General features: G+C 36.8%; 2 protein-coding genes across 2 annotated transcripts; one reads left to right on the top strand and one right to left on the bottom strand.

Moving 5' to 3' along the window:
• Nucleotides 1-13,907: 13,907 nt before the first annotated feature.
• LOC132901921 (piggyBac transposable element-derived protein 4-like) lies at nucleotides 13,908-21,664 on the bottom strand. The gene is made up of 2 exons (XM_060945152.1): nucleotides 20,353-21,664; nucleotides 13,908-13,975 (listed from the first exon to the last, which is right to left on the bottom strand). Exons 1-2 carry the CDS (start codon nucleotides 21,662-21,664, stop codon nucleotides 13,908-13,910), a joined length of 1,380 nt encoding a protein of 459 aa, XP_060801135.1.
• A 23,740-nt stretch (nucleotides 21,665-45,404) lies between these two features.
• Nucleotides 45,405-49,136, top strand: LOC132901927 (uncharacterized). The gene is made up of 2 exons (XM_060945204.1): nucleotides 45,405-45,701; nucleotides 45,970-49,136. The coding sequence occupies exon 2, from the start codon at nucleotides 45,973-45,975 to the stop codon at nucleotides 48,562-48,564; it is 2,592 nt and encodes an 863-aa protein (XP_060801187.1). The 5' UTR covers nucleotides 45,405-45,701; nucleotides 45,970-45,972; the 3' UTR covers nucleotides 48,565-49,136.
• The last annotated feature ends 22,953 nt before the right edge of the window (nucleotides 49,137-72,089 follow it).

Below are 72,089 nucleotides of genomic sequence, written 5' to 3' on the forward strand. Positions count from 1 at the left end.
CCGGTTTCGGGTAACCCAAGATATCTTTCAAAAAGAGAATCTTGTGTTAATCCCGAATTAAAAGTTTATCTTTAATTCTAAATTTCGTTTAAGAAGGTCAAGTAATTTTAAAGTTCAGTTTTGTTAAAAGAAACAATTATTTCAACAACTTTTTTTTCAAAATTTACTATGTTACCAACGGAAGTGTGGACGGTAGAATCGACTAATGAAATAATCAAAGGCACATTTTATATCTTTCCAATCGCTGTTTTTTCATTCCGAACCGCTATAAATTATTCAGTGTAGAATGATTCAATACTATTATTTATTAAGTTAATGTTGATAAAAGTATATGTCGCAAGAATTAATACAATTTTTATTTTATGCTACGAAGGCTGCTTAATAACGGCTTCTGTAATCTACTTATTAGTTTGACGTTCAATGTACCAAAACAATCACTTTTGATATTCGAATCGTGTTGAAATAAGTACTATTGTATATTACTAATATATAATACATACATACATACTTATGGTCACGCCTATATCCATTGCGGGGTAGACAGAGCCAACAGTCTTGAAAAGGCTGAATGGCCACGTTCAGCTTTTTCGTTTAATGATAGAATTGAAATTCAAAAAGTTGCACGTTGCTAGCCCATCGCCTAAAAAAGAATCCCAAATTTGTAAGCCTATCTCTTAGTCGCCTTTTACGACATCGATGGGAGAGAGATGGGGTGGTCCTATTCTTTTTTATATTGGTGAGGGAAAACACCGTAAGGAAACCTGCACATTCAGGCAACTGGGTGTGTAACCACATGATCCAATTCGGGTCAGGTTGCAAAGGTGGCTTCGTGTAAGAAACTGACTCACCCAATCTAGGATCCATGGTCAAAAGCTTACCCCGGGCTCCTCTCCAGAGTGGTGAGGTTGCAACCGGGACTAAAGCCAGGAGGAAGAAGATTTTATTATTAAAAATAGTTTTATGAATAGCATTTAATAGCAAACTAAACAAATATAACAAACGGGCTGTCACCAAATGACGTCACAGGTCGCAACTTTGAATTAAAAACAAAAGCATGTGTCTATAAGGGCAGGTGCACATGATCGCGATAAGACGCTTAACTTTACAAAGCGGCGTGACACAGCCCGTGACACTCGCAAGGTGCGTGACACTTCCTATGCACGGTGCACGTCGGGTTATGGTCATAAATTAGGGATTGTCATTGACAAGGGCAGATAATATATGACTAATGAATACAGTTAATTTGTATGATATAGTTTCTTGTTTTTACCGTAAAATGCACGTCACATTACTTTCGTGAATTGCTCGGATTTTACAGATATAAGATTCCGTTAGTCGCAATTGTGTCCTCACCTCTACAGAGGATTCCAAGGTCCGCCTGTGATCATAACTTAGTCTCCATAAACTATCGCTGTCCCGTTTTATTTCAAAATAAAAAGCGAAACGCTTGCGGGGTAGACAGAGCTTGAAAAGACTGATAGGCCACGTTCAATTTGGCTTTAAGATAGAATTGAGATTGAAATAGTGACAGGTTGCTAGCCCATCGCCTAAAAGAAGAATCCCGAGTTTATACGCCTACAGCAGCCTAAACAGTAACATATCTTGCAATAAATCGTCGCTGCGACACGCGACAGTTGTGAATGCTGTCGCGCGACAGTTGCGCCACACCTGCTACGAAGAAGTTTGTCAACCGACCTCAGATACAGGTTTGTAGTTAGTTGCATAGGAAACATTTATCATTAAGGTCCCCCCCATACTTGGCGTTCGTGTTTAAAGCATCTTGGTAGCATCTTCGCGGCGTGCACGTATGATGCACAGTCACGTCTACATCCCTTGCGGGGGAGACAGAGCCAACTTCAGTTTCGACAAAGTCTTGAAGAGACTGATAGGCTGATAGGATAGATTCAGGTTCGTTTGGTTTGAAATTTGGATCAAACTACACTGCAGCATTTTCATCAAACGTCAATTTACAAATAAAGATATCTAAATCATGGACGAATGCACATTGTCTACATTAAAAAAAATATGAATGAATGTAGAACTAATAAATAAGTGTGCTTGTAAAGCGATTGATAATACTCGAAGACTTAGATCACTCTGAAAATTATCAAACTCCATCTTGACCTGATCGGGAATCAATTTTAGGGAACCGGGGTTCAGTGGCGAGAACGTTGCCCCTGCGCCAACAGGCCTTTACGGTTTTCTTCAAACAAAAGACATCGACGTCCCACGGGAGACGCATTATTGGGATAGGATTCTCCTTGGGATTGATAGGAACCTATCAATATTTGATAAGATAAGATAATTTATTTGTAAAACATGTTACATTACATACATATATAAATAAATAATAATAAAAAAATAAATATATACGGGAAAGGTCGGAGTGGGAAGACCTAGACGAACGTATCTTGATCAAATTAAGGACGTCCTGGTAAAGGGTCAGGTCAAGAGTACCCGAAACCGCCAAGTTTGCCTGAAGAGAGTTATGAATGTGGATGAAGCGAAGGAAGTATGCAGAGATCGTGGCAAGTGGAAAGAGGTAGTCTCTGCCTACCCCTCCGGGAAAGAGGCGTGATTTTATGTATGTATGTATATATACGGGACAAATCACACTAATTGAGTTAGCCTCGAAGTAAGTTCGAGACTTGTGTTACGAGCTACTAACTCAACGATACTATATTTTATGATAAATACTTATATAGATAAACATCCAAGACCCAGGCCAATCAGAAAAAAATCTTTTCTCATCATGCCCTGGTTGGGATTCGAACCCGGGACCTCTGGTGTCACAGACAAGCGTACTACTGCTGCGCCACAGAGGCCGTCAAATTAATTTAAGTATTGGTAAGCCAAACAGCTGAACGTGGTCTGTCTGGCGACTAAAGGATAGGTTTATAAACTTGGGATTCTTCTTTTAGGCCATGGGCTAACACTAACCTGAAACTACTCATATTTGAATCTTGAGCCATACAGCTGAACGTGCCCTTTCAGTCTTCACGAGACTGTTGGCTCTGTCTACCCCGCAAGGGATATAGACGTGACAATAAGTATGTATGTATTCACAATTAAGATAACAAACTGTTGGTTCTGTCTACCCCGCAAGGGATATAGACGTGACAATAAGTATGTATGTGTTCACAATTATTATTAAGATAACAAAGCTTTAGAAAGCAAGTTATGATGAAGTGATACAGGTTGCACATAACTCGGACTAAGATATATTATCTGCAATCAAGCTGAGCTGGTCCTAGTGACTTATTGTCGAAAGCGGGTCGCGGGTTCGAATCTTGAGAGTTATTGGTTCCTGTAGTTTTGTGATTTAAAGCTTTTATTAACGGGGAACGTGTCGGGGCTTCGTGTTTTGGTGATGAGAAATTGTCTTTTACGGGGTAGACAGAAGTAATAGTCTCGTGAAGACTGAAAGGCCACGTTCAGCTGTGTGGCTCAAGATTCAAATAGTTTCAGGTTGCTAGCCCAAAAAAAGAATCCCAAGTTTATAATCCCCATCCCTTAGTCGCCTTTTACGGCATCCATGGTAATGAGACGGAGTGGTCCTATTCTTTTTCCTATTGTTGTCGGGAACCACACGGCACACCAGGAATCATTATGGTTTAAATGAAATTAATAAAGCCGCGTACACACAGCCGGCGGGCTTACAGCGCCATCTGTGTTCCGAAACTGCAATCATTGTTCGCCGCCGGCGCCGCCTTATTTATGGTTCGTATTAATGGTAAGTAAAGTTATCCACCGTATATAATATTTGAAATTGAATATCTTGAAAGTGCCGTGTAGCTCTCGGCACCAATACAAAAAAGAATAGGAGCACTCCATCTCTTTCCCATGGATGTCGTAAAAGGCGACTAAGGGATAGGCTTACAAACTTGGGATTCTTTTTTAGGCGATGGGCTAGCAACCCGTCACTATTTGAATCTCAATTCTATCATTAAGCCAAACAGCTGAACGTGGCTTATCAGTCTTTTCAAGACTGTTGGCTCTGTCTACCCCGTAAGCGATAAAGACGTGATCATATGTATGTATGTATATCTTGAACACATTAATCTACTAAAGAATATATACATACTTGGCTGGCAGACTTTATATATTTACTTCAAAAGTCTGTGTGACTTGTATTGTAGTATATATTCTGTCAGTCTCTTCAGGACTGTTGGCTCTGTCTACCCCGTAAGGGATATAGACGTGACTATATACCTATACCCGAAGCATACCGCACGCATCCCTCAAAAATAAAATGAAATAAACACGATAACCACATCGTCACTGGCCATTTGTTATAACGACCGCAACAATAAGCATTATGTTTACACCTGTAAGTGGGGCTTTTACACAGAAATAATGAAGCCACGAAACCGCAAGTTAAACAGCGGAAACGTATAATAAGCGTTGTCTAATTTGTGGCCCCGCCGCCAGCGATTTGTGCGCGGACGCATGAGTGAATATATTTTTAAGAGTACTATCTTTATCTTGGTGCTATGTGGTACCAGGCACTAATACAAAAAAGAATAGAACCACTCCATCTCTTTCCCATGGATGTCGTAAAAGGCGACTAAGGGATAGGCGTACAAACTTGGGATTCTTTTAGGCGATGGGCTAGCAACCTGTCACTATTTGAATCTCAATTCTATCACTAAGCCAAATAGCTGAACGTGGCCATTCAGTCTTTTCAAGACTGTTCGCTCTGTCAACCCCGCAAGGGATATAGACGTGACCATATGGATGTATATGTACTATCTTTATGTCTTTCGTCGTAACGCATTTACGTTTGCAAAATTACACTTGTTGTTTCAACACTTGATGATAGCATAACAATGAACCTGAACTTCATAATATCTTGCTAAAAAGTTAGAAGACCATCATCAAGGCTTAGCAAGTAGGGAACTTCACAGAATTTTATTACAAAGGACATGAGTAACTTACCTAGTGGTAATGAAGTTTACAACTGTCACGAAAGCGAAGTAACAGTTCTAATTATTACTGCTGAGAAATAACGATCGAGCCGGTGTTAAAATATTCTCAGACATAATTCAATCAATTATAATAATCAATTATAGTGACAAAAAAATGGTTTACAGGCAAGAAAATATATCATATTCGTAGAGGGATATCAAAGATCACTTTCGAAAGTGGTCTAAAGAGAAAGAATCAATTTTTCATACCCCTTAGTGATAAGGGTTCTTCAACCTTAACACCCTTTTTTAAACTAGAAGTTACTTAAAAATATTTATACGGCAAAACAACGTTTGCCGGAACGGCTAGTTAGCTTATAATATAAATGACTACAAATGACTTGATTTAGATAAACTATTTGTGTATCTTCACTCATGTGCGCAAGGTGCGCCATCGCGTGCGCAGAACACATAACACGTTAGCTTTGGGATAACGAAACGTGTTATTTCGCCAAAGTATCCTTTCTTTTCAGTATTAGGTTTGATCGCTTTCAATCAAAAGTATTTGAGAAGAAATCGCATGCGCAGTTAAAATTTTTGGATGTAAGTAAGCATTCCTTTTTTGTAAAATAGGTAGGTAAGTATGTTATGGAATTTTTTTAATATTTTGCTTAAATATATGTTATCATTAAAAAAAATTGACATTATTGTTAACGGCGGAAACTAAATTATTTACTTTTAATTTTTACATCCAAAACTCGCTTTTTAACATACCTAGCATTATTATCCGCCACGATATGAAATCTACAACTAATAAGTGTTCCTGACCTCAATTACTTTCAATCCTAAACCCATCTTTATTGATGGGTCTCATATAATATCTGGAACGAACACCTGCTGTGTCGTCGGATGAGCGGCGTCCGTCAAAAAATTGGTAGTTTGTCTGTTTGTTTGGTTAACCTTACGTTGTTTGACTAGACCATCTTAGTTGCTAATATTGACAGAGTCTTTTACGGTAGTTCTGGTTTCGAGAGCGCGGGATTAAAAATGGCAAATAATGCTTTTAACTTATAAATAAATATATAAGGGACAAATTACACGGATTGAGTTAGCCTCGTAGTAAGTTCGAGACTTGTGTTATTTTCATATGTTTTTCGACGACCACCTCCAAAGTGCTACTCATAGTAGAAAATTTCACAAACGTATATTAATAATTTGAAAAATATTTTAGTCTATAGCCATAAGAGATTAAAAGAAGAAGGGACTTTTGACGTTACAGCTTAAGATCCGGAAAATAAAAGAGGTTCTCAAACGTTATAGTCTTAGATCCGTGTACACTAACCAGACCTCGTAATAATTTATGTCGGCAAGATTCCTAATCCAAGGCAGTAAACTGACAGTCTAAATAAATTTCCGGGCGCGGCAAAAGGTCGTATGTGCGAGGCGCGCGCGCCGACGCGACAATGTTGAGCGAGCCGAGATAGTATAAGAGCTGGGTGATGATTTTATTAAGTATTCATTCATATCATCACATTTTGGGACAAAGCCAGTAGTCATGAATGACTGAAAGACCACGTTTAGCTGATAGGCTTAATGATAGAATTGAAATTTAAATAGTGACAGGTTGCTAGCCCATCGCTTACAAGAAGAATCCCAAATGTATAAGCCTATACCTTAGCCGCCGTTTACGAAATCCGTGGGAAAGTGATGGAGTTGTCTTATTCTGAAGTACTGGGAACCATACGGAACTCACATTTAGTGCTTTAGGTAGACAGGATATATATAATTCTCCAAGAAAACCTTGGAATACGAGAAGATAATGAGAGAATCTTTATCAAAAGAATACTGTTCTGGCTTTAGAGAACAATAAATTATAAGTCGAAGCTATAGTATATTATATTGGTCATTCACTATTGATTATAGCCCTATGTAGTCTAGTCTACAGACAAAGGCGTACATTATTAAAATTACAAAATTATTAGATTATAATTAATAGATTTATTTTCAAAATTGGATACAAGGTATCACTTATTGACGTCACATCACTTAAATCTAATTATATCGACTAACGCTTCCAAAGCGCATGTGTACAAGAATCAGCGGAACAAACTACACTGCAGCATTTTCACCAGACATCAATTTACAAATATAGATCTCTTAAATCTAAATCATGGCCATGTTCATATTAAAGATTATTAAGAAATCTATAGCAATGTGCATCAAAAACTCCGATAAATTGATCACCAGCTCTTACCCCAGAGCCATAGATCCCACGCGCGCACGCAGCGCCAAACTGGTCAATCGGCTTGCGCAACTACAGTTGGTTTCCAATTTTATGTTGACCGGTTCCAAAGTTGTCTTAGCCTTCTAATTTCGGCTCGTTTAGATTGGAAAATACGAAGACTGTCGCGCGTTTTCACTGTGATACTTGGTAATTTAAGATTTTTTTAAAGGTAAAAGATATGATCATGTTATCATTGAGAAGAAACGTAAGATCATTTGAAAAGTTCCGATCGTTAGTATTATTATGATTGGTATCTCTAAAGGCTTTGTAAATTCGACGGTTCTTGTTGAAATTTTGCAGCTTAGGAATAGTTATTAGGTATAAATAACACCAGGTATAGATCTGTTATCTATCAGGTATCTCTTAAAAAGTAGTGTCCCTGTAACAGATTGACGTCACGAGTGCAAAGGTTATTAGAAAATAGTAAGTAACACAAATGGGTTGTCATTTGAACAAGTCCGATCATGGCTTTACGGTATATCGCTTTTCTTTTTTACGGTATATCGCTTTTTGTGTTCAGCATATTCTAGAAATTTTTCAGTAGTAAGTAACAATGTTGTATCCTTTTAAAAATCTTTCACACAAAATTATGCAGAGTCGAATGCTTGATGCTTTCAGTGCAACATAAAAAACATCTAACATATATACATATTCACGTCTATATAACTTGCAGGTAAGACAGAGCCAACAGTCTCTGAAAGGCCACGTTCAGCTGAATGGCTTCATCATGGAATTGAGATTGAAATAGGTAGTAACAGGTTGCTAGCCTATCGCTTAAAAAAGGAATTTCAAGTTTATAAGCCTATTCCTTGTCGTCTTTTATGAAATCTAGGAAAGATATGGAGAGGTTCTATTCTAAAATGCCAAAAACCACACGGTAAAACATCTAACAATTAGTGAACATTAAGAATCTAGCCTGATAGTTTAAACTCTAGATCTAACAGAGAAGCGGCAGTAGTTATAATTAGATTTAAGTGATGTGACGTCAATTAGTGGCACCTTGTATTCAATTTTGAAAATAAATCTATCCTACTCTAACAATTCTTGAATTGCTAGATGACCCTCGACACCAGGATGAGCAGGGTCGATTGCAGGCACTCAGGTGGGTTGGGGCGGTGACGCGGCAGGACCAAATAGCACATTTATATTGTCCATTACTGGCTCGCAAGGTGAGAGATGTTGGCGCAGTCGCAGCGGCAGGGGGCGCCAGGGTTGCCAAGATGCCAGGAACCTGATAGATGAAGAAAGTCAAAATCAATATTTTGTTAAAAAAATCGGCCTTAGCGAGGACTTGTTCACGTTTTTTTTTTACATTTCAATAAATTAAATTTAAGTTATATCTTATATATTGGTTTTTGTCAAAATGCGGTGCCGTGTGGTTCTCGGTACCAATAGAAAAAAAGCATAGGACCACTCCATCTCTTTGCCATGGACGTCGTAAAAGGCGAATAGGGGATATGCTTATAAACTTGGGATTCTTCTTTCAGACAGAGCTAACAGTCTCGAAAACACTGGAAGGCATACGGTAATCTTAATAGACTTTATTTATTTTAACATTATATTTTGGTGACTTATAGAAAAATGTAGCTTAAGGAGTCTTTAATACCAATTTATCTGATCTTTCAGCAATCAGGATTCTAGTCTCAGCCCTGGACACCATACGCCAGGGGTCCCGCAGGCGCGTCTGATCGTGTTGATTTGTGCCCGGACCCCCGTCGACCGTATTTGTACAGTGTGCAGTGCGCCTGCGCACGCGTGGGTCGAGTGGCCAGGTAACACCGCGGAACATAACTAGGTGTTGAGCCGGTGTTCTGTTTGTCGACTAATAGTCGGATTTCTGGGGCTTTTAGTTTGTAATTTATCTGAGTAGACTTTCAGTTTTAGGTTTATGTTATGCATTACTACAATACATTTAATTATAGGCTTAGAAAGCAGCTGTAAAAAGATCAACCAGTTCTTGTTTTGAGATACTGACTTCGGAGTTGAAAGTTGACGATTGCCGATAAAGTGTAAATATTTCTTTTTCTAAACATAACATTGTGAAAAGAGACTTATTATATATAAGAGAAGACTTATTATATATAGAGAAGAGACTATTATATATAACAAGGTTTGATTAGGAAAGAATGCCGAGGAGGGATCTAATCTCAAAAGAAAAGGAATCATTTCAAAGATCGCGTGGGACAATATGAAAGAGCAAGAATTCCTTTACATTTTTATATGCTGGTACAATCATAGTATAAAAAATATTAGAGTCCTTTGCTATGCTCATACATTCCCATGACCCATCAGTATCACTACCATAAAACCTATTGTTACCAAGTCGTCCAAAAAGCTCAACTTTACAGCTTACGATTACTTCCGCCATTGTTTAACCCAAAAAAGTTATAAGTGCCTAAATTAGCCGATCTATTCGGCCATAAAACTTAAAAGGAGCGATGAAAATAAACAAATGACGACCGAAAATTGTCGTTTAATTTGGCTAAAAGTTTGTGACAGCACTATTATATTATTAGGACCGTTTTGGTAATGATAGGGAAGAGGTACGGGACCTCGGAGCGCCGTGAGGGGTTAATCGAGCACTAACAAAAACTTGGGCAGTTGGGGCATTTCATTATGGCTACACATACGCATTATTAAAAGCCCACTCGGGCAGTTCATTTTGCATTCCTTGCCGGTGACTGGGGCTGTCAGGAGACGCTGTTTTACCAATTAACTGTTTCATTGTTTGTTTCGTCTTTGGATTAATATTTTACACTAAAATTGATAATGACTTGTTTTTTAGCCTTAGGGGTTTCAAAAATTTTCTTTCCTCTCAACCTAATTGCTTTTACAATTGAATTCTTAACTGTTCTTTTAGCTTAAGGGTTAGAGTAGGTGAGCATTAAAGTAGTAAAAAGGTTTGGAAAATAAAAAGGATTACCTGTCTGCTTTTTACGAATAAAAATTAATCTGTTTCATAGATATTTACCTAATAATCTCTATTTTTCAACTTTTTTTAAGTGTTGTGTTGATTCAAGATTTATTTCATGAAAATCTGTTTTATGTTCTTCTGTATTTTCATGAAACAGCAGAGTTCAGTTAACAATTTAAAATCAGTTCAACACAATATCTCAAGAGCCACAAATACTGAGGCTTTTGCAGATGGTTTTTCGAATCTAGTTTTTGCATCGTGTCTGCTCAGATGTTAAGTGGATGAAAAGCGAAATGAAAACGAGACGGCCGCGGGTGCAAGGGCGACGTCGACCTACAAAGCTGCAGCCGCGGTCACAAATCTAAACGAACAGACAATAGTAGTCGCAAAAAACCAGGCCCGATCCCTTACGAGGAATTTGGAAACGAAATTCGCGGATCGCATTTCGCGAATACTCTCGCGTGTTACTGCATTATTATTTAAGTTGGGCCTTTTAAAAAATGGCTCGGTTGGCGCGCTCGTTTTTTTGGAGGCGCGTGCGCGGCGCATAATTGGCGCGCCGGACGCTCAAAAGCCTACCCTTTTTGCGAGCACATCCGCACTGGCAAGAGAAATGCGCGCTCTAACGGATACACGTCTCGCACGCATGTACCGCTTTTACCGAAGGTTACGTCGCCTAACATAAATTCTACTTGACACACACGTACACCATTGTTTTAATTGACAATCGTCAAGTTTTTTTTTTTTGTCATTTTCGAGCAATCCATTGTTTACGACGCTCCACGTATGAACACAATAGCTGAAGACGTGTGTGTAGTCCCTGACGCAGGTAAGAAAAGGGGTAATGGAGCCCTTAAAACAAAATCGGTCGAATGTAGCTCGGAGCGATGGTTGACCGGCGAACGTTTCGTTCCTTTTGGCTTACAAAAAGTAATTTAGACGACGGTGACGGGACCCAATATGATAACAGGAATCCCGTTGCGTAGCCTCCGGCCCATTGTGAATTTATACTCCGCGAATTGTGGAAGAGGCTGAATTTTTTGTCATTCAAATCTCCAGAAATCTTAGGAGCCGGGGGCGCGTTCGTCCGTCAAATGTCATTCGATCGCTAACAATAGATTTTGCGAAGATGGTACGCGTGTAGCCGCGGCCAACAATGGAGCAGAAAAAACAAACAGCCAAATAGAAATCGAAAACAGCACTTCTTTCGAACGCGACTGAACGGGATTTTGGAAATCCGGTTTTGATTTTGTTTGCTTTGGCGCTGTCACCGGGGAGCATCTGCGCCGGAGGCATTACATTCAATACACATTATTCCGTGGACGCCTACATGCTAATAGTCCTAAATGACGATCTGATTATTATTTTATTTGAACATATTACCTATTGTGAAAAGTGACAAATCAGCGTTGATGTGCGAAGCTCAAATTGCAACTGCTTTTCGATGATATCAATATAATATAATCATTAGTTATAATAAATTCAGTAGTAAGATGATGATCTATTTTACTATTAATTTTTTATTTTAAAGCATTTCTTTTTCATCATACCATATTTTTGTGTCGACAAGGTTTTACGGCAACAGTTAGCACTTAGTCGCCTTTTACAACACCACAGTTGTTCTATTCTAACCTGGCAAATGCTTTAGGTTACTTTTGAAGTAGAGTTTCTTACCCTAAACGAAAGGATATGAAATAAAACAAATACTTCACCAGCTAGATTGTCAATATAATTTATCGTCGCAAAAATTTTTAAAAACGTGCCACTTACAAATCTAGGTGAATACCGTCAGTGGTGGTATGGGTCGGGGTCAGGATGGGTCGCCGTCTATTGTTCACAAGAACACAACAAAGAAAAGGTATCCAAGTAAGTGTATATGGACGATGTTATAACGTGTGGTAAAAAATGTGAAAAAAATTGTCATTGCATCATAAAAATCTTTTAACGATTTGGTGTTTCAGATACCTTAGGAATTTACTAGTTGTAAATTGTTTGTTCTTAAGTAGTTTCCTACGAGAATTACGAAAAGACGTGGAATTGTCATTTTCTACTTCGTTGGTTGTCGTAGGTTCATAATTGTTCTTAATTTTAAGATTTTGATCTGGAACATGGAGTCTTTTAAGGCGTACTTCATTCTCTTTTTTACTTTCAATGCGTTTTTCTACTGGCAAGTTTATTAATACTTGTACATGGTTCTCTTCCATTTTATAATTACCTCCTCTAGATATTATTATAAAAAAACTTTCAAAGACAAATAATAAAAATAGCTATAGCGCATTGCCTGACAATAATATGAATTACAACAATGCTACTTACAATACTTTTTTCATATTTGCTAACGGTAGCAAAATAGGAAAAAAATGTACGGATTTTCTATATTATATTGCTGGCAATCATAAAAAAAATTGAAAACAAGGCATCGTCAGCAAAAACATCTTTGTGTGAGGTGAGAAAGCTGCGCTAATTATCACGTCAACGACGCCCTGAGGTGGCAAAATCGTTCCACTATTGTGGCTTTACATTTATGAAAATATAATTACCTTTTGTTCAGCCCTGTTAGGTTTTTTTTGTTGCAATATCCTTGGCATTCAATTGCAAAACAGGGAAGCTTGTGTTTACGTGTCAATGAACCGTAATTATCGACCGCAGGGTGACAAACTTTAACTATAATAGTCATCGTATTTAATTGCTGTATTTCGTGAGAAATATATTAAAAATTAAAAAAAAAATGTTTTTTTTTATTTTTGTTTTTCTGACTTAAAATAATTATTTTGTTTCTTGCGTCTGTTCTTGTTTTGCTATCCCTAAAGATGGTCTATAAATCCATAATCCAAAAGTTTTAAAACAATGTCTGTAGGCAATAGGCTATCAACTGGTCATTATTTGAATCTCAATTCAATCATTAAGTCATCCACCTGAACGTGACTTAACAGTATTTTCAGGACTGCTCTGTCTGCCTCGCAAGAGATATAGACGTAATTTTATGTATGTATGTAATACTATGAAATAATTGGAGTCATTTTGTAGTACAGACCAAAAGTTGTCATTAAAAAGTTACAGAGATACATTATAATAACCAAACCATATGTATCTTACTACAGCCGGAAGGCGTTGAATGCGTAAAATGTAAATTACACCGCGTGAAAAAAAAATCTGCGAGATGTGGATCCCTTTTGTGCGCACGCGCCGGTCGTATAATTAATTTGTATGTGACAACGAATACCTGCGCCTCCTATTGCAACAAAACGTTTAGGTGCATAATCTTTATTTGTGCTTTTTGGTTCCTCTTCCCCTTTGCATAAATTAACATTCGCCCGCAAACAATTTGGCTCGGGCCACTTTTTTTCTGCGGTCAAACATGTCTTTATCTACATCAGTTTCCTATTAACCCTTTACTTTCTTTTCAATTTAAAATGCCGTGTGGTTCCCGGCAACAAAACAAAAACTAATCGGACCACTCTGTCTCTTACCCATGGATGTCGTAAAAGGCTACTAAGGGATAGGTTTATGTAACTATAGATTCTGCTTTTAGGCGATGTGCTAGCAAATTTGAATCTCAATTTTATTATTAAGCCAAACAGCTGAACGTAGCGTACCAGTCTACCAGGTCTGTTAGATTTGTCTACCCCGCAGCGGATATAGACGTGATTATATGTATGTATGTTAATTTTATGAGTTTTGGCGCCAACTCGCCTAGAGACAAGCGTGGTTATCTCCTTTTTTTATAAACAAGTTACGGATCACTGAGCTCTTTGTTATCATCGCAATCGTCCTAACAATTACTGACTCACAGAGTACGTTCTTATTCTTCTAGTTTAACTTCAAATTTATCTTCAACAAAATTGTTTAGAGCATCTTCAGCTTCGTCAACTGAAATAGGATTATCGATTTTATTTCTTACATGTTTGTGATTAGTATTGAATGTTTCTTTTGGATGTTAAGCGTCACCTGGTCCGTTCGGGCCGGCTGCTGGGGTTGTATTGTCTCGCTCATCACTTGACTTCACGAAAGGGATGCGGCGCCCATGTGAACACGGCATCCTGGGAATAGACTCGCTTGTACAATAGTAACGCGATATGCTCTATCTGTTTATGTATTTTTGACATTAACAATAGTGCTTGTATGAACTACTACTTCTAATAACCTAGTTAATGGTTATTCGTTCTGGTTGCTTTTATTTATTTCGGTCGGATGAATGTCAATATTGTTGTGATCTGTTGATAAATCTTTGTCCACAAAATTTCTAAGAATAATCAAAGCTATTTAATTATTTTTATTATATCTAGATTTGTTTGGCCGAAGCAGACATTTATTTTATTTATTTATTTGATTATCATTCATAACTAGCCCGATGCAAAAGTATAGTTATATAAACTTATATGTATATGGTAACTTAAACATGACAGAACGACACTCTACCGAAACGCATTCAGCGTAAAAAGCATAGTTACAAATCCTAATTTGAATAAACACAAATAACAATCCAGTTAAATTGTCAATACACTTCATTATCCACAACCGTATGTAAATTAGTGGCGAGCGTTACTTTGTCCCTAGCGGACTTTTTAATGGGAAAGAAATTAGAATGAAAAAAGAAATGTGACAAAAAGCCGCGATGACCGTTGGCATCTTAGCGATTTTCTAATAGATCACAACATTAATATGCTCCAAACTGGTTTCGGAAGATCCGTTAGTAGTTTTATGTAAATCACTTGGTTTATAGTAGCCGGGGAGATCACGAAAAAACCGAAATCTTCGATCGTGGTATACACCGCTTAATATATTGGCTACAAATTGTAGAAAGTTAATTTATAGATGATGAAAACGGCACGTTTATTGGTACAAGTGTTAGTGGATTGAAAATATTTAGTTTTTGAAGTAGTTTGTTATTCCGATCAAAGGTTATAATTAACACTTGTTGGATGTTGATGAGTTGAGAATTATTTGTACTAATAAAATTTTTAACATCACGACGAGGTATTGAATTAATTTGTGAAAATATAAATATTCTGAGTAATGGTTTGGTTGAGAACTCGAAATGGACGAGCACGCATGAAGGATGAATGTGGATGAAGCGAAAGAAGTATGCAAGGATCGTGGCAGCTGGAAAGGTAAGTATATACTATGCCTACCGCTTCGGGAAAGAGGCGCAAGTTCATGTATGTATGAAATTATTTGGCTGTTATAAATATACGTAAGTATGTAAAACAATGAAATAATTTAGGTAAACACGTATATTACACTAACGTGTATATTACGAGTTTTAGTATCAGCACGTTTAGCTCTCTTTTTACTCTTCCATTCTGATTAACTGACTCGCAGATAAACTTTAAAATTTAGCTCGTGAACAAGGGTTATATTAGGTAAAAGGTTTTTAAAAATATTCCAACGAGAACGGAATTATTTTTAAAAGATATTTGTTTTACGCGGATGGACCCGCGGGCAAACGCAATATGTAATTATTGCCGTACTAGTTCAACGAGATATTCTCATCACATCAAGACTTTCTCATGACGTATAGAGATATCGAGGCATTGTCGCATTGAATGATCTTCGATCAATGTAACGGTCATTCAAGATGACATGACAAGACCGATCTCACTCGGACCAAAATCTTGGGAAAATTTTATCCGAATCGAGTCAGCTCAGACAAGTTTATTACTATTATCGTGTGTTCAATACGTTCGTTTGTCGCAATGAAAGGAATTCGATAGCATGCACCTTCGTTAGGTGGGCTAGGGAAACGCTCCCAAACTAGTTTGTGTCCAAACGGCCAAACGGCCGATCACATAGAGGTTCATTGTGGGATTAATGCACAAAACCGGATGCTGCCTCTCCGGCATCGATAAAACGGTCACAAACACTATAAACCAGCCCCGAGACATCTTTTTGTGATCTCTAGCGCTGACCGCCCTTCCAGTCGCTCATTCATCACGCGCCAGATGAAAGGAATTTGTATAATCAGCTGATACACCGTCCGCGGCTTCTAACGGTTCATCTTGATCAATTATACCACTCTAGTCCTTACCCCTATCTAACGCACTTTTAGACCGTTATAGAAATGGAAAGCTAACCAGTTTTCTTAATAACATACGCGGCGCAGAATAACGTCGGTTATGATCTTATTTAGGAATATCCGGGGACACAATGGGCGGAGAAATCGAAGGATTCATACGGAGATAATATCATGTTTCGTGAACTCTGCCGATGTCTAATTTCCAATACAATGGGTGCTGTAAAAAACTCGCCCAAAATAAATGTGTCACAGTGCCACCCTCACCAGGCAGACAATGGACAAAGGAGTCCTCGAGTAAGCGCATTTAGCGGTTCCACAATGCGCCCACGCTTTGTCGCAGCACAATCGCACAGGAAGATCGAACCCAATCGGGTTCATCTCTTCGACACGTGTGCATACACCTCGCACTCTAAAAACATGTAAATCACCTTATTCTCGAGGTGAAAGTTGAAGAAGACCCCAAAAGTAAAAGTCCGTTGCATCTGTCGCGTCGCGTATCATATTATGTTAATTCATTTTGTCGATATGCGGGGGCGTGCCTGCTAAAGGGTTCCTCGCGATTGTTGCCTTATCTCGTTCTGTGTACACAATACCTGCCCGGAGACGATTGTGTTCCCGCCGATAAAAAACTGACTCGTCTTCGTTTGCATTCATTTATGTTTTTCAATAATCAACTACAAATCGGCCAATCTCTTTGTGATTGTAGTGGATTGTTATGAGATGCTGAGGACGCCATTCATTATTTGTTTGACAGTTTTTGTTACAATCTGAATGAGATGATTTATGTGGTGGCGGAGAGATAGTGTCAGGTTTAATTTGACCTCGAAATTAGATCTAACAGACAGCAACTTCTTTGACGAAAGGGTTTTGAAATAAAAAATGATGTTCCAAACTAAATTTATTTAATTATATTACGTGATAATAATTTTAATGGGCTTTCCAACAGTATTGTAGTTTCCGACATTAAAGACGCAAGTGCTCCGAAAAATGAAGCAAAAATTGCAACACAAAATTGTACTTAATAAGAAATGGAAGTAAATGATATTAATTATGTAAGAATAAAAATAAAATAAATTTATCTTGTTAAAGACACCTCCAAGGGCGACATGGACAAATCGAAAGTTCACGGCGATGTTCTCAATATTTCAGCCATGCAACCTGCTTGCTCCAAGGATTTGAGATATGATGCACTAAATCGTTTTTAATCATGTTTCTGATTGAATCGCGCCGATAATGATCTTCGATTAGCGAAGCGCGAGAAGCCATAAGTCTTGCCACCGACCGATGACGATGCGTTTTAAGGCGGTCTTCTCATTGGACGAGAGATCGGATACATTTCAACTGAGGACGTTGAGGAAAATGTGGGCGTTGTATTTTGTGAAAATTTTTAAACAATCTCGAAAATTTTTGGCGCGACTATAAAATTTACTTATGAAATGCCAATAGATGTTAATTCAGATGGCCTGCATTGAGAAATATTATATATAGTTTGATTGCTAGCCCATGGTACGGTCAAGTAAAACATCATGAGAAAACTTACCAGATCTAAGTTAACATTGTCTAGATTCCTTTTTATTGCAGAGGTTAGAACGATCGCTTGGTGTAAAATCTTACCCAACACAAGACTATGTTCACAGATGATATATTGATACTAAAAACCGATCACAATGCAATCACTTTCAGTGCCTGCATTATTGTTACATCCCATTGAAGAATTGTGGTCATAACACAAATATACCTAGATTACCAGCGTTATGAATGCAAAGAGGATTCAAATAAAACCAAAATCTACTTTCTTAAAGAGTGTACAGACAGCCTTATGCACCAATCGCTGACTCTGCGGTTTGAACAACGCCATTTGTCCGTAATGGATTGGACAGTTTGTACTGTATCTCGCATTGATGGCAATCTCTTAAACAGTAATTTGTCGAAGGGCTAAGGGCTACATTAGCGGTCGCCATATGTCGTGGTCTCGCCGCATATGGAGTTGAGACCACGTGCGATTTAATTGTTCAATTACTTAGGGTCAATGGGACGGAAATCGTGGATGTCCAAACATAAGTGACTTCTGTTTTACACTTACTTTGATTAGATGAATTGTTGGATTTGTTATTCTATTTGTTGAATCGATTATTGACTGTCAACTATGAAAGTATTTAAGTTCAACACCATTTGGCATGTTTCTCAAGATTTAATCTTGATTAAATTATAGATTTTCTAGGAAGTTAAAAAAAAAACTATAGTTAAAAAATATTGTTGCTTAAAATGCTTCAATTAAATACAGATCAAAATTATCAGTTTGTTGAATACGTTTTTGATAAATTTGTCAAATTTCTTCCATTCTTGTTTTGATTAAGCTATACTTTTGGAACAGTTGGTGTTGTATAGTTAAATATAGCTTATTTTCAAAAATCTAGTTAGCCTTTATCAATTTCGGCTGAATACTAAAATTTCCAATTTCTGTTTCTTGCAAAATTCGAATAGAACAAATTGGTATGTCTACAGTAAAACATTCAATTTCGTTTCGCGCAAACAGTGACCATATTTCGCGGACCATAGCAATTCCAGCCCGAATAAAGGTCATTTACTATTTTGGCCATAAAAAGTACGAGGGCACGCGGGTTCGGGATAACCTTCTATTGTAAAATCTGTCCGATTCGCCGCGCCTATTGTGCACAGTTCGAAGCCAAAACGTAAATAAAGGCAGATGTTACCACACTCCTAAATACAATAACATACACCAAACTGTCACATATTCTAAACTCACCAAAGAAAAATACACTTTAAGTGATTCTACTTAAAGTTGAAAGTTGATCGTTGATAAAATTGATATGTTCCGTTTTATACTTGGTTCGTCTGATATGTCTAAGCATAGTGCGGCAGTGTGGGTAGTTTTACAAAACCAAAATGGTAGTGTTGGAGTTTAATAAAAGCGATATTAAAGCGCGGATGTCATTGACAGCTGAGATGTTATCGCTTGACAGACGAAACAATATGGAGCCAATCTGTCACGAATTAATTGATAGAATGAGAGATGATTAATACAATTTTAAGGATATGATTTGAAATAAAACATGAATTACAAAAACTAATAGTAACATTATCAAAAGGCAAGCATGTTAATTTAAATGTAATTCATGAAATGAAAAAAAGTTATGTTAACATTTTTAAATAATCACTGGCATCGAGTTGCTTCGAGTTTTGGCTTTGTCTGTCCAGCAAGAGGTAAATACACTAGCACTATTAGTTACTTTAGCCACACCAAATGGAACTACTGACAAATTTTCCTCTAGAGAACTATTTCTAGGTGGAACTAGTCAGTATAATCCCACACAAGGATAGATTATGAGTATTTCAGATGACGATAAATTTTCAACGTTACGAGTATTTTTATTCTTAACACTCTCCCTGCCGGCAAAGTATAATGATATTTTAGTTCAGGAGGCCACGGGGTCGCCGGCGTACCCCAAGTTTTTGCAATAAATAGGCCGAGAATTACAAGATAAAATGGTTCCAGGAAGCCATGGGGTCTGCCGGCGGGACCAACAAAAATTGTTTCAGTACGCCGTGGGATCCGCCTTGACCTCCCAAATTCAAACAGATTTTGTACCTGCTGGCTGGCTAATACGGAAAATTCAATATGTGTTATGGCGTCAGCGTGAACTTAACTACAAATAAAAAAAAAAAGCAAGTCAGTAGGATCAATAATATGTTTTTTATGAGACTGAGAAAATTATAAATAAAAACAGCATAAGTAGAGTATTTATGTATTTATTTGTGTTAGTTATTATAAAAAGTTTGAAAAACACATAATAATGTTCAAAAAATTACTTTTTCGTGTGTATTGTCGCGAAACACTCTGCGCAAACACTGGGTTTAGTGGGGCATAAAAGGCAGACAGTGTTTGTCTTTTTGGTTAGCTTTTTGGCTTCAACACTTGTTTTACCTTGCAAGCGCAGTAGTTGGTAACAATGAATACATTTACGCCGTATGATCCGATTACGATGGTCAGCTATAGGATTTTTCCCAAACTTATGCTCTACTGCTTCGCGATTCTCTGCAACGTTGGTGCTTTCCTGATATAAACCCAATAACTGTATGCTTAGTTGTTCTCTGAATTTTGTTATAGTGTAGCGTTTGGATTTCACTCTTTTATGTGCCGTGTAAACAAGAAAAGCATTTATGACAGATGTGTTCAGTATCAATTCTACTGCGAGTTTTTGGAACCAACGAATGCTACGTCGTGATGGGTTGCAGTAGCTTCCCATCTGATCAGAAAGGTCAATTGAGCATTTGTGCTTATTGTAGTCCGCAATTGCTATAGGTTTCAGAGAACATTTATTTTTGTTGCGCTTGCTTGTAACAGTGACAAATCCCACTTTGTGTTTAGTAGACAAGGCCAAGACTTCTCTCTTATCCTTCCACTTAAATACCAAAATCCCCTTTTCGTTTTCCATCGCAACCAATTCTCCCTTCTTCAATTTCTCGCCTACTACATTCTTGGGTAACCCTTTCCGGTTTTTTCTGACGGTGCCTATCAAATGCGTGGAATGTTGTAATAGAGACTCGGCCAAATCTACGCTCGTATAATAGTTATCAGTAATGATGCTTCGGCCAGCATCTAAGAACTTAGTGCTCAATTCCATCACCACGTTTTTGGATAAATTCTGTTGGCGCTCAGGACCCTTTTTGCCTTCGTATACAATTAAATCAAACGTATAACCGTCGTCTCCACATATTTTAAAAAGCTTGATACCGTATTTGTGCCTTTTACCTGGTATATATTGCATGAACTTTATACGCCCACGGAACGCAACCATGGTCTCATCGACTGTCAGGTATTCATCAGGAGTCTTAAAATTTTGGTATTTGGTTGTGATCAACTGAACTAAACGCCTTATTTTGATCAACTTATCTGTGCGTGATGTCTCGGCAAAAAAGGTATCTTCGAAATGCCAACAACGCAGTAACAATTCGAAACGATTTCGGCTCATAGTAGATCCAGCCACTTTATTTTCATATAGCGGGTTACGACTCCAGTAATCTGCAATTTTAGGCAGCTTTTTCAGGCCCATCCACATCAATAAGCCAATAAATTTTTTCATTTCTTGTTGATCACAATCTTTCCAGTCATTCAGTCTACTCGAACGTCGCAAAGTTGTAGTTATTTTGGTCTTTACTGCATAACAATTAGTCATTGTCACCATCAAGTTGATAATCTCTTCGTCAACAAACAAAAGAAAATAATCCAATTCAGTCTCACACAATTGGGGGATGTTTTTCACACCAGGAGTGCCAGTAAAAGGAAATACTTGCTGACGGGTTCCAGTTGGCGGGTACCAGCAACTTGCGTTACTCGACGTCTGCGCACGTTGAACTGGACGTTGAGATGAGCCGGCGCCAGCGCCGCGGTTCGGCGGCGTCATAGTATCACCATCGGAGTTAGCATTACTGTTACTCGTCGATTCATCGTCGTCCGAAGTTAATTCACTATCGTCCGACTCGGGTATAAAGTCGGGATCGAAATCTGAGTCGTCGGACATTATCAAAAGAAGATCGAGTTTCGCGATCGATGTAAAAACGCGGGAAAAACGCACACGACAGGCCGTGGGGGCGGCCGGCGGCTAACTGTCATAATAAAAGGGTGGCGTGCTAATGAATAACTATACAAATTGTGCGTGGCGTGCGGAAAGAAAATAATTGGGGGCTACCGGCGGACCCCATGGCCTCCTAACTAAAAAGTTACAAAAGTGCTTTGGCTTGCGGAACAAGAATTAGTGGGGGTCGCCGGCGGATCCCATGGCAGGGAGAGTGTTAAAGTACCCTGGTATCACCACGTCCAAAATGTCATTATCGAAACTTAGAACAACATCGTCATCTCAAATCTCAATTAAACCATAAATCATCATTTTTCTCTACAGTTTAATATTTCCGGATGACTGCACCCGTCACGGTTCCAGAAACCGTCGGATTGGAAACAATGTAAGTACATTTTGTCTATAAAGAGGAGCCTGTTGGCAGATCTGATTGATGAGAGAGACTTTATGGCGACTGTGGGGTGCTGTCGAGGGGTAGCAATGATGGGTTTTTAAATTTGGTCATTTATGGTCAAGAACTATGAAATTTAATTTTATACTTTTATTTTGCTAATGTAATACAAATATAGGCGGAGCAAGAGATTCTTAAGGTAAAACTTTAAGGAACAACTTGACTAACACGGCTACAAGTACTAAATACTAAATATTTGTTAGTCAATATAAAAGAAGTTATTAGTACATCAGTTTAAATACTAACCAATGCTCTTGCGACGAGGCAAAACATCGTGAGGAAATCTGCACATTCAGCAAACTTGATGTGTAACCATGATCGATCCAATACGGGTTAGGTTTACCTGCAAAGGTGCGGAGGTGCGGAGGTCAGATGGGAGTCGCTTCGTGGGTCCATGGTCAAAGGTATACCCCGGGCTCCTCTCCAATATGGTGAGGATGCAACCAGGACTAAAACCCAGGAGGAAGAATATAAATTAAGAAGCAGGTCAATTAGATGTATTGATGAAAAACAGATTAGTAAATAAATCATGTATTTCTTTGCGTTCAACTAAGTTCTTATTATAATTACGAGTATTTACAACTGCTATGAATTTGAAAAGAATACTATCAGTCTCATTCGCTAGATAGAACCACAATTCTGCAAATTAAATTCACCACAGTGGTAATAACTGGTGCAGTGCATTGACTGCTCAGGCGGAAGGTACATTGCGCTTGCACCCTTAGGTTGAGGGCACATTAATTGTATTTTACTTTTAGAGAAGCGACAAAAAATATTGCAATGTTAAAAGAAACATCAATTTTCCGTGTGGTTCCCGGCTCTAAAGAATAGGACCCATCCATCTCTTTCTTTATCTATTACGTGTATCCAATGTTTATTACGTAAATAAAGTCATACATTGGAAGTTTATACATAAATATAGTCACGTCCACATCCCTTACGGGTAGACAGAGCCAACAGTCCCGAAAAGACTGAATGGCCACGTTCAGCTGCTCGGCTTGATGATGGAATTGAGATCCAAATACTGACAGGTTGCTAGTCCATCGCCTAAAAAAAGGATCGCAATTTTATAGCCTGTCCCTTAGTCGCCTTTTACGACATCCATGGGAAAAAGATGGAGTGGTCCTATTCTTTTTTGTATTGGTGCCGGGAACTACACGGCATTGGATGTTTATCTATATAAGTATTTATTATAAAATATAGTATCGTCGAGTTAGTATCTCATAACACAAGTCTCGAACTTACTTCGAGTTTAACTCAATCCCTGTAATTTGTCCCGTAATATTTATTTATTTTATTTAATTATATTATAACAAACAAAAATTCTGATCAATTGCAGAATCCGCTTCAGCTTATCACAGTGTACCCGCCCTCCATCTACACCCCAGTGGCTACTCCAAATTATTCTTGCAATAAAAATATCCGTATTTCAAGCAAATAAAATTATACCGGCCATTCATTATTATTTATTGTTACTGATAGTTATGACCGATATTATATTTAGTATCATGTTTCTAAGCAATCAGATTAGTCATTAGCACATGCAATTATTGATTTTGTTTGTATGTATGTTTGCTGCAAACGTTTGTATACGAGTGTTATTGTATTAAAGTGTTCGTCAATAATACAGTATATCTTTTTTCTCTTCCCTTTTTTAAGTGTGTAAAGGCAGCTTATAGCCTGCGGGGTAAACAGAGCCAACAGTCATCAAAGTAAATTCAAAGCATTAATTTCAAATTTACTAATAGGTATCATATGCATTTCATGTGTAAAATTATCTATTAAATTAACATGTATATGTACATACATATACACGTAATCACGTCCGCATCTCTTGCGGGGCAGACAACAGTCTTTAAAAGACTAAAAGGCCACACATAATTTAAACGGACCGTTGAAGTTAAATTTTGGCAACGAAATCACAGGGCATTATTGTTAAATTGATGACGAAAGTGTGACGTCAGTGATTAATGTGGTGTACTTATCAGTAATGAGAACGTGTGTGTAAACCTTAATTAGTACGGAACTTTATCTCTGCATCTCAGTGATAAAGCGGTTTCTTAATACTCGTAAGATAACGTTGAATGTGGCCTGTTATTGATAGTTACGTTTTGACTTAAATTAAAATTAATTATGATATTATTGATTTAACTAATCCACATCCACACTAATAATAAAGAGGAAAGATTTGTATTTTTGTATGTTTGTGTGGAATAAACTCAAAAACTACTGGTCCGATTTTGATAAAATTTGGCACAGATATAGAATAGACCTTCAAAAGTGACATAGGCATAAAGTTGTTTTGAAATAAATTAGAATTTACTCTTTATTTATTTCAAAAAATAAAACACAAAAATTTGTCCACCCGTGCGAAGCCGGGGCGGGCCGCTAGTATTAGGCGAAAATTATATTTTTTTTATGAATTTCGCATAGATATCTATATTAAAATATTGTTTTTCTTTTAGAACTTTGTTTTTTTTTTAAGTATTTCTCATCATTTCTATCAAGAGATAAGCAATAAGCAAGTCTTTTCATATCAAAGATTAATTGCGTTTAGTAACGGCTTATAGCATGCCCAAATGAGTCCGTCATACGAACACATAATACTGGCTTACTTAACAAATATTTTTTTAGATGCTGATACATTTAGCATTTTTTCTTAATTATCCGAAAGTAAACTGCAAAGAAAACTTATTAAAAAAAAGAATAGCACATTGATTTTCCGGAAATTGCAATTACAAATCGCGTGTACCATATAACAAGCAAAAAAATCAATTACGGCGAGGGGCCCAGTTGTGCACCTTGCGGTATCCAAAGTTTTTTGCGTACCCTCCAAAGAATACCTCATCAGCGGTTCAGCGGTTACAAGTGACGGCTTCGTCGCAAATTTCGAGGGCCGTAATATGATTAGAGTAACTCGATTTGTGTGCTTGTTCGAAGGGTTTCCAGGGCGGGGGTGTTGAACGGCTTTTGAAACCGCTTTTGTTTTCCAATGCATCAGATTTAGGCTGATTAACGCCTTGTCTGCGGCGTGATCATTGAACGTTTTGTTATGACATATAATTGTTTTCTTTAAACTTTTGTCTGATTATTTTTTTAGGTACGTCATATAGGCAATTATAGTCTCCCTTATGTTTGCATATTTCCATTTGCAACCTTAACTAAATCAATTTAGGAACAGCGACAGCTCAAAATGAAAAGTTTCTGTGATGAGTTGATTTTTATTTGAGATAGAGTGATGAAAAAGTGATTATAAAATGATCCGAGCATGGAATTCAAATAAATGTAAAAAGAGTAATTTTCAATGCTGGTAATATTTTAATTTTAATTACAATGTCACTTATTAATAAAGTCATCGAACGCTGTCCACATGTGACATTTCTTGTGCAACCACAGACATCGATCTAGGTAGATACCGCCAGTTCACTCACCAGTTCCTCTCTCACTTTATAGTGTCTACAATTAGACTTTTAACTGCCATACTACGAGAACTGAAAGCAGCTTTACGACATTTCTCTTTACAGAGTCCTGTCGGTAGGTAGTATCTTCAGTTTTAAGATCACTAGCACACCAGTTCATATTGTGTCATATTAGTGTCAATGTCATTGTCAAGAGAGATAGACTAACAGTTTGTAACGGCCACACATGACAATAAATCAGTTGGGCATTGCGTCATCATGCAAGCGAAGCTAGAATGTGTTTTATTTATAATTAATATCCTAAACAATCATAAATTCCTATATGAAACACATATCAAGCTTGTCAAGTCTTATCTGCTTCCTGTAAATTAATAGAGGGTAAAGTCTACTAATGCGTTTTTTCGTAGATATTGCTGAAACGGTTCAGACGACCTAAAAAGAAATGACGGGACAGACAGACGAATGAATAATGATCACAACATTCTGTTACCTACAAAGAAATATAGGCCCTTGTTTGTATGTAAGCTCATTTGATAACTGTGCCACTTGGCCTTGATTGGTGAGTGGTCCATGTATCTCCTGAGACGTGTGTAAAAACCTTAACCTTACCTTAAGGTGGGTGGTTTCACACAATTTATCTTCAGGCAATAGTATCTTTTTTAATAATTCAGAAAATATTTAACACTTTTCGACACCATTTTGCCAAGCGATTGGACACGCTAATTGCATACATATACGGGGTCTAGCTAGATATATGTCTTCAGATGTAATAATGACAATATAACGGCCCAGTTGTGCAAATGTCAGTCAAGGAATAGTTGAATTACGTCAATCATTATATTTTCAAAATAATGACTAATGCTGCAGTGTGGTTTGCCGTGTGGTTCCCGTCACCAATACAAAAAAAAATAGGACCACTTCATCGCTTTCCTATGGGTGTCGTAAAAGGCGACTAAGCGATAGGCTCACAAACTTGGGATTTTTTTTAGGCGAATGGCTAGCAACCTGTCAGTATTTGAATCTCAATTCTATCATTAAGCCAAATAGCTGAACGTAGCCTATCAGTCTTTTCAAGACTGTTGGCTCTGTCTACCCCACGTGACCATATGTATGTATGTTAGATTCAAACTGGTCCAATATTCATATCTCCTCTCACGGATCTACCGGTAGAGATTTCTATTGAAATAAGTGGCACCTTCGTACCACAATTTCTGTATTAAATGCTCCGGTATATTCTCTCGTTTACATAAATAAATAAATAAATCCGCTTAATTTTAGCGTTAAAGATTAATATCTATATCAGAAATTTCAAAATTAATAGACCGAGCGGTTTTGGCCGTGCATTGAAATGTCAGTCAATTTCTTTCTTCTTGAATATTTTAAATTCTCTAATGAAAACGCATTTTACGACTAGTTACTAAGCTTGTTTCAAACACACTTATCTGTATAATAAGTTTTGACACCAATATGAGAAGGTGAAAGTTTAACCCTTAATTATCTAGCAATTATAATAAACATTTTAATTATATAGTTAGGTACATTTTTTACAATTGTATTGTCTAAACAAAAAATATAAAAAAATATTATCATAATTCCCATTGGTTACACATACATACGTATATAAGTACATAAAATCACTTCTCTATACCTAACGGGGAAGATAGAGCAAAAATCTCGCAGACTGACAGGCTAGGTTCAGCTGTATGACTTATAGAAGGAATTGAGACTCAAATCGCCTAAAAGATTCCCAAGTTTATGTGCCTATCACTTAGTCGCCTTTTACGACGTCCATGGGAATATGTAATAAAATCTAATAAAAATATAATTTGACACTAACTAAATTTTTAATAATGGCACAAAATATACTCGTATGTTACAACAAAACATAGAGGTGTCATAAATCAACAAATAAAATTTACAAAGCACAATAAAACGATAATAACATAATTTGTTGATCACTGATTTGCATGTGCTAAGCGCGCATGCGTCGAGTGCCATGCGCAGTGTCATAACATTGTTGGCGTGTTCTCTTTGTCTCTTTAGATTGTACCCTGCCTTAAATTAATGTGGCAAATCAGGACTCCGATTTTTGTAAATAAGTGTAAGTTTTTATTTAGGCTTATTTATAGATTTATCTTTAATTAGTTTTATTTAGATTTATTTTAGTTTTATTAAGGTAACTTACAATGTGTTGAAATGTATAAATTTAAAAGATATGAAAAAAAAAAAAAAACAATATGGTAAATTAAAAATATAACTGATTTTAAACATTCCCGTTGCATAATACTACATATTTATAAATACTACAGGTATTAAACGCGCACGTAACGTACCTTTATTTCATCTCGGACAATTTGAATCATATTAAAAGGATCCGTACATCAAGCGATTGCTCACGTCAAATAAGGGTAAGTTACGTCCTCGTTCAATACCACTAGTATTAATAAATATAGAAGAGGAGAAGAAGAATACATTATGAGCTAAGATCTGTAAATGTTGCTGAGTTCAGACGGGAGTCGCTACATGTAAAAACTGGTCAAAGTTGCACCTCAGTCTCCTCTCCAGAGTCCAAAGATGTAAGAACTGACGTTAAGAGGAAGATAGTGTTAAGAATGGAAGTCTTAGTATACATACATAAATATCACGTCTATATCCCTTGCGGGGTAAACAGGGCCAACAGTCTTGAAAATACTGTAATTCTACATAATGTAAAGTTACATGCTGTTATTTAACTGCATGACAAATTTCCCTTTAGTTAATACGAATCTTATAAATGGAACTAATTTGTAACACTACAATTTGCAGAAACTGAAAAAAGGGTATATACACATTACGTATTCACTTTCACAGACTTAGCGCCAGCGGGAGTAATCAGGATTAGCATTTCAATGCGCGCGCGCAACACTCACACCCACTGATGCAAAAGAGAAAAACCACTTGACTGATGTTAATTTTGTGGTTTTAAAAAAAGATAGGGTAATTTTGGTGGCATGGGGAATAAGTTTGATACAATAATTAGAATAATTTTTAATCTTTTTAGGGTTCCGTTTTTAAAATGCCAGTATTGGAACCTTCACTTCACCATGTTTGTCTGTATGTCTCAGGCATTTTATTCGGAAACTTTGGACGCACTTCATTTAAAAGTAAATTTAATAACCGTTACAAAAAAGTGCAGTATAAGCCGTCATTCAAAATCATACTAAATTTGGGATTCCTTTTGTAGGCGATGGGCTATCATCCTGTCACTTTTTGAATCATAATTCTATCATTAAGCCAAATAGCTGAATGTGGCTTATCAGGCTTTTTAAGACTGTTGCCTCTGTCTTCCCCGCAAGGGATATAGACGTGACTATATGTATGTAATACAAAATTGTAACAAACACACTGACCAAATCCATCATATTATTTAAGGAGTGAGTAAAAAAAAAATACGAAAATAAACCAAAGCGATTCCGTTACTTATATGCAAAAATCGTCCTTGGCTTACCGTACGTACGTACGTAATTAATTTAAATATATTCGGCTCGGGCTGCCGAGCGGAAATCGAACCGTGGACCTTGGGGCACGGGCTAACCAACGCCAGGTGCCAGATTGCAAAAATATTTTAGTACTTTTTAGGAATACATAATCCTACTACTATTATAAAGGCGAAAGTTTGTATGGATGTTTGTTACTCTTTCACGCAAAAACTACTGAACCGATTACCATGAAATTTGGTATGTAGGTAGCTGAAGACCCAGAATAACACATAGGCTACTTTTTATCCCAGAGTTCCCGCGGGATTGATAGGGTTTCCATGCGGACGAAGTCGCGGGCGGCCTCTAGTATTCTCATAATTATCATCATAGCAAAGTAACTGTTTATTCATAGTTGAATTTACAATCTGCACGAGAAGAGATGTTTTCTCGGAATGGAAGCCTTTAGATGGACATGCATACATACATACATATGGTCACGTCTATATCCCTTGCGGGGTAGACAGAGCCAACAGTCTCGAAAATACTGAATGGCCACGTTCAGCTGTTTGGCTTATTGATAGAATTGAGATTCAAATAGTGACAGGTTGCTAGCCCATCGCCTAAAAAAGAATCCCAAGTTTGTAAGCCTATGCTTTAGTCGCCTTTTACGACATCCGTGGGAAAGAGATGGAGTGGTCCTATTCTCTTTTGTATTGGTGCCGGGAACCACACGGCATTTTGTACTTTTTAGGAATATATTCTCATAATTATCGTCATAGCAAAGTACCTATTTATTCAAAGTCGAATTTACAATCCGCACGAGAAGAGATGTTTTCTCGGAATGGAAGCCTGCACTAGGTTTAATTTAGATGGACATACATACATACATTTAATTATAACGCTTGCGGGGTAGACAAAGCCCACAGTCTGAAGGCTATATGGCTTCATGATGGAATCGAGATTTACGAGTAAATAGTGACAGGTTGCCAGCGCATCGCATACAAGAAGCATCACAAGTTTATTAGCCATTCCCTTAGTCGCCTTTTACGACATCCATAGAAAATATATGCTAAACTGTCAGGAATAACGCGGACAGAAATTTATTTATGACTAACAACACTCTCCTTTTCGCTTCAAGGCATAAAATAAGAGAAATCGTGGTACACAGGTGTTAGCCAACTTATCATATGGAGTATTTATCAACGCAGGTGTACATACACCCTTACAGAGACGTCAATCTGATTGATTTAGCATCGTCTAGCCTGAGACAATGGGCACACGCCACAGCTGTCTGTCTGTCCGTCCGAATGATGCAGTATAGATACATACAACGCTTTTTATGTACCTACTTCACGTTTTGAGTCATATTTTTCAGAAACTACATTTGTATATAAAATCTGTCAAATTGTTTGGGGTGATTTTTAGAAATATTAAAAAATACGATGTTTTCGTTTACAAGATAAACGTATGGATGCTGTTAACGGCGACTAAGGACATACCGTACGCATATGTTTGGTTCTTTTATTTTATTTTTTTGCGACCGTCATTCTAAAATAAAACTCTCAATATTCAATCATTTATTGTGTTCTATGAGTTAACATGTTAACAAAAATTAAAAGAACAGATACTGTAATTTTTATTTTCTACTTGCATTGTAACTAATAATATAATGGTGCCGTGTGGTTTCCGCCACTTTAGAATCGAACCACTCCATATCTATCCCATGGATGTCGTAAAAGGTAAGTAAGGGATATTCTTATAAACTTAGGATTCCTCTTGTAGGCGATGAGCTAGCAACCTGTATCCATTTGAATCTGAATGCCATCATAAAGCCATACAGCTGAACCTGGCCAACTTTTTTCGCTCTATCTACCCCGCAAGGGATAAACACGTGACTATATTCTTTTTTTAAAGTTTTTCTTAAGGATTTTTTAAGATTTTGTAAGTTTTTCTGTTTGGTCAGAAGGTTGACTGGTAGAGAATGCCAAACTGCATTAATTCCGCCTTTTTTACATTTTTGTGCAAAAAAGTTTTTAAATAGATAAAATAAATTAATATATATGTTTATAACAATGGTATTCTGGTTCCAGGGCCGGCTGCGATGGCGGCCGCATCTTCGGAAGCTGCTTTGGGGTGGCAACCCCCGACACCAGAACTGGTTCCGACAAGTACACTAATTTACATATTACGAGCAAGTGATTCTATGAATTATTAATTTTATTTTATTTGTATGTTAATTGTAAAATGATACTTGTATTTGTTTTCTTTGCATACGTACTAATTATGATATAAGCTTAAATTTTTTAAGTTAACATATTATCTCGTCTATATCCCTTGGGGGGGGTAGATAGAGCCAACAATCTCGAAAAGACGATAGAATTCTTATTTACATAAATAAGACCTCATCAATAAAAATACAATAAAGAGATAAGATTTACTTTTTTTTTATTTGTCATACAAAATTTCAACAGTCACATTGGCTAACTTTTTCTAAAAATTCCACAGAAGCGAAGTCTCTGTGCGCATTTATTCATAAACTCAATACTTAAAAAAAAAAAACAAAAAAAATAAAATAAAAACAAAATAAGAACATTTCACAAGTGTATTTTTTCTTAAAAGCAAAAAAAAAAACTCATTTCGATTTCATTATTATTATTTTTTCTCCACACATATTCCCCACCGACTGTACCTGCCTTAAACCGGACCTATTTGAAGGGGTGCTAACAATAATAGAAGTGCAACGTGTATTTGTTACATGTTTTTGTAATGCAAGCGACAATACTGGTCAACACGCGCTATTAACAATTTATTAAAAAAAAATATATAAATATTTTCATACAATCGATTACTATGCCGTATTTTTCATGAGCTTGTCGAAAAAGGTGACTAAAGATACAACTGCGAATTTATGGCAGACACTTGAATCTCAATTCTATCATTAATGCAAAGAGCTGAACGTGGCACATCAGCCTTTTCAAGACTGTCGGCTCTATCTATTCCGCATGGGATATAGACGTGATTATATGTAGTGTATGTGAAGAGCTCGAGTGTGTTGAGAGTCAGGCTACATTTTGCGAGGAACTATGTTTCAGACTAATATATTTCACATGATAAATAAATTAACTGTTTTTCTTTAATGTTAATTCCATTATTAAGCTATTCGGCAAAATGTGGCTTACAAGGCTTGTAGCTATAAATTTTTGTTCCCCCGTAAAGATATACGTATGTATATAGATACTAGAGGCCGCCCGCGACTTCGTCTGCATGGAAACCCTATCAATCCCGCGGGAACTCTGGGATAAAAAGTAGCCTATGTGTTATTCTGGGTCTTCAGCTACCTACATACCAAATTTCATGGTAATCGGTTCAGTAGTTTTTGCGTGAAAGAGTAACAAACATCCATACACACTTTCGCCTTTATAATAGTAGTAGGATGAATAGTACCGAACGAAGTTTGAGTTACGTGTGCATTTTTTACCTAGCAGCTGGTAATCAGAAGGTTACTTCCACTAATCCTTTAAGTAAGATCCTCGGTAGAAATAATCGTTCATCTCACGAACTGGCTAGGTGTGTCTGTTATTGCATAACATACAGTTATCCTTGGTAGCGATTTTACCAGCATCACGCGAAATCACCGGCCAAGGTTCACACCGCACGCTATGACATCGCCTTATGTATTGACATAGTAAACGTTTGTCAGAAGTATAAGTAATCTTTGAAGATGAAACGATTTCATGAACTTATCTACAAATACTAATTTTATTAAATGTGGATAGTCTGTATGTGTGTTTGTTTGTACGTCTTTCATGTCAAAACCCTTGAACTTGATGTTTGTGAAATTTTTCATACATATAGTGTGTTATATGGAAAAGGGTAGGCTCACACGGGCGCAGCCGCGGGTAAAAGCTAGTTGTGATATAAAATAAATATTCAGAAGATAATTTCTTTTTCTTAAATTAAAAGGAATATATCGAAATTCCAACTTCTTAAATAAATAAAGGGGATTAAATGTAAAAATGAATAAATTACTATCGCTTGAATCATTCAATACAATAACTCGTGTAATATAATAGAAGAAATAGCTTATTCTAAAGCGAATTCAATAAATTGCCTTGGAGTGGTCGTATTCTTTTTTCTATTGGTTGCCGGGAACCACAAGACACCAAAAATAAAGAACCCTTCTTTCGCTTTCCCATGAATGTCGTAAAAGCCGTCTAAGGGATGGGCTAGTAAACTTGGGATTCTGCTTTAAGGCGATGGGCCTAACCTGTCACTATTTGAATCACAATTCTATCATTAAGCCAAAGAACAACTGAACGTGGCCTTTCAGTCTTTTCAAGACTATTGGCTCTGTCTACCCCGCAAGGGATAAAGGCCTGATTATATGTACATACATACATGTAAAAAATATACATACATATAAAAAAATTCAAACACTTGAGTTTGTTGAGTTTGCTTTCTGAGTGTTGATGGTTACTATGGCATAATAAGTTATTGTTAACGTAAAGAATCAATTGAAAATCGATGTTAGAAGAAAACTCTCGTGTTGTGAATTCTGGGCTGGGTTCGTTACCTGATGAGAATGAACTTTTTGTTCCCTCGATAACTGACAGATAATTCACAGATTTCTGTGAAAACTATTAGATGGTAAATTGTTTCGCATTATGTACTATGTTGGTACTTAATTAATATAGTGACAGTGCCAAAACAATTATACTTTACTAATATTGCCACAGTGCTCGACAATTTTATATAGTTTTTTGTCGAAATAGATTTGTTAAAATTTTATAGAATCTCACTGCCATCACAAACTAAACGTCTTGTTACGTTTGGCCCTATCTACCCCTTACACGATGGATACTTGAATTAAGTCTGTACTTTTTTACAGATTTATGGTTTTGATTTCAATTAACAATAAACAAATCGAAGACTAATCAATTTGGAAATGTATGCAATATATATATGTATGTATGCATATATCGAAAGTCTACTAAAAATAATAAAATTTGTCATAAACTAGTGTCTTTTTAAGCCATGGTTTGAATCTTAGCGTGTTTTGTAAGTCATATATTGGCTCGGTCCATTCCGCTAGAAATAAAGATATGTATACACTGTGTAATCAATAAAATTATGCAAAATGTTATGTAATTTTAATTTTTAATACTGTTTAAAAACAGAATACAACGGAAACGTATCTTATTAAACCAACATCATTGGCACGCGTAAATCTCTACGGCGCAGACACGAATCAGCGTAAAATTATGATGAAAAATGATTTTATACCGAAATCGCTCAAAATCCACAAAGACACGGCGCGTTACCCGGCTTTGTTCGCCTGTCGGCGTTGATTTATGACCGACCAGGGAATCGAACGGCATGCAAAACGTTGCGTCACCATTCCGAACGCCACAGTATAAAATATTTGGTAACAAAAGTATTAACCGACTAGAATTATTGTGGTTTTTTTGTTAGGCATGCTTTTGAGATATGGTTGTAATGATGGAGTGATGTTTGTGGTATGGTATTGCAATAAATCGAGTGAATGAGACGTCGTTTCGATTCGACACGAATCGACTGGCGTGGGGGCCTAATGCTGGGCTCAGATTAACTATACTATGTGTTCCAGTTTACATTGGGTAAGTCGAGTAGGCGAGTTCACTGGCATATGTCAGTGAACTCGTCTGATCTGACTGACCTGATCATATGATCAGTTTACACACAAGGAATGTTTAAAAATCAATATTAGTTAATATAATCAAAGACCTTCTGGTAAACATGTAAGAGTTGATTGAAAATACTTTTTTATTGAATCATAAAGATTTAAAAATATTTGAGAAAAAAAAGTGCATGTCCTTTCATACATCAGTTAAATTATACACACTGGTTAAAAGTAGGTACAATATAGTTAATATTTTAATTAATATAATATAAATATAATTAATAGTTGGGTTCCAAAATCTTATATATTATAAATTCTCGTGTCACAATATTCGTTCCCGTACTCCTCCGAAACGGCTTGACCGATTCTCTTGAAATTTTGTGAGCATATTGCGAAGGTCTGATTTTGCTGCCAACATGTAATTTGCATACCCCTAAGTGATAAGTGTTGTCCATCCTTAACATTTTTTTAAACTAGAAATTAGTTAAAAATTATTTATATGGCAAAACAACGTTTGTCGGGACAGCTAGTAATAAATAAAAACAAAGAAACTGCAGGCAAATTTACATAGAATATTACAATGTTATACACCTCTCTCTTTCTTTTATTTATTAAAAACTGAAAAAAGTATTCAGGGATCATATAAAGTACAGAGATCTCTGCCTACCCCTCGGGGAAATGCAATAAGCATGTCTATTTTACAGATAGTAACTTCATAATACACACGACACTCGCCTTATCTAAATATGTTCAATCCGCTTTCAAAAACGAAATATAGAAATGTCATTGATCAAGATTAGAAATACTATTTCGGGTTAATCCAATGTTTTTTCTTTATCATCTTTGCAAAAAAAAAAAGGTATATACCGTTACCCTAGCAAACTTGTTGTTTTGAGAGCTTCTAAAATTATTATGCGGAAAATAAACAGGAAAAGAAAATATAAGGGAAAAAATAATTTAATTAATAAGAATTCTAATTTTCTTCATCTTTCCAAGAGTTCGATACGTATTTATAATTTATTTATAAGAATATATTTATGAAGAAAAATAACAAGGAAACGATTGTAGAGGAAAATTGATAGCTTTATGTAAACAACGTCATTTTATAGTGGCTAGATATACATAAAGTGACGTATAAGACGTCGTTCTGACATATAAGTAGTGAGTTAAGATCGTGATATAGTATACTGGTCCTATTATCTTTATCATAAATTATATAAAGAATACTTACATGGGATGTTAGAAAATACATACATATAATCACGTCTACATCTCATGCGGGGTAGACAGAGCCAACAGTCTTTAAAAGACTGATAGGCCACGTTCAGTTGTTTGGCTTCATGATAGAATTGAGATACATAAATACATATGGTCACGTCTATATCCCTTGCGGGGCAGACAGAGCCAATAGTCTTGAAATTCATGGGAATTGGTATTTAGTATAGATAATAAAAATGACCTGTTAAAGGGTCAGGTCAAAAGTACCCGAAACAAAGAAGCAAAGAAAATATGCAGAGATCGTGGCAAGTGGAAAGAGGTAGTCTCTGCCTACCCCTCCGGGAAAGAGGCGTGATTTTATGTATGTATGTATGTATGTAATAAAAATGACTTACCTAAGTGTTTTCTCAGGAACAATCAGTATCCAACTCACAAGAGCGTTGGTGGTCGAAAAGGTAAAGTGCCTGGTGAAATACTGCGCATAAAGACACCGGTTCGAATCCCAACGCGGCCACGTATCAATTACTATTTTCAAAGTTATGTACCTACTTACGGTGAGGGAAAACATCGTCAGGAAACCTTCAGGCAACTGGATGTGCAACCATGGATCCAAAAAGGACTAGGTTTACCTGAAAAGGTTGCGGAGGTCAGACGGGAGTTGCTTCGTGTAAAAACCTGACTCACCCAATCTAGAATCCATGGTCAAAGGCATACCTCGGGCTTCCTTGGGACAATGTATTCTCTCGTCCACATTTTATTCTAAGTTTGGATATTAGTGAAGTTGACGTTGTTGAAGAAAATTGCTGCAGTGCAGTTTGTTACCGCTTCTTCTGCACCTTGGACGCGGCAGTAAACTTAGTTTTAAGTAATTTATTTCACGTCAACCAATGTTGCGAAACCAAAAGATTTGACAATTATTAAGCGATATCATAGTATCATATAATAATGAATAAAAATTTGAATTTGTGATGCAACTGTGTCAGTAGCCTAGCTGAACATACACTTCAAGTCTGTTCGAGACGATTGGCACTATCTACCCTGTAAAGACGTAATGTGTTTTAAGAAATAGCGTGGCGCCACTCCGATCCGAATAATGCACTCACTAAACTCCATGTAAGTGTTTATCACGTGACACAAGAGGCATAAAAATGCGGCCGGAGCTGTCTTGTCCAGCACTCCTGTGCCATGTCCTAAAACATACGTGTTTTAATACTGCGTTTAAAATCAGTCCTCGTATGCGGACAATATTGTACGTGCAGGTACAATAGATAAGTATGTACAATAGCATCGTTCACCAGTGGCGTATCTAACTCGAACTAATGCTACTCTTACAAAGCGTAGATGGACAAAACTGTCGCGCGTGTGTTTCCATTGTAGATGTGAGCGACGCGACTTTGACGTTATAAGGAGAAATATGTTGAGTTTTAGGTATTTTAAAATGGAATGGGCTAGCAACTTGTAACTATTTGAACTTGTAAATATTTTAATTCTATCATTAAGCCAAACAGATAGTCAGTTTTTTGGAGACTACCTGCTAGCTGTGCCCGCGACTTCGTCCGCGTGGAATAGTTATTTTGGGCGCCATTGAAGCCCTCAAGGACGCCCATTTTTTTTTCACATTTTCCATTATTTCTTCGCTCCTTATAGTTGCAGCGTGATGTTATATAGCCTAAAGCCTTCCTCGATAAGTGGTCTATTCAACGCAAAAATAATTTTTCAATTCGAACCAGTAGTTCCTGAGATTAGCGCGTTCAAACAAACTCTTCAGCTTTATAATATTTAGTATAGATAAAAAAATGACTTATTACTTTTTTACAAACATTTAGTGTGTGAATAGAATAGTCATTATTATCATGACCTGAAACTTTAACTTGTCCACATTTAATTACGAGTACACTACTTTTCTCTTGACGTATCCAACAATGGACCCGCGCACCGTAGCCGCCGCCTCAACGATTCGGCTCACACGTAAGCTGTTACGGCGACGGGATAATGAATACAAATACACGGCTATTTAACTTCCTTCGCGTGAGATGGACGGAATATTAATTTCCATGTTTCAAGGGTAAGGACTTGAGCGGGACTGACATGCCACCGGCGTTGAAGGTGTTATGGTGTGATGGTAAATAAAGGTGCCGTGTGGTTCTCGGCAGCAATAAAGAAAGGACCACTCCTTCTCTTAATCAAGGTTGTCGTAAAAGGCGACTAAGGGATAGGCTTTTGAGATTCTTCTTTTAAGCGATGGGCTAGCAACCTGTCACTATTTGAATCTCAATTCTATTATTAAGCGTAACAGCTGGACTTGGCTTGTCAGTCTTGTCAAGACTGTAGGCTCTGTCTACGTTGCAAGAGATAAAGACGTGATTATAAGGATGTATGTATGAGTTGCATTTTTGATAGGGAACAAGAGTTGGGATGACCTGTAACTATTTGTATCTCAATTCCATCATTAAGCCATACAGTTGAACGTCGTCTTTCAGTCGTTTCAAGACTATTGGCTCTGTCTACCTCGTAATGGATATAGACGTCATTATAAGTACATATGTGACATTGGGCTTAACTTAGGCCCCCCACAATCGGCTACCACGCCGCGACGTCGCGGCGACGAGATGCGTGCGTGACGGGAATTGGTTACGATACGATGTCTTAAGGGTGCTCGTATACGAGTTTTCTGGTAAAGAAAATCACTACATAGTATAAAACAAAGTCGCTATTTTAGTCTGTTTGTCTGTATGCTTAAATCTTTAAAATTACGCAATGGATTTTGATGCGGTTTTTTGTAACAGGTAGAGTGATTCAAGAGGAAGGTTTTTATGTATAATTTTTTCCGAATTTTGCACCCGTGCGAAGCCGGGGCGGGTCGCTAGTACAAAATAAACGGTCTCTTTGGCGCAGCGGTAGCGGTTCGAATCCCGGCGAGGGCACGATGAGAAACGAACTTTCACTGATTGACCAGGGTCTTGGATGTTTATGCTAAAATATACTATACTTGAGTTAGTCTCGAACTTACTTCGAGGCTAACTCAGTCTGTGTAATCTGACCCTTATATATTTATACATTCAGTCAGAAAAGTATCGGGAATGGATTATTTATTTATGGTTCCAAATTCAAATTTTTGTTTTATTTGTTGTTGTTAGATTGGCACAACTGTTTTCCATTTTGGCGCGGAGTTTGAGTTGCATCTGTTGTTTACATTAAATACAGTGCTATTTTTAGTTATATCATATCTAGTGTGTATTGCTAATTTCATAATGGATAAAAACATCGAACAAAGAGTTTGTCTTAAATTTTGCATTTCCAATGGATTATCGTGTTCGGAGTCACTGAAAATATTACAGAAGGCTTACGGTGAATCGACTTTATCAAAAACTCGTGCTTATGAGTGGTACAAAGCGTTCAAAAGCGGTCGAGATGTGATGGAAGATTTGCCTCGCTCTGGTAGGCCATCAACGTCTGCAACTGAAGTTAACATCGCAAAAGTGAAGGAAATAGTGACTGAAAATCCTCATTCAACTTTGAGAGAGATAGCCACCGAACTTTCTGTATCTCACGAGTCGATCCGTACCATTTTAACTAATAATTTGGGTATGAAACATGTTGCCGCTCGGCTAGTCCCAAAAGACCTGAATTTTTTTCAAAAACTCAATCGCATGAGAGTCGCTGAGGACATGCTAGAACGAGTCAATTCCGACCCAACATTCATGAAACGCATTGTTACTGGTGACGAGACGTGGGTTTACGAGTTTGACATGCAAACTAGTCAACAAGCTTCGGAGTGGCGCCTTCCAACTGAACCGAAACCGAAAAAACCACGCCAAAGTCGTTCAAAAGTCAAAGTCATGTTGACTGTTTTCTTTGACTATCGCGGTGTTGTGCACTCGGAATTCTTGCCGGAAGGTCAAACGGTAAATAAGGAATATTATTTGAGTGTTATGCGGCGTTTAAGAGAGCAAATCCGACGAAAGAGGCCAGATTTGTGGAAAGAAAATTCTTGGATTTTGCACCATGATAATGCACCTTCGCACAAGGCCATCATTGTGAACGAATTTTTAACCAAACACTCAACAAATACCATCGAGCAACCACCATATTCACCAGATATGGCTCCAGCCGACTTTTTTCTTTTTCCTAAACTCAAATTACCACTTCGTGGCACCCGTTTTCAATCGGTAGAAGACATAAAAGAGAATTCGCGGCGAGAACTGACCTCAATTCCGGAAACAGCGTTTAAAAAATGTTTTGATGATTGGATTATTCGTTGGCGTAAGTGTATCGTTTCTAAAGGAGCATATTTTGAAGGTGATAAAATAAATTTGGATGAATAACAAACAGTTTGTGTATTATTGATCTTTTCCTGCTACTTTCTTGACAGAGTAGTATATATTATACATATATGGTGAGTGCACGAAGTATGCGGAGATCGTGGCAAGTGGAAATATGTAGTCACTGCCTACCCCTCCGGGAAAAAGGCGCAATTTTATGTATGTATGTGAGTGCACGAAGACATTTTCCTTACCGTGAATTTCTATATAGAGTCTAAGGAAAGACACAGCCAAAGTCTTAAAAAGACTGATAGGCCACGTTCAGCTGTTTGGTTTAACGATAGAATTGAGATTCAAATAGTTATATACCTATACATACATATAATCTCGTCTATATCCCTTGCGGGGTAGACAGAGTCTACAGTCTTGTAAAGACTGATAGGCCACGTTCAGCTGTTTGGCTTTAAGATAGGATTGAGATTCAAATAGTGACAGGTTGCTAGCCTATCGCCTAAAAGAAGAATCCCAAATTTATAAGCCTAACCCTTAGTCGGCTTTTACGACATCCATGGGAAACAGATGGAGTGGTCCTATTCTTTTTTGTATTGGTGCCGGGAACCGCACGGCACTAGTTATATATGTATGTATTTATTTAGTGTGCGTTTCCCCTTATTCAGTGGACAACAGCGTACTGTAACAGGTGAAAGCTTGTCGAAGCTGTTGTTTATGTGATTCTCTCTTTCATTGACGACACAGCTCGTTTACAAATGTCTAGGAGCAGTTAAAAGCAAAACCATATGGGTAAGTTAGTTAATGTATGTAAATTGTGGAGGTTTTTTTGGGTAAAAAAGATATACAAACTTATAATCACGTCTTTTTCCATTGCGAGGTAGATAGGGCCAATAGTCTTGAAAGGGCCATGTTGAGTTGTATGGCTTAATGATGGATTTGAGATACAAATAGTAACAAGTTACCACCTACTCCTGCTGTCAAAAATACAACTCATACATACATAAATAAAAACATACATACGTACGTTAATAAATAAATACATACATACATAAATACATATATATATATACATACATACATACATAAACTGGTGCCGGGAACTACACGGCACCTATCAGTGCAACTTATAATAAATGCCGTGCCGTGTGGTTCCCGGCACTAATAGAAAAAATAATAGGACCACGCTCTTTTTTATTTTGCTATAGGTAAGTGATAAGACTGGCCCCTGTTCTTACATTCCACGGTATGTGACCACATTGACCACATTAAAAGAATTGTTTTATGTAAAATGTAATGTAGTAGTAATTTTTTTTTGCTAGAAATCATAGTTTTTTCATATCAGTGTTTTTAAATGTCGATAAAACGATAATGTGCAAAAAGTTCCCGGCACCAATACAAAAAAGAATAGGACCACTACGTCTCTTTCCCACGGATGTCGTAAAAGGCGACTAAGGGATAGACTTATAAACTTGGGATTCCCCTTTTAGGCGATGGGCTAGCAACCTGTCACTATTTGAATCTCAATGCTTTTGGTAACCGAGGCGTTTAGGTCTTTGTGAGATTGTATATGTATGTATGGAAAGATAGATAATTTAGTTTAGTTGCTAGCCTGAAAGAAAAATCCAAGTTTATTCGCCTTACCCCTTAGTCGCCTTTTACGACATCCACAGAAGAGACGTGGAGTGGTTGTATTCTGAAGTGCCCGGAACCACACGGCACTTGAAAAAAATTGTATTTTCCACTATGCGGTGGCATGTTCGTTCAGTGGACTGAGCGCTGATAATTGTGCAATTACTGGATAGACTAAGTTAGATAATAGCCAATATCTAGCACAGACCATTATATCGTAGTTAATATAAAGTGCGTGACAGCGAACGATGTGGTTCCGTACAAGTATTTTTTATTCTGACTAATCCTAACTAATATTATAAATGCGAAAGTTTGTGAGTATGTCAGTATGGATGTTTGTTACTCTTTCACGCAAAAACTACTGAACCGATTACGATGAAATTTTGTATGTAGGTAGCTGAAAACCCGGAATAACATATAGGCTACTTTTTATCCCGGAGTCCCCGCGGGAATGATTCCACACGGACGAAGTTGCGGGCGGCCTCTAGTGGACTATATTTTTGTGAACGAAGTCTTTGATAAACATCCATTTCTAATAACTGTTAAACTTATCACGTGTTATAGGATCCTGGTTCTTTAGAATGGGACCATTCCCATCTCTTTCCCATGGATATCGTAAAAGGCGACTAAAGGGAGTGCTTATGAACTTAGGCTTGGGAGTTTAGGCGATGGGCTAGCAACCTGTCACTATCTGAATCTCAATTCCATTATTAAGCTTAACGACTGACTGATCTGAATATATGTATGTATGTATATATCACCACCAACCTTCCTGGTAAATGAGTTGGGTACATGGTATTTGAATCTCAATTCTATCATTAAGCCAAACAGTTGAACGTGGCCTATCTTGCATTTCAAGACCGTTGGCTCTGTTTAAAATGTCTGATGTAAAATTCTTTAGCCTGGATTAAAAAAAAAAACTGTATCACGAAATCATTGCGCTTTAAAGTGATAATTTATTTTATCAGATGATCTCTCATCCGTCACGCGGTCAGCGGCCGAATTCGAAGGCACAAAGAAAGTGCATTTTCCTTCTTAATAGTATATTTGGAGCGGCATGTATTATTCATGAGAGTATGATACCGAGCTCGTACGGTACGTAGGTTCAGAGTATACGGAACATAAACTGTGGGTGAGATTTGTGGGTCGTTGTAGACGGGATACTTTTAGTTGTCTAATTTTACTTCAGGGAATATTTTTTTTATTCGCCTGGCTGTTAGTTAAACCTAGTTGTATAATAATATATATATAATATTCTTTTAAATCTTCAATAATTTCTTATTTTTTTATTTATTGAGAAAAATGTTGTCGATGTAAAGGAAATTTTATTATTACCTTATTGGAAATCCAATATCGGTTCGGAACTATTCGAGTTACAAATAAAAAAAAAACAGAAAAATGAAACTTTATTGTCAAGTCTACTAAAACTGATAACAACAACAATAAAATAATAATTGCGCGTGATTCTCGTCACCAAAAGAAAAAGAATAGGACCACTCCATATCTTACCCATGGGTGTCGTAAAGGTCGATTGTGGGTTAGACTTATAAACTTAGGAAACTTCTTTTAGGCGATGGCCTAGCAATCTGTCACTTTTTGAATCTCAATTTTATCTTAAAGCCAAATAGCTGAACGTGGCCTATCAGTCTTTTCAGGTCTGTTGGTTCTGTCTACCCCGCAAGGGATATAGACGTGATAATATGTTTATACACAAAATGAGACACATTTGCTGCGAATTTTCACATATAATAAAAATCACATTTGACAAAAAATAAATCGTTTCTGCAATCGACAAAAGTATCTCGTCTGCCCAGCCCTAGCAGCCAAATCGTCTCAGCTTAACGTAGCATATCTCTATGTGATATGTGCTAATTATATAGCTATGTAATTAATAAACTGCACAGTATGTTTTTGCCTCTAGTAATTGATACTACACATCCTAATTAAAATTTCTTAAAGATATTTAAAGAGTTCCGAGACTTTAGAAAAATAGGTATCATTATCGTTTTGAACGACCTGCAACGTATATGGTCTAGTGGTCTGGTTAGTATTAAAAGTATTACAGTTCATATTGGACTTTATTTTCTCTTATAGCTGTGATATTTTAATTAATGAGTTTGCGATAAAATATACATACAAAACAGGCAAATTACTTCGAGACCTCAACAAAACTGATTCATGTAGATTGCATACATATAGTCACGTCTATATCCCTTGCGGGGATGTTGGCCGCGACTTTGTTAAACAGAGCCAATAGTCTCGAAAGGGCCACGTGCAACTGCATGGCTTCATGATGGAATTGAGATTCAAATAGTGACAGGTTTCTAACCCATCGCCTGCAAAAGGAATCCTAAGTAACTAAGCCTATCACTTTAATTATACAGACCTATTAAGCCTATAACATCCATGGGAACGATATGGAGTTCTTTTCTAAAGTGAGGGAAACCACAAGGTATTTCGTGATTCTCAATTCATCATTAAGTCGTTCAGCTGAACGCGACTCTCGTGACTTTTCGTAACTGTTGCCTCTGTTTACTCTACATGGAAAAAGAGGTGTGCAAGAAGGTAAAGAAAAACTCTAAATCAGCGATCAAGCGATTACCAATATACAAAGAAAGACTCGGCACCATTCAGAAGCTGATTACGAGCAGCGCGATTATCTGGAATCTCACACGTCATATGTACATTAGCATTCATTCGTTCTTTTGAATGAAGACTTGTTACTTTCATTCGATTTTACATTTTATTTCTTTCTTCTACATATGTACCTATGAAAACATTTAATATTTTGATGGCCTCTATGCCGTAACAGTTTAACGCTTGTCTGTGATACCGAAAATCCCGGGTTTGAATCCCGGCTTAGTCCAACTTAAATACTGGTATACAAAAATTTACCCCCGACCCTCTAAGGCGGTCAGGATCTTTTTCAGTGGACTTTTACGGCGAACAAAGTCGCGGCCAACAACTTGTAAAGAATACATATCTGCCATCTGCTAACGAACGGCTCAGCTGGCCGAGGGCCGACGTGCCGGCGCGTTTATTAAATTTCCCCAAAAGAAAATTTAATTAAGAGAGTTTTTCTTTTTATTTCACACCCCAGATTTCATTATTGGCGCGCTCCGTGCGAAAGGGTTTAGTTTGCAGAGCTGCGAAGTGATTAGACTGGGCACTTCAATTTATTGTTTTACCAAATCCGTTGAGAACGGTAGCTGGATTTGATGTGATATTATGTGATATAATGCAGAACCTTTCGACATTAGCAATAAATGTCTGTAAGGAAAAATAATTTTGATATATGAGTGGTTCCATAAAAGTTGGGTAACTTTGTGTTCCTGTGATTTTTTTTATAAATGTATATTGTGCACCCTATATTTAAAATGTCTGGTATATGAAATAAACGATTTTTAATCATGTCACTCATTTTTACCTTGATCACATTTCTTTGTTGTCAAGAAAATTACGTTTTCTCTCCTTAACATCAGTCCCTAGCCATGTCACATCTCCAAAATAATGTTTTCGTGTGTCTGTTTTGAATATACTAGGCGATAATTTAACTCTATTTAACTTAAAACACATTAAAAATTACTCCATCTTATAAACGGAAAAATTTAATGTGCAATGTAAATTATTTTTCATGATTTTTGTGAAGCTAAGTAGTGTCATCGGTAATTATAGTCAGGCCCTAGCCACTTAGTAAATTTAAAAATACGCGGCAATTGAGTGAAACGAGCATTTTAAAACCGATGCGTTCAAAAGTCACCACGCGAAGTTAGCCACACGCTTGGGCCGGCCCGCGTCGGCCATCTTGGCGTCAGTGCTGTCGGCTTCCCCGCTGAGCAAACACGTGCTGTGCCAGTCAATCTGTCAGTTCCTAGGTGAGTTATAATTCGAAAAGTTCTATCGTTATTATTATCTTTTGTTTGTGTGTATATGTGCTTTGTTTGTTCTGATATTATAGTTATCTAACATTTTAGGAATATCATTTTAAGAGTAAACTAAGTATGATTTTGTTGTGATTCGTCAGTCCCTAGGCCATCAGGCCCTTGCCGTAAATGTGACTAGGGACTGATGCAAAGGCCAGGGACTGACGTTCCTACTCGTTAAAATAGATTCGTCAATTTGATATAGTGTTATTTGTTTTAGAATATGCCACCTAAAAAGAAAATACCGCTGTCTAAAGAAGAAAAAGCAAAAAAAAAGTCAGAACAAGCAAAAAAACGTTTAGAAAAAATAAAAAATGATCCAGTTTCATTAGCGGAGTATAAAGAGAAAGAAAGATTAAAATACCTCAGAAAAAAGGAAAAAGGACAGAGAAAATGCGTTAAGGATATGACTCCTCGTGAACATAGAAAAGTGAAAAAAAACTGGATCACTTACTCAGCAGCTTACAGACAAAATAAGAAAGTTGTTAAACATGCTGATAAATATATTGACGAAAATACGCCACCAACATCTGATGGAGAAAATGGTCTTCAGGTACCACAACAAAGAAATCTCGAACAACAAGTAGATGATATAAATGTTCCATGTATTGCTGATAGAAGACAAGCTGAAGCTAAAAGAAGAAGTATTTTACAACGGAAGATAAGAAATAAGCAACTACGGAAGAAGAACCAAGTTATTGCTGAGTTAAAAAAAAAAATTGCTAGCCAAAGACAGAAATACAAACGATTGAAATGCCATATTAAAAAATCAAAGAAAGCACTTACACCCAGAAGCAAAATTAACGAACTGGCGAATGATCCTAATCAAAAGGCAGAATTGGTCAAAAAAGCACTATTTGGTGAAGTAATTCAGACGCAAATCCTAGAAAAAAAACAGGAAACAAAAACATACAAGGAGAAAAACAGATTAAAAATGGCTTTGTCTGGTTCTATAGTAAAGAAGTATAAAATATGGAGGTTGGGAGGCAAAGCTGTGACTTACAAGAATATGGGATTTAATCGCACAAAGTCGACTAAGAAAAACAGCAAGAACAAAATGATAGCGATAATTCGTCAGTTTTACGAAGATGATAGCAATAGCCGATGTGCAGCAGGGAAGAAAGAGTGCATAACTCGCAATGGTATTAAAAAACAAAAACGATTTTTGTTGGATTCCTTGAAGAATCTACACCAGAAATTCCTGTCTACTAATTCAATGACGATTGGGTACTCCTTGTTCTGCCAGCTACGTCCATTTTGGGTCGTCGAGCCTAAACTTACCGATCGTGACACATGTGCTTGCGTCACACATGAAAACGTTGACCTGAAACTGGTTGCATTAAAATACGCAAACATCTTAAATTTTGCAACTCATCAAAGTGCTCTTCAGACGGTTTGCTGTGATCGGTACTCTGAAAAATGTTTATCGAGAACTTGTGACAGATGTTCAATGAAAAATTTACCCTATAACGAATTCGACAACAGCGATGAAATTTTAGTCAAGCAATGGAGGAACAGTAAAGAATTAATCAAGGACATAACAACTAAAAAGGAGAGATATGTAATGAAGTATAAAAAAGAGACTCAAAAACTGAAACCTTATGATTTAATTGGACAACTTGAAGAGACTGATCTACCTAAACTATTCCAACATGAAATGAACATTGTGCACCAATACAATACTGTTAAATCTCTCAAAGAGTCACTTACAGAAAAAGATGCCATAATCCACATGGATTTCTCGGAAAATTACACGACTAAATGCAACCAGGAAATTCAATCGTACCATTTTGGCGGATCCCGTACGCAAATTTCGCTACATACTGTGGTAGTCTACTCGAAAGATATGACAACTTCGCATTGCACTGTTTCATTAAATTTAGCTCATGGTACTGGAGCTATTTGGGCACATTTAGAACCAGTGCTCGCAACATTACCGTCGACTGTAGAAAATCTGCATTTCTTGAGTGATGGGCCTGTAACCCAATACAGGAACAAAACCATGTTTTATATTTTGGGGTGTAGGATCCAAGATTTTTATCCGCTTGCTATAAGCTATTCGTGGAATTTTCACGAAGCAGGCCACGGAAAAGGAGCCCCAGACGGAGTTGGAGCGACGTGTAAGCGTAGTGCAGACAAACACATAGCACAACATGGTGACATAACCAACTTACATGACTTTGTTGTGGCACTCCGCGAAAAATGTCCGGGAATAAAGGTTTCTATTATTGAAGATGTCAATATAGATAGAGTGAATAAAATGATCAAGGAGAATGAGGATAAGCAGAAAGCTTTTAAAGGTACGCTTTTGGTACACCAAGTCCGAGGCAATGTTTATATGCCGAATAGAATATTTATGAAAGCACTAAGTTGTTTCTGTGATGATGACGGCTGTGAACATTTTAAATTAGGAACTTTAGAATACCAGACAAACATTAATCGACTGCAAGTGTCTACGGTGTACTCAGATTCCGAAGATGATGTGCCATTAGCAAGCACGAGTCGTGATTGGCAAGAAATATCGAAGACAAACTATGGCAGTGGAGATTATGTTTTGATCAAGTTAACTATGCGAAAAAAAGAATACCGGTATGCTGCGATTTGCTCGAAATATGATGAAGTGGATGGTGAGTTGACAGTTGCATTTCTAAAAGTTAGCAACGACCATGGGACTGAATTTAAACTTAATGACAATGATATCGCTGACGTACCTTATGAAGATGTGATAGAAAAACTGCCAGTTCCTAAATTAGTGAATAAAAGAAACACAACAATCTATAGATTTAACAAGCCAGTTAATGTATTTGAGAAGTAAGACTACGTATTTTATGATAAAATTATAAGACTGCAAATTTGTGTTCTTAAAGTACAATTATAATTAAGAAGAAACTATTTTTGTTCATTGTTATATTACATAATGTTATGTTTTATAATTATATATTATGTAAAAGTACAAAATATGTTTAGTTGTGTGATCTCAAGTAAGTAATGAAAAGTATTACTAGTTCTGTTATTCTTGTTGGTAAGAGAGTAGTATCCAAGATACTTATCTAAAGTTAGTTTTGTCTTTAATTTGATTAGATTTTGCTATAAATGTGTCAATTAGTAATATAATAGCAAGAATTACTAAATAAATATTGATTATGTACGATGAAAATGTAATTTTATTTATACTAACAATGAAGGGCATCAGTCCCTAGCACAGCCAGTCAGTCCCTAGAAAACCGATATCAAAAAAACTCAATTTTCTCTATAAATACTAAGTAAAGTGACCGGCCTGTCTGGATACAAAATTTAAACTATTAAAAAAACCATATTTACTAAAAAGTTATTAAATTAGTATAAAATAACACTGATGGAAAAAAAAATTAGAAATTTACCCAACTTTTATGGAATCACCCATATGAATACCTATTCTATTTTTTTTGTTTTAATAAAGTTTGCAAATTAACAGATTTGAGTGAAGACCACCATAGTAATACTTTCAGTATTTTCGAGACTGTTTGGCTCTTCTTACCCCGCAAATGATAAAGACGAGACTATATATATCTACATTCAGTAACATCAACACACAACAAATTAAAATATTTTGTTTCATTAATAACAGTAATGTGTTAAAATATTCATTGGGAGGTCTATTCGCCACAAGTTCTTAGTACTGCAAGGACGGTTGGATGTGTAAAAAAGTGAAATATAAAAAGTTATATCCGAAGTAATTCGGATCCGCTGCTAAACGCGATTTACGAGTAGGCTTATTAAAGGGCTCACTACGCCCCCGTCCTAATTGGATAGCGATAAAAAAAAAAAAACATTTTGTATAAAAAAATTGCCGAATTTTTTTACTATTTCAGATATTATGTGTTTATTTTTTGCTAAATGTAAACAATTCCACGTCAACAAAATGTAACCTGTAATTACCGCAAGATCCGCATATGAACATGTTTTAGAAATATTTTAATAGGGTCAGGTCAGGAGTACCCCCAAACCTCCGAGCTCGCATGAAGAGAGTTATGAATGTGGATGAAGCGAAAGAAGTATGCAGGGATCGTGGCAAGTGGAAACATGCGGTCTCTGCCTACCATCCCGGAAAGAAGCATGTATGAATGGATATATGTATGTATGTACATACATCCCTACATACATAAATCACGCATCTTTCCTCATGCAAGCTCGTCGGTTACGGGTACTCTTGACCTGACCTTTAACTAGAACATCTCAACCTGTAACTATCTGTATAAGAACGAAGAAACATATAAACTAAGAGTAAGATTTTAATTTGGTTCAGACATTCTGCATAAAAATGCTGCTTTTAATTACCTCAAAGTTGTAGACTATTGAATTAATATTTTACGGAAATCAGATGATACTTTGAATATGCGATTTCTATCTTTTAAATATTAATAAGACAAAATCCATAATGTGAATAAAATAATGACCAATACTTTTACACTTGACTTAGTTATAAAACTCATGGCACGTGGAAAAAATCATCTGCATCTTAACCACCGTTGGTTCAATATTACTGTAACAAATAATGTCACAGGTAGTGTATATAGTAGACGATTGAAAATCAGAAGGTTATGTTTGTCTGATCAATTAGTTAACTCAATAATATAGTACATACGTATGAACTTACTTTGTAATTGAGTAAACTAAGGAACTAATTCGCAAGGAATATAGACATGAATATATTTATATATGTTCATAACTATATATATATATATATATACGTATGTCTATGTTACTTGCGAGGAAAATATAGCCAGCAGTCTTGAAAATAATGAAAGGCAGCATTCTGATGGAATTGAGATTCAAATAATGAGAGCTTACCAGCTTATCGCCTACAAGGGGAATCCCAAGTTTATAAGCATCTATCCCTTTGTCGCATTTTACGACATCCATGGAGTGGTTGGATGGAGGAATCGCACAGCTCAAGTTCAAGTTTTAATATACAAACTATAATGACCACATTAGCATATGTTTTACGGTATTGTTTGTACGGGCTAGATTGATCGGGTTAATTTAGAAATCTTATTTCCATTTTCAGGACAATTTTTGTATCTGGAAATACGGCCACATTCAGAATCCTATACTCACTAAGTTCCGCTACATTGTCATAGTCAATCGGTAACATAGGAGGTTTATAGTTATATATAACATTTATATACTTAATTTTGAAGTTTATCTAAGTTTATAACTTAAAAATGTCCCACAATAATTGATAAAAGTTTTGAATTTTAATTTGTACGTTTGAAGTATTTTCGAAAGATGACCTACTGTCGTATATTTACTGCATCTCATACGTAAACTTTGATAAATATTCATCACTGTAGATATCTCCGGATTTAATTACCCAATTAGCGGGTTCCCGATATAATTTACAACATCTATATTGGCATATCTAGACAGCTTAGCAAACCACGCCCTCTTAGTTAAGAAATGAAGGCCGATATATAAGACCTAGAACCTATATTTATCATACCTTCATCGTAGTTGATGGAACTTTCCCTTGATTGTATTAAATTTAAGTGCCGTGTGGTTCCCGACACTTCAATAGAATAGGACCACTCCATCTTTTCGTAAAAGGCGAATAAGGGATAGGCGTATAAACTTGGGATTCTTTTTTCGATGGTCTACCAACCTGTCACTATTTGAATCTGAACGCGGCCTATCAGTCTTTTCAAGTTGTCTCTGTCTACCCCAAGGTATCAATCACGTCCATATCCCTTGCGGGGTAGACAGATCCAACAGTCTTAAAAAGATGCATAGACCACGTTCAGCTGTTCGGCTCAATGATAAAATTAAGTTTAGAAGCGCATTCCTAAGTCGTCGTTTACGACATGAATAAGATAGAGATGGAGTGGTCCATTTCTTTTGAATCAAGCAAAAGCTCACAAATGTCATGTTATACGTAATTTACAATCGAAACATGGAATCGAGCGGTTTAATAATTCAATAATAATGATTGAGATTGTCGAGGGTGCCGCCTTGGGGAACTCCACAAGTTATGGTATGGGAGCTTATCACATTTTTTAATAAAGAAATATTAATTATTAGATATTATAATAATTTGCGGTGTGGTTCCCGGCACCAATAAATAAAAAAGAATAGGACCACTCCATCTCGTTCCCACGGATGTTGTAAAAGGCGACTAAGGAATCGGCTTATAAACTTGGGTTTCTTCTTTTAGGCGACGGGCTAGCAACCTGTCATTAGTTGAATCACAATTCTATCATTAAGTCAATTAGCTCAATGTGGCCTATCAGTCTTTTCAATGCTGTTGACTCTGTCTACCCCGCAAGGGATATAGACGTGATTATATGTATGTATGTTTAATAAAGAAATATGATCTGAGACTGCATCTTCCAATATGTCACCTGCAAAATCCTTTTGCTTTATCAACTAACGTCAACTATACTTGAAAGTGAAAGCTTTGACAACGTTATATGTATAATGTTGTATCTTTCAATTCAAGTAAATGACATCCAATTTTGAATTAATGTTAGTTCTTTTGTAAATAACTTCTTTGAAAATGAGCAAAATATTCTTCTTTCCCTTCTATGGAGAAGTATTTTTCCGCGATCAAATTACTTCTAAGTATTTATAAGTGAATACAAGAATGTCTGTCCAAAATCCAATTAGATGGGTTTAACTTTAAGTTTTTAATAATATAATAGTTAAAAACTTGAAGTGGTATGAAACTTACTTTCGCTTTCATTTACTAGCTATCGCCTGCTGTTCCGCGTTTTGTACTTTTTTGTTTTTTTTAACGCATTTTTTAATCTTTTTTTTTAAATTTTATAATTTTAGAGAGAAGTGTTAAAAAGTAAACTCCCTTTCGCGTTCACATTTAGTTTGGATTTTTCATCAAACCATTTTTGAAAAACAAACATTAATCATTAGCTCCCGGACTATATCGATAATAAATCGCGATTGTAAGCAATCGCACCTGACTTCGATTGGGTGAATTCGTTGTTTACGGGACGCGGGGGCGGCCATAAAACATATTCGTGGAATTATGCATCCCTCGCGTGCTATACACCCGACATCAATATTTGATGCGTGCTGAGAATCGATGCACTGATCCTTAATCCGAAGTTACGAGTCACCTTATAACGCATAGAGTTGCATGAACTTAGAAATACATAGGTATACATATAGTCACGTCTATATCTCTTCTAGGGGAAGACAGAGCCAACAGTCTTGAAAACACTGGAAGGCGACGTTCCGCTTTATGGCTATGTGAGGGCATTGAGATTAAAAAACTGACAGTTCGCTAGCCCATCGCCTTAAATAAGAATGCCAAGTTTATAAGCCTATCCCTTGGTCGCCTTTTACGATATCCGTGGGAAAGAGATTGGAGTGGTCCTATTCTTTTTTCTATTAGTCCCGGGAACCACACGGCTACCGTGTATAGTGGAAAGTCAGGTCACGGAACACAGTTTGATCTGTGAACTTGTTAACTCGGAAACTTAACCCAGTTTCGATCATGGTTACACATTAAGATCTCAATGTGCATATAATTAATTATGCCTGTCAAATTATTTTATTATATCCATTAATATTTCACAATTGCCGTCTGTTTCTCAATGTTGCAAGTGAACTTGACATTTGACCACGCATCCTCAGAACAGTTGGACGTCGACCAAATGGCAAGCCTTGACCAGGATAATTGACATTCTACGGGTATAGACTGTGTTAGGAAAACAGGTGCATTAATTTTGTGATCACATTAAGTAAATCTTATATATAAAATTCTCGTGTCACAATGTTCGTTCCCGTACTCATCCGAAACTGCTTGACCGATTCTCATGACATTTGGTGAGCTTATTGAGTAGGTCTAAGAATCGGCCAACATCTATTTTTCATACCCCTTAGTGATAAGGGTTGTGGTGGATAACCTTACATTATTTTTTTACTAGAAATTACTTAAGAATTATTTATATGGCAAAACGACGTTTGCCGGGACAGCTAGTATACATATTAGTGATTGTTGGCTCTGTCTACCCCGCAAGGGTATATACTTGCATAGATGTGATTATATGTTATGTTATGTAAGTAAATAACTCTCAACGGGCCACTTATAAGCCTTTTCGTCGCGGATTTCAAATTCTATAAACAGATACTAACTGTTAGGATTTTTTTAAATTTCCCCACTGAGCAAACTCGCGAGAAAAGCTATGTCGGCGTTTAGCTGGTGAATTGAGTCTCAGATATTTCAACCGTTGTTAACCCATCCAGCCTTAAAGAAAAATTCAGATTTCAAATCTGTGTGTTCATTGTTCCTGACTATAAAAACATTATATTTTATTTAAATCTTTATTTATTGTGTAATAATATAATCGTGCGTTGTCTGCGTGTCTGTGCGTATGCGTGTACAAAACTTTTTTTTCGCAATTAACACGATAAATTAAAATGATGATTGAAAAATTGATTGCAGAAGGAAACTCATAATTACTAGTGATGCGATTACGGCTGATTGGTTTGGTATTAGAGTACGTCGCACGTCCGTTGATACGTATACTCGTAAACGACAGCCTCTGTGGCGCAGCGGTAGTAGGTACGCTTGTCAGTTATACCGGAGGCCCCGGGTTCGAATCCCGACCAGGGCATGATGAGAAACGAACTTTTTCTGATTGGTCTGGGTTTTGGATGTTTATCCATATAAGTGTTTATTATGAAATATAGTATCGTTGAGTTGAGTATCGCGTAACACAAGTCTCGAACTTACCTCGAGGCTAATTCAATCTGTGTAATTTGTCCCGTATATATTTATTTATTTATTTAAACGTTGTGATAGTGTTAATTCTTCAAATACTCAGATGACACTGTATTGGTGTAGTTTTTCCATTATTCCTGATGTTTCCGAATAAACCATTTTTATTAAATTTTCCAAAATTATTAATAAAACCATAACTCATTTATTGGTACATGTTTATATTACATTGAGACATACCCGTAGGTAAGCACATATTGTTAATCATTAATTTGGACTTCATTAAGTAAATGTAATGAGCTAACTCACTCTTTTCAGATTCAGATTACTTTCACTTTTATCATTTGCACCACAATTTTTTTCAATTAATAAGAAACTTTTAATCAAACTAATTACTAACTTCAATGGCATCTAGATATTTATACCATCACTGGATGTGTTAATTGCTTGAATTATTTCTGTTTTCTAGAAATTTTATTCTGTCAAATAATTATGTATTATATAAGCATATGATATGAATATTATCTATACAAGAGTCATAGAATTGGTTTCGGTTTCAGTAAGTATCAGTACTAAGTACTGTACTTCTATCCCATCCCTAGTCAAAACTTGATTAATACTAACTCGTGCTCTTATTGTATGCAATATAGACATCGTATTACGTCAGTAACTAGTGCATTATCATTTCAATTGATATTATAAAATATAAATCATTGTCGTGATTTAATGTGTGTTTATGTTAATTGGAATACATTACACATTATGATTGATTTATCATTGATTGTAGGAAAACTATAATGTAAGATAGCTGATTCTCTTGCCATGCAGGTTGTTAAAGTCAATAAAGGGAAATTATGAACTTTGGATTGATCCACTATCTGAATCTCAATTCCATCAAAAAGTAAAACAGCTGAACGTGGCCTTTCACTATTTTGATGATATTGGCTCTGTCTGCCCCGAAGGGAATATAGACATGATTAAAATCGGCTAAACTAGGAATCCCAAGTATACAAGCCTATTCCTTAGTCGCCTTTTACGATATCCATTTTTCCATCATTAAGCTATTCCATTGATGTGGCTCTCGATTCTTTGCGTGCTTGCTGGCTCTGTATATCTCGTGATACGAACATACATACATATGGTCACGTCTATATCCCTTGCGGGGTAGACAGAGCCAACAGTCTGTAAAAGAGTGAATGGCCACGTTCAGCTATTTGGCTTAATGATAGAATTGAGATTCGAATAATGACAGGTTGCTAGCCCATCGCCTAAAAAATAATCCCAAGTTAGTAAGTCTATCCCTTAGTCGCCTTTTACGACATCCATGGGAAAGAAATGGAGTGGTTCTATTCTTTTTTGTATTAGTGCCGGGAACCACACGGCACACGGCGTGATACGAAGACGTGATATAAGTATATTCCCAGTAGGGTGTAATATTTGACTAACCTTAAGAGTTGTAGTCATAGGCGGAACCCGGGCTCCTGTCTGTAGTCTTTGTTATATCAGGTTAATAAAGTATTCCATACATACATAAAATCACGTCTCTTTCCCGGAGAAGTAGGCAGAGACTATACCTCTTTCCACTTGCCACGATCTCTGCATACTTCCTTCGCTTCATCCACATTCATAACTTTCTTCATGCAAGCTCGGCGGTTTCGGGTACTTTTGACCTGACCCTTTATCAGGACGTAAAGTATAAAGTATTCCATCCTACTGGAAATATATTTTATTTTAGGCATCATTGAAGCCCTCAAGGATGAATAATTTCCCCGATTTTTTCACATTTTCCATTATTTCTTCGCTCCTAATAGTTGTAGCGTGATGTTATATAGCCTAAAGCCTTCCTTGATAAATTGTCTATTCAACACAAAATTTTACAACACAGAATTTTTTAATTCGCGCCAGTAGTTCCTGAGATTAGCGCATTCGAACAAACAAACTCTTCAGCTTTATAATATAAGTATATATTACGTCTTTGTCCTTCACGAGGTAGACAGAGCCACCAATAACAAATAGAGTCGACAGCCATATTAACTGAATAGCTCAATGATGGAATTGAGATTCCTAAAGTGATATGTTGCTCGCCCATCACTCAATTGAACAGTGTTATCGTAATACGAGTAATAATACTACAGATTTGTGTTTTTGTATGTTTGTAACAAATGAACTCAAAAACTACTGGATCTTTTTCACATATTATATTTATATAGATATATAATATAATAGACTACGAAAATGACATTCGCTAAATTTTTTATGGAATTCCTCGGCTCCTTTGCCATTTTAGTAGTTCAACCTACGTAGTTAAAAGGTAGGTGCAGTGACGTATGAATGTCGCAATTACCCGCATGCGCGATGGAAATAGTTTTCCGTGCGCACGCGCATGCCTGCCCACATCCCATTATCGGTTATAATTAAATAACTAAATCATTATATGGCCATACTGTAGGAAACCGGTTACTTATACTTACAAGTGTATTTAAATTACTGTTATTAATATATTATATTTGTTTGTTTGTTTATAATAGGTACAAACATACATACATATAGTCACGTTTATATCCCTTACTGGGTAGACAGAGCCAACAATCTTGAAAAGACTGAAAGACCACGTTCAGCTGTATGGCTTAATGATAAAATTGAAATTCAAATAGTGACAGGTTGCTGACTCATCATCTACAAGAAGGCAAGATACAGCTGTTACGTGGCCTTTCAACCTTTTAAGCCTGACGGCTCTGTCTCCCTCGCAAGGGTATAGACGTATGCTGATAACATTTCATCGTTAATATTAATAGATTTCCCATATCGATTCTTTCGACTGTCGATTAAAACAATAGGTAGACACCGTGCGAAAGACCACTATCGACTGACACTTGTTACGACTATAATATAGTGATGTATCGATCCTATTCGAATAATAATCGAGTGTCAATACAGTGATCGATATATGAGATCTGTGATATGACCAGTTTTCTAGTTTTATTTTGTTCATTAGAGCCAGGAAAAGGTAATTGAAACTTGATTTCTCAAAGTCTAACACTAATTAGTATGAAAATGTGTAGTTAAGAGAATTAATTGAAGATTATTACCTCTCTAAGTCTAGCTGATTTGGTATTACATACATACATACATAAAATCACGCCTCTTTCCCGGAGGGGTAGGCAGAGACTACCTCTTTCCACTTGCCACGATCTCTGCATACTTCTTTCGCTTCGTCCACATTCATAACTCTCTTCATACAAGCTCGGCGGTTTCGGGTACTTTTGACCTGACCCTTTACCAGGACGTCCTTAATTTGATCAAGATACGTTCGTCTAGGTCTTCCCACTCCGACCTTTCATATATACAATTAGATATACAAGGAGAGTGTGGAGGACACTCTCCTTGTATATCTGCTTAGTCAACCTGCTTTCATTCATCCTCTCCACATGACCGAACCATCTTAACATACCCTTTTCTATTCCTGTAACTACATCTTCTTTCACATCACAACATTCCCTTATCACGCTGTTCCTTATCCTGTCACTCAATTTCACACCCATCATACTCCTTAACGCTCTCATTTCCACTGCATTTATTCTGCTTTCATGCTTCTTTTGCCATACCCAACTTTCACTCCCATACATTAATGTCGGGACCAACACGCCCCTGTGCACAGCCAGTCGAGCCTTTTTGGATAGTTTCTGACTGCTCATAAAGGCATGCAAAGCTCCATTCACCATGTTCCCCGCGTTCACTCTCCTTTCAATATCACTATCATACTTGCCATCTGATGTAAACTTTGATCCTAGATATACAAACTCTTTCACTTGCTCCACTTTTTCTCCTCCAATCAAAATATTACATGCTGTCATTTCTTTCTCCATTTCAAAAACCAGTGTTTTAGTTTTACTTACGTTCACTTTCATTCCTTTCTCTTTTAAAGCTTCATGCATACAGTTTACCATCTCCTGTAACTCCTCCGCTGATGACGCCAGTATAACATACACACATATATTCGCGTCTATATCCCTTGCGAGGCAGGCAGAGCTTTCAGTCTCGAAAAAATGAAAGGTCACGTTGAGCTCTATAAATAAATATAAACGGGACAAATTACACAGATTGAGTTGGCCTCGAAGTAAGTTCGAGACTTGTGTTACGAGATACTAACTCAACGATTCTATATTTTATAATAAATACTTATATAGATATACATCCAAGACCCAGGCCAATCACAAAAAGTTCATTTCTCATCATGCCCTGGCCTGGATTCGAACCCGGGACCTCCGGTGTAGCAGACAAGCGTACTACCGCTGCGCCACAGCGGCCGTTACGTGTATGTCTTCATGATACTCGTAGAATTGAGATTCAAATAGCGAAAGATTGCTAGCACATCGTTTAAAAGTAGAATACCAAGTTTATAAGCCTATTCCTTAGTCGCCTTTTACGACATCCATGGGAACGAGATGGAGTGATCCTATTCTTTTATATACATATAATAACGTATATATCACTTGCGGGGTAGACAGAGCCAACAGTCTTAAAAAGAGTGATAGGCCACGCTCGGCTGTTACGCTTAATGATAGAATTGTGATTCAAGTAGTGTTAGGTTGCTAGGCCCAAAAGAAGAATCCTAAGTTAATTAGTATTTCCATTTATCGCTTTTTACGAATCACAAGGCTAATATATATAAAACGTTCCATGTACCATCTTAGGCCCGTTGAGCATAGCTGTTGTTCATTATTTCGATTTGGCTCCTAATCTCGTCACCAATCAGGCGGCGTAGGCGCATGGCTCGCAACACCTCAACCTATTTCGTCCATTTTCCATGCTTATCTATAATTTGGACTGGTTTTAGTATATTTTTTTTTATTAGAATAGTTTCGCCTCAATACCGGTCTGGCTAGCTGAAGGTTGTGTATAGATAACAGTAAAGCGTATATTTATTGGCCCGGAGTCGGCGACTGCGCAACTAAGGCCGCGCGGACGGCAACGCGACTTGAAATATCATAGTTTCGTGTTTCATAATGAGTGGAACAAGTTTTTGTGGGTTACGGAGGGCGGTGGAGACGACATTGTTAAAAAAAAAATAATTTGTTAGTAGGTATCGTCGTTTTTACGTAACGTAACATAACATATAATCACGTTTATATCCCTTGCGGGGTAGACAGAGGCAACAGTAATCAAGAGACTGAAAGGCCACGTTCAGCTGTTTAGTTGTATTATAGAATTGAGATTCAAAAAGTGACAGGTTGCTAGCCCATCGCCTTAAAGAGTAATCCCAAGTATATAAGCCTATCCCTTAGTCGCCTTTTACGGCATCCATGGGAAAGAGATGGAGTGGTCCCATTCTTTTTTCTATTGGTGCCGGAAACCACACGGCTTTCATTTTTACGTTATTATCAGAAAATTATGTCATTTTATGGTAAGTAAATTTTATACCGTACTTCTTTATGACTCTAACTACTGAAAATACAGTTATCATTACATACAATTATCAATGTAAATAAGCACCTGACTCGACTGATAAGAAGTGTTTAAAATACCTATACCTTAATGACTGACATATGTAAGTTAGTAAATATTGAAAAACATAAGATACCGTATAAATTATGTAAAGAAAAAAAGAGTTCTTCTTATAACTTCAGTTCAAGCAAAGAGATTAGAAAAAGTCATTGTCAGTGTATGAAGTTATTCAAATTCAAAATTTTTATTCATAATTATGGGAAATTTCAAACATCACTTAAGTAATAATTGTAATTTTGTTTGGTTTCGCAACATTGGTTGACGTCGGATTAATTACTTAAAACTAACTTACTTTACTGTCGCATCTAAAGCGTCAGTGTCGAAGAAGCGGTGACAAACTGCACTGTAGCATTTACTTCAATAAAAACAACCTCACAATTTGAAATAAATAAATGGTGACACTGTTTAAGGTTTACATGTCCCACCTAATTGTTCTTTTGTTTTGCTTTGAGGAAATGAATAGAAATTAAGATACATAATTAAAAGTGTATATTCATACGAAGAAGACGCAAATAAACAGTCTTTAATAGTAGTAATTTGTCCCGTATATATTTATTATTAATATTAATATATTTATTTATTAGATTTATCTGACCTGTAATGTATAAAATCAATATACGCGTGTGTGCTACCAGTAATGTTAGGCTCGTAAAGCACCTAGCTGGACAGACGGTCGCGCTCAGCGGCGCGCGGCGTTCCGCTTCATTGTGGTCGCTTTTATAGACGCGTCGCGATTACTATTCCTTTTCCATTAACAGCTAGCAAAAAGCCGTATTGCGTGGTTGGTAAGGCTGTGTGTATAATGGTACGAAGTTAGTATTATATCAGTTAAATTTTCGTGGTTTAATTCAAAATATTAGTGGCAAATGTCGGGTGAAATACTTGTTGCAAAAAGTTACTAAGTGCTTACTTGTAAATTTTTGACAAATGCTGTTTTGAGTTTAAGAAGAATTACGACTACCTGCCTGTCTGCGTATACTACCAGCAGTGGTTAGTTTTCTGAGGGAGCTGGGATCTACTGGGCTGGGCTTCTTGAGACATTGGCCTCAAGAAACCATAACATGAGTGAAGTCACGTTCAGATGAAAATCAACTGTCTACGTTGGACGTAAGGAATAATTCCATTAATTATTTTTAGTTTTATATATTTATTCATGTTTTTTTTATGTAGACAATGTGCATTCGTCCACGATTTAGATTTAAGAGATCTATATTTGTAAATTGACGTCAGGTTAAAATGCTGCAGTGTAGTTTGTTCCGCCGCTTCTTCTACACGTGCTCTTTGGAAGCGGTAGTAGTTATAATTAGATTCAAGTTATGTGACGTCAATAAGTGATATCTTGTATCCAATTTTGAAAATAAATCTATTCTATTCTAATTGCAATTCAATTTTCAGTTAGATGTTCTTTATACACGCGTCCTTATCAACGAGGGCGTTCAAGTGAAAAGCGGTGGCGTCTCCACGCCGTTCGCTGTTCACATTTTAAAATTTTCATTGAGTGTATCCGAAACGCGGATGGGCCGCGTGATATACTGATATGGTTTTTTTAGTACGTTCGTTATGTATTCGGATATAGCGAACTTCTAACGCTATCAATATTTAAATTTATTGTGACAATCTAGCCGAGTAGGTACCGCTTCGACCAGAAATTAGATTTTATGGCCCCCCAGTGATTTACCGATTTGTTAAATGTTCCTTTGCTCGCTATTCGGTTTCGCAAATTGTTTTTAATTATCTATTTGGCCGTGATTGAAAATAAAGATGGAATCATTATTTTATTTATTTTAGTAGGGATTTTTTGAAAGCAGGTGGACTAAGCAAATATACAAGGAGAGTGTGGAGGGTAAGGTCAGAGTGGAAAGGCCTAAACAAACGTATCTTGATCAAATTAAGGACGACCTGGAAAAGGGTCAGGTCAAGAGTACACGAAACAGCTGAGCTTGCATGAAGAGAGTTATGAATGTGGATGAAGCGAAGGAAGTATGCAGAAATCGTGGCAAGTAGACAGATGTAGTATCTGCCTACTCCTCCGGGGGAAAAGGCGTGATTTTATGGATGTAAGTATTCTTGGATTTTTATACAGTAACTGTAAATGTAAATAGTCTAAAATACTTATATAGATAAACATCCAAGACCCAGACCAGTCAGAGAAAGTTCATTTCTCATCATGCCCTGAACGGCATTCTATCCGGGACCTCCGATGTCACAGAAAAGCGTATTATAACGTATAATTAGATATATGTTTATAAGTGGGACCACAGAGCTTAGACCGCATAGCCCATACACTCCTCTGGACAGTCTTCGGTGCACTGTGCATACAAACCTGTCCTGGCTAGATGTCAACAGTCCAGGGAACAAGTGACGTCATATACCGCCGATGTTATGATGTCAGGTACCTGTTATCGCAATATCCTGGATTATCTAGACATGGGTCATGATCTGTCTATACTAAGAGGTTGGTAATTTACAAACAATATTACCGGTAAAATAGCTTTAATCGATGTGAAAACAAGTTGGTGTGAGATTCTTACATGCTCTATAACTTAAATGTCGTAAAAGGTGACTAAGGGATAGGCGAATTAAGTTGGGATGCTTTTATTAGGCGATGTGCTACTAGTCACTATTTGAATCTCAATTCTCTCAATATGGCATACGGCTGAATGTGACCTATAAGTCTTTTCAAGACTGTTGGCTCTGTCTTCCCCGCAAGGGACGATAGACGTGATTAAACCAAACCGGCTTTGTTCTGTAATTATTAAAAATATACCTACGTTGAATCCTATAATACAAGTTTCGAACTTACTTTTTTTGTAAGTATTTATTTAACGGATATTTTACTACAGAATTCAATTATCGTTATGTCGTCGGTCTTTTCCGTTTATCTTTTAACAGAAGTCTCATCGATGCGGGCCTAGTAAATAGGTTTATGGAAATCACCCAACGGCCATCGCTGCCACCTGGAGAATGTCATGTACTTAAGCACTCACTGGTCATATTAGGTATAGCTTTTAAATATATTTTACAGTATGATATGAAAAACATTCTCGTGAATAGTCTAAAACTATAATAAGTTATATGATAAGTTTAAATGAAATGCCGTGTGTTATCCGGAACTTTTGGTTAGCCACTCCATATCTTTCCCATGGAATTCTTCTGCATTTCTGCTAATAAGTAAGTAAGTAAGTAGCTAGTATACGACAGTCCTCCACAACTATCAAACTATATTGGTTTGGTATAATATAGTTTGGAAGTTGTGAAGGACTGTCCAGTGTCATATCCCTATGATTCATTAAGAAATAGATCTTCACAGCTGCAGTCATCTCACTAATGGTAAAAAGTTACTAAAGGACATTTTCATGTTGGCTTCGGTACCATGAACGCGTTGAAACACTGCCACGTTAAGAGCTGTATGGCTAAATGATGGAATTAACATACAAGAAGAATCCAAAGTTTATTACCCACGACATCCATTGAAAAGACATGGAGCAATCCTACATTCTGAAGTTTCTGGAACCACACGGCAAAAGCTTAAATTTTAGATACATACATACATACCTATGGTCATGTCTATATCTCATGGGGGGTAGACAGAGCCAACAGTCTTGAAGACTAAATGGCCACGTTCAACTATTTGGCTTAATGATAGAATTGAGATTCAAATAGTGACAGGTTGCTAGCCCATCGCCTAAAAGAAGAATCCCAAGTTTATAAGCCTATCCCTTAGTCGCCTTTTACGACATCCATGGGAAAGAGATGGAGGAGTGGTCCTATTCTTTTTTGTATTGGTGCCGGGAACCATACGGCACTTTTAGATTAACACAGGAATCGAATACAGTACCTTGTCACTGTTTATGAGAAACAGAAACTTCGTTTAGTATGTCTGGTGGGTAGCAGCCATCTTGTCGTCCCGACGACCGTGCCGGCCGTCGACCTTGTGCCGGGAACCGTGTCAGGGAAATGCTTTTCTCCTGTTTGCAATTACATCCCCTCGGGAGTTGCTCTACTTGAAACGTCATTGAATTATACCTTTATTTCTGCTTTGAAATATTTGTGATATATAAATGTAAATAAATAAAAAATATACAACAGTCTAACTCAATTTGTGTAATATAAAATTACAATTAATACATACATACATACATACATACATATAGTCACGTCTATATCCCTTGCGGGGTAGACAGAGCCAATAGTCCCGAAAAGACTGAATGGCCACATTCAGCTGCTCTGCTTAATGATGGAATGGAGATCCAAATAGTGACAGGTTACAAGCCCATCGCCTAAAAAAAAGGATCGCAATTTTATAAGCCTATCCCTTAGTCGCCTTTTACGACATCCATGGGAAAGAGATGGAGTGGTCCTATTCTTTTTCGTATTGGTGCCGGGAACCACACGGCAATATATATAATTAATATAAAATTACACACGTTGAGTTAGACTCGAAGTAAGTTCGACAATTGTGTTACGAGATACTAACTCAACGATACTGTATTTTATGATAAATATTTATATAGATAAATATTATAGGCGATCTGTTTTACAGGGCCAATAGATTTACCTTATAATATAATTAAATACTTTGATTGAATCGTATTAGTACAGCTGTCAAAAGTATGCCAAAGGAAAAACATGAAAAGAGCGACGATTGTGGATGAAGCGAAAGAAGTATGCAAAAATTTCCACGACGTTTATTAATCAGAAAACGCTGTATTTTGCGCGTGCAAAGTCGCAATCAAACACTAGTAATATAAATATGAAAAGAAATGATATGAAATAATTTAATTTGATTGAATTATTATATTTAATAAAATTGAGAACTTAAAAAAAAATAAAAGAAATGTAAACTATTTTGTCACCTTTTATAAAAAGGACAAAAACCGCTCAGATAATGTAATGATAATTGTAATTAAGGTATTCTCTTTAATACATTTGCGTAATATTGCTTTTAATTTTCAATACCTACAACAATATTAATAGCCTTTATAGTCACAAACAATTTTTTGCTGTAAATTGTTTCACTAGTTTTAATCATAGGTTGAACAAGAATGTTTTTGCGTTCGTACGAGTATTTATAGATTCGCCCTCATGTGATAAAAAATATTATGCAGGAAACTTGTAATAGTAGCAATAAGTTATTTATTGACTTACAAGCAAAGACGACGGTGACTTCCGATAGGAAGAACTGTCTTGTTTGCCCTTGATGGATTTTGCTTGTCAAATTCGTACACAAGTTTGGTTCGTATAAAATAAATTTATTACTAACAAGTTGAACAGTTCCTAATTTCCTATTCTTTATTATATCGGTACCGTGTGGTTCCCGGCAACGATGTAATAAAGAATAGGACCACTCCATATCTTTCCCATGGATGTCGTAAAAGGCGACTAAGGGATACTGCTTTTTATGTAATATGATGGGCATCCGTCAATGAATGATCTGCTATTGCATCAAGTGTGCTGTCGGCGTAATTTACAACTTAAAATATGCATAAGATATGTAAGTTATCGAATGTTTTTTAACTGCACTTCTGCAAAAAACTAAATTCGTTTTTTCGTTGGCCAAGGTGTTTTTCAGTTGCCTGTCTCATTTATCAATGGATTAATATAACGTAACGTTCTTAGCTCAACTGTTTTTAACTGTAAAACAATGATGATATATTGTTTTTTTGTTTTTTTTTTTTTTAATTTTTGTTCGATAATAATTTGAAAGTGTCCTTTTGTCTAATTATTATTTCCAGCCAGTAAAACTGTTAGGAAAGAACATCTCAAATTGCTAAGGATGCATCACGTAGACTGGTGTTGACGTCCGGTCCCTACAAGGCGAGCGCCAAATAGAGCCACTTTCCGTACGTAGCGTCGCGTCCGCGGACGGAATACTAAATACTGGCAACATTGGAATCGATACAGAAAGAAATCCCCATGTTTTTGGGGGTGTCGTCCGTATTTTTGAAATGATAAGTCGCTTACGAATTGCCGTGAATGATGCGTTTGGTGCGGACGTTTTTGTTGGTCTGCCTCGGCTGACCACGATGTTTGTATCGATGAATAATTAATCAGTCGTCATGTACCTAAAGTTTGTCCCGCCTGAATCTGCCCTGGGGAGTAGCTCGGTGTCCAAATATGAACAGGTCCAGGAGTAGATAAATCAGGTATATGCAGCGACATCCGTTTGACTTTTATGAACTTGTAATCAAGAAAGATTATTAATTTGTAGTAACATGTAACACAATGAAATGAATGATATTGTGTTAATTTAGGTGCATATCCATTTCAATGAATGTTACGTCTATATCATTAACGTAGCGGGTAGAGCCAACAGTCTTGAAAACGATTGGATACGTTCAGCTGTTTGGCTTAATAGTAGAATTGACATACAAATAGTGACAGGTTGCTAGCCCATCACCTACGAATGTCAAGTCTATTACCCTCTTCCTTAGTCGCTTTTTACGACATCCATTGGCAAGATATGGAGAAGTTCCATTCTTAAATACCAAGAACAACAAAGATTTAAGAGAAAACAAAATAATAGTAACAAAATTTAAAATAATTGAAAAGGCAATTGAAGTATTTATCTAATTGACTAACACTTAACGGTAAACCTTATGGTCTATAACCATACCTATTTTGTGATGATATTTATTCTTTAATTCGTTTACAACTAACCAGCAATCAAAGTTTTACAAGCTTCTGGATTCGAACTCGATACCGATGGAACTAATTAACAAATGGCTACTGTACTCTATAAAATAAAATAACATAGGTGACAGAAGTGGAATCATGTCGAGAGGATGAATGAAAGCAGGTTGACTAAGCAAATATACATATGAAGTGTGAATGGGACTGTTGGAGTGGGAAGACCTAGATGAACGTATCTTGATCAATTTAAGGACGTCTTGGGAAAGGGTCAGGTCAAGAGTACCTGAATCCGCCGAGTATTCATGAGAGTTAAGAATGTGGATGAAGCGAAAGAAGTATGCAGAGATCGTGGCAAGTGGAAAGATGTAGCCTCTGCCTACCCTGTAATATTTCAACTTCATCCAGATATGAATACTAGAGTTATAAATTACTAGAAATACCCGGGGCTTGGCTCCCGAAGTTTTTGAGTTTATTCGTTACAAACATACAAAAATACAAATATTTTTCTTTATTATTACTGTGAATGGCGCGTTGGTTAATGACAATAAAATTAATATTGAACTAAGGTAGTTAAATTTAATATCTTTTACCACTATTTAAATCTGTTTTGACGGCTTTATCTCTTTTCCATGTATGTCGTAAAAGACGACTAAGGGAATAGGCTTTTTCGTCTTCTGTTTCATAGGTAGCAAATAAAAAAGCCTAGTAGGTGTTAGCTGTTTCTCTTCGACATTTTTTAAGAATATTGACTCTGTCTTCCCCGTGAGACATAAAGACGTTAAACTACAAAGCGACGTTTCTCCCTATGTAGCGTCACGTCTGTACTTTAATTAATTTCCAATATACTTTCTCTGGGTGGCGAGCAATTAGCACTTATCTCTGAATTGTAAATCAAGTCCGCCATTAATATGAATAATTAAAATAACGTTTTGATGCTCCAAGCGGTTCACACGAGTCTACTGTGTGTTGTTATAACTGATTACAGATAGAGAATTGTTTATAATTGATTATAATAACATGAAATTATTCTCAATTCTTTCATTAAGCCAAATAGCTGAACGTGGACATTCAGTCTTTTCAAGACTGTTGGCTCTGTCTACCCCGCAAGGGATATAGACGTGACCATATGTATGTATGTTTGAGTACCTAAATGAAAGAAAATTGATAATTATTGTAACTCATATAGGTATATGCAGCATAAGATTCGAGGCTCGTCTAAATATCTTATATCACTGAGGACACACGTGGCGCAAAGGGGCACAGGTTCAAATCCCACCTCCGAAATGTACCAATGACAATTTACATACCTTTTGAAATCTGGCTTTTGTCGAAGTTGCATCCTCCACTCTGGAGCGGAGCCTGGGGTATGTATGCCTTTGACCATGGATCTTAAATTGGGAGAATCATGTTTTTACACGAAGCAACTACCATCTGACCTCCGCAACCTTTGCATCGGTTAGTATTCAAACTAATGTATGTAGGTACATTATGTATGTAATGTAGTATGTAGTACATACAAAGCCAGGAGGAAGAAGATCCCGGGTACCGATCTAAAGTAAGGTGAACCAAGTTATTGGTTTTGGCAATTTCAAATACAATAGGTACAATTATGTATGTTAGATGGCTCATATGAGCCAGATATATTATGCTTATCTGTTGAACAAGCAAACTTTTTTATAATACATACATACATATCATCCGATCCCTTGCGGGCTAGACAGAGCCAACAATCTTAAAAAGACTGAATGGCCACGTTCAGCTATTTTGGCTTAATGATAGAATTGAGATTCAAATAGTGACAGGTTGCTAGCCCATCGCCTTAAAAAGAATCCCGAGTTTGTAAGCCTATCCCTAAGTCGCCTATGCCGTGTGGTTCCCGGCACCAATACAAAAAAGAATAGGAACACTCTATCTCTTTCTTTTTTTATAATAACTTCAAATGAGCACGATACTCGTAACTACCTATACCTATATTTATAAGAAAAGTGTGGTAGCTAGGTATAGCTGTGATTACTTACATCGCAGCGGGCTGTACGTGACTGTACTGAGAAGTGGGGGGTACAGTTCGTTACAAATAACGTGTGCAATTGAAATGAGTCACAAAAATTGTGACTTTGCTAATGTTCTTTATTTAAAAACGTTACTTACCTACCTGGTATTGAATACTGAAGAAACAACGAACGAACTAAAGAAAATAAAAGTATCCCTTGCGGGGTAGAGAGAGCCAACAGTCTTGAAAATACTGATAGGCCACGTTCGGCTGTTTGGCTTACAGATAGAATTGAGATTCATATAAAGTGACAGGTTGCTAGCCCGTCGCCTGAAAGAAGAATCCCAAGTTTATAAGTCTATCTCTTAGTCGCCTTTTACGACATCCATGAGAACTATATATTATATATATATTTATACTATATACGGTACCGGCGTGATTTTATGTATGTATATATATACTGTATATATGTATGTAATGCAATATCAGTGTTTATAGTGTAAATGACAGTGTAGTTATAATTTAATTGACGGCCTCTGTGGCGCAGTGGTAATACGGTGGTCTGTGACACCGGAGGTCCCGGGTTCGAATCCCGATCAGGGCATGATGAAAAAACGAACTTTCTCTGATTGGCCTGGGTCTTGGATGTTTATCTATCTAAGTGTTTATTATAAAATATAGTATCGTTGAGTTAGTATCTCGTAACACAAGTCTCGAACTTACTTCGAGGCTAACTCAATCTGTGTAATTTGTCCCGTATACCTATATTTATTTATTTATTTTATTTTGTGCCGTGTGGTTCCCGGCACCAATAAAAAAAAAGAATAGGACCACTCCATCTCGTTCCCATGGATGTCGTAAAAGGCGACTAAGGGATAGGCTTATAAATCTGGGATTCTTCTTTTAGGCGATGGGCTAGCAACCCGTTACTATTTGAATCTCAATTCTATCATTAAGCCAAACAGCTGAACGTGGCCTATCAGTCTTTTCAAGACTGTTGGCTCTGTCTACCCCGTAAGGGATAAAGACGTGATCATATGAATGTATGTATGTATTATTTATTTTTAATATGAATTTTTTGCCGCTGACTGTACCAGCGTTAGCTAACGCGTCGACGCGTTGCTACTGGTTATAGAATATAGTGTTATCCTCAACCTTACAGTCTAAAGGGTGACGTGATGTCTTAAAGTGTACCTTATTTTCTAAGTTATACTTAAATGGACGAAGACAAAGTAAGTTGTATACAACATATTATTTACTAAGTTATAATTAAACGGACGCAGATTAAGTTAGTTGAGTACAAAAGACAAATACTTATAATCACGTTTATATCCCTTGCGGGGTAGACAGAGGTGACAGTCTTAAAAATATTGATAGGCCTCGTTCAGATGGTTGGCTCAATTACAAAATCGAGAGTTTAATAGTGACAGGTTGCTAGCTCATCGGCTAAAAGAAGAATTCCAAGTTTATAAGGCTATCCGTTAGTCGCCTTTGACGACGTCATGGGAACGAGATGGAGTGAACCTATTCTCTTTTTTTTTTGTTGATGCCGAAAACCACACGGCACAGTACAGTTGTTTACAATTTTAATCATTTTGCCACTTTAGGGACATCTCATAATTTAACATCTTAAGATACAGTAGGTACTATTGAGTAATTTATTGTTTTATCTCTTCTTCAGATATCGATTGGAAAAAGGGAGAAGTTCTATTATATAATGCAGACAACAATAACAATTATATGTACATACGAATTGATGGTTGAGATAGATAATAAATAATGTTGTAGATTTATTTATATTTAGATATAAATAAAAAAAAAATATTCAAAAAGGTTTATTCCAATGACCTATTTTTGTCAACGATTTACTAAGCCAACATAACTGGCAGTTTGAAAACGAATCGGACACGAGTCGCATTCGAAAATCGAAAAAAGAACGTCGTCCGTCAAGAGATGAACGGTCGGAGACGAGACAGAAAAGTGAGCAAAATGATCATTGATCCGAATGGACACGGTGCCTCTGCAAGCAAAAACCACAGCGTAATAACTCAAAAATGGGCGAATACGGCGGTAACTTACACCGGGGTTTTTAGACTCGTCACTCGTCAACCAGTCGCCGGGCTCATGATGGGCTGCCTCCGATGGACGTCTGCCAACCCCCCGCTGAAAACTAAAACGTCTTAAATACAGAACGCGTTCTCCAAATTTGAATTTTATCGACATGATGTTTCAGTTCTTTTTGAACATTTGTTTGTCGATATGTTAAGTTTTCGGTTGTGTAGAAACACTAGTGGTTGTGTTTTTTTGCCCTCGCGACCTGGGGACTCGACGGAACTGACTGGGCCATTGTATGTAAATATTCGACCGGATTTTGTTCGGGCTCAATTATATTATGAAGCTTAACCACACGACGAAAGTCAAAAGTCACCCGAGTGTCTTTGTTGAAACGGGCGCGTGTCGAGGCCCTGCGCCTGCGCATAGCCCCCCTCCTTCCCCTCCCCCGGCCCCCCTCTACGCCCATCTTTGTACTTACATACAACATACCTACCGTTTGATGACGCAGCGGTTAAAAGTTTAAAGAAAGCATGTAAAAATACGGGATTTAAACAATGCGTCGACCCAAAATATCAGTTTTACAAAGAAAATACATTTGACAATATGACATGGTTTTTTTCATGATTCATGTCAATTCACAATGCATAATTGTGTTTTTTACTAAACAAAAGATGACATATCTACATAAAATCACCCCTTTGTCCCGCAGAGGTAGACATAGAATATTATATTGAAATATAATATACATAAAAAAAGTACTAAAGAAATATATTATGTATACGGGACAAATTACACAGATTCAGTTAGCCTCGAAGTTAGTTCGAAACTTGTGTTACGAGATATTAACTCAACGATATAATATTTTATAAGAAATAGTTGAATAAATAAACATCCAAGACTCAGGCCAATTAGAAAAAGTCTCATCATGCCCTGGCCGGGATACGAACCCGGGACCTCCGGTGTCCTCCACAGACAAGCGCTCTGCCGTTGCGCCACAGAGGCCGTCATAAACATAAAATAATAATAATATCTCAATTCTCAAAATTTTGGTCTAGCCTCGACTTTCGACTTGACCTCACCCAAAGCTAATAAAACTGAAAGTGACCAATAACCATGGTCTTCTGATTTCACTGCCCGATGGTCAGAATCATAAACAGTTTTAATTAATTAAATATCTATGTAAATTTAATCAAATCTTTTAACTAAAACATCAGAGACACTAATTTGCTAAATTTAGACTTAAAAACGATAGATTTTTTTGCAAATTTTTAATCTTGAAATAATTAATTCTCCATATGTCAACGACACAGTAATACGATGCTTTAACGGTAAGTATAGAATTAGTTATATATAGTCTATGCCTATCAGCTCTCTCTTACTCCTTCATAAAATTACGTGTTTATTATGTGTGAGTGTGCGTGTGCGCAGCCAGGCCGAATAG

The sequence above is a fragment of the Amyelois transitella genome, chromosome 7, assembly GCF_032362555.1.
Source record: "Amyelois transitella isolate CPQ chromosome 7, ilAmyTran1.1, whole genome shotgun sequence".
Lineage (NCBI taxonomy): Eukaryota > Metazoa > Arthropoda > Insecta > Lepidoptera > Pyralidae > Amyelois > Amyelois transitella.

Excerpts from the sequence above, each read along its gene's own strand:
- LOC132901921 (XM_060945152.1), bottom strand. The coding sequence starts at position 21,664 with ATGTCCGACGACTCAGATTTCGATCCCGACTTTATACCCGAGTCGGAC. Across the intron at positions 13,976-20,352 it reads CCCATCACGACGTAGCATTC|TTGACGAAGCTGAAGATGCT; the intron begins GTTGGTTCCAAA and ends ATCCTATTTCAG.
- LOC132901927 (XM_060945204.1), top strand. The coding sequence starts at position 45,973 with ATGCCACCTAAAAAGAAAATACCGCTGTCTAAAGAAGAAAAAGCAAAA.